The following is a 72,089-nucleotide window of genomic DNA, read 5'->3' on the forward strand; positions in this document are numbered from 1 at the left end:
TCCGAATTCGTGGGGAGGCTGTGATAGAAGCTGGAGGCAGTCATTTTGAATAAGTCTTGTCAAGATTGATTACTAAAAGTTTTTTTCCAATAACATTTTTCATAATACTTTTCTAATAAAAAGTTATTAAGGTTTTGGTTTTTCTTTCTGTTTGCGGAAAATTTCCCTATCGCACTTTGTACGACGTATTTTTTGTTGGCTAAGTAACACCGTGCGAGATGTATGATTCTGTATAAAGAATATTCTGTTAGATAATAATTTAAAAATTATATATTTATATATAATATATTTTTTCTTACATTTACAATTATATTTTATGAATTCACATGTATAAAATATAATGGTAAAGAATGATTCAATTTTTTGCACAGATGCTCAAAGGTGTATAAAATATGTCATAGAATGCAGGAGTAGCATTTTCTATTTGACAATTTGTAGGGTTTTTTTTTATTTTCCTAGTTGTTATTATTATTTAATTCTTGAAGACAGAATACTCATAATAAAGTAGAAACTAGTGCGTGTACTCATAAAAAACGGTGAGTAACAATGAGGGTTGTTTAGGAGTTGTAACTAACATAAGTTTAAGTCCTTGTTGGACTCTGAGTATAATTGACGATCGACATCCTTCTTGCCATATACGAGCCAATAGGTACCTTTTTTTTTTTTCAAAAATAGTCACATTTCTCCGAACTGGTTAATTTTTCAACAGGATATAGATATTACTTAGTTTTGAAAAAACTAAACCTTAGTTCATAAGGGGAGTTGTTGTGTGCAAATCTGTCTCTCTCTCTTTGTATCTTCCGGCATTTTTACTCTTGAACATCGGGTAACTCTAGTACGAGGTATTTTTAAAAATAATTATACAGATTAATGATAATGATTCATGGTAGATACAAGAAAAAGTCATGGTGCCTTAGATAATGACCTCCTCTGACCTCTCCTCAGTCCACGGATCGACTCCGACCCCCTCTCCTCTGACATACTCTAAAAAAGATAAACTAATAACCTCTTCCTCATAATGAGAACTTCCATCTACTTCCATGATCCTCCAAAGTGCTAATTGCTTCGCTTTATTACATATACAATTCTGATATCAAGAACCTTTAATATTTTATATTCAACATCCATATTGGCTCAATTTTGTAAATCGTGAAATATGATATATATATATATGGTATATTGAACTTCGCTATCAATATTTTTATGAAACTATTAATTAGATTAATAGCACACTTAAATATATACATATATATACAACAAACATATTTGTACTAGCTTTACAGTAATTCTAAATTACTAAGATATCTGACAAAAAAATGTATTACTAATTAGTTATTCAACTATCCCTTTCTCATTTAAAAACGATTGGTTGTGCTAAAACCCAAAATATAGACCACTTTGGAAGATAATTTTATATTTACGTTGTAATTCTACGTACTTTACAAACCGTGGTATTCAGCAATAATGATCAATATTAATTGTACATTGTATAAAAACTTCTTGAGCGTTTGAGTAGGTTGTGTAGTTTAATATTTTTTTAAATGTTCCGTTATAAGCAATTTTCTACTCACAAAGATAATTGGAAAAAATAAAATATAATAATTAAATAACTATTGACTATTATTTTGTATTTCAACAGGAGTTTGAAGTACTTTGCTTGAATACTACTGCTGAAAAACAATGAAGCATAATAGTGCTTTTTATCTTGAACTATATGAGATAAATATTTTTCCAATTACCCAAAACCCCTTCCAGTATACAATATATTATCTCGATGAATTAAACGATTAAATCATACGCGTAAATGAGTTTTCTTGTGTAATTGTAATGGAGGTAACGATACAAATGTACTGTTTGTTCAAATATGTAGCAATGCTTTCATTTGGGAATGTATAATATGTACACAAAAAATCGGGTTTTGTGTTGTTCATGATGAAAACATATAAATCTACTTTTAATGTGGTTCTGACAAATAAGGAACTAGTGTATGATTTTAGTGTAGTACCAACTCGAACTATTATCAAATTGACTTATGTTGATTTATATACTAATCCGCTTTTTTTGTTTGGTTTTTAAATAGAAAAAAACAAGAATTGACTTAATTTTTGTATGGTAGCTTTTTTCTCCGTTCTTACACTCGACTGTTAAAAAGGAAATGAAGAGTTTGAAAAAAATACCCCAAAGTACACCCCGGCCCTCAGGTTGAACATCGAAGTACAGGGCCTCGAGGCAGTTTAAACTGCACTACCACTCCATTTCTAAGCACCACTGCTGGTCCCGAGTCAAGTTAAATTTATACACCACCCCTTCCCTGAGAATCCAGAAACCCCCCTAACATCCAAAATACAACCTGGTCCTCAAGTTGTAGAGGTGAAGTGTTAGACCGAAATACAGTTTAAACTCTACAACCACCATGTTTCTAAACACCAGTAACCCCTTTTAATTTCCAAAAATACACCTCCCCCCACGAGTAGTTGGCTGCTGGTCCCTGAGGAAGGTTAAGTTATTCCACCTCCGCTTCCGTAAGTATCAAAGAATTCTTATAATTTCCAAAATACTCTCAGGTTGTATAGGCAAAGTACTAAAAAGGATATTTAAAGGACGCCATCGCCCCAAGGACCTGATTCTGGAGCCATAAAAACCTACATGAAAATTTTCAGCAAAATCCATCCATTGGTTAAGCCGCGATTGAAGGACATACACACACACAGACACTAACATTATATATATATATATGTATACAGATTAAGAAAAAAATATTAAACCTTTGTATTACTCCTATGTTTTAGCTCATAATACGAAGATTCAGCTGCTTAGAATCATACAAGAGTCAACTCATAAACATAGCTGAAATGAGAATGAAATGCATCTTTGTTTATTTCAAAAAGCTGATCGTGGTCCCTAAGGAATTTTATTATCAATCACAGTTTAACCTAAGGTGACCAGGTGTCTCCGAATTCCGAGGAGAGTCGCTCTTTTGGTTGACCTTTCCCCGTTCAAAAGTTTTCCCTCCAATACCCCCACTTTTGGCACTGAATTAGGGGGGCAGCAGTGTCAAAAATAACGTAGATGTATAATTATATCACCATAGCTCCCAAGGGGGAGGGGGATGAATAAGGAGATCAGAGTAATGTCACCCATTACTTTTTATTTACCCCTTTTATGCCATAAATATTAAAAATTAATAAATGCAGTATTGACATGCAGAGTTTTTTTCCTTTTCTAATTTATTCACTGCAGAGGGAACCATTAACGTATTGAAGAGAATCGAAATTATCCTCCTCTTGAGGACCTAGGGATAACACAAGATAATGACATATGTATTAATTATAATAATAACTTACTTACAACTTCCAAATATTACAATTTGTTATGATGAAATATAATAAGTCAATATAAGTATAACTATTAACTATAAATTATATAAGTTATTGATTATTATTATATATAAAGAATTACACCGGCGGCACACAACAGTTCACGTAATCTTACGCGACACTAGCGCCCTGAAGCAATCCATACTTATATTAGCCCAAGCGATAGTGATTAACACCACTTTGCGAATAATATATCTGTTTTTAGTTTGCTCGTGCCCTATTGATTTCTGATAGATAAGATAAATCGACATGTATTAATAAGAAAAATGAATAAATTCATAGGTCGTCGACCGTAGCCGTGACTTCTTTACAAATGATTATTTTAAAATGCAATGGGTAATGTTCATTTCAAGGAGAAATTGAAGAAGACACAATAATGCATGTTAACCTTGAATACCAAGTCCTCGATTAAAGTATAGTATACAAGTAGCAAGCTTCATATTTACTTTGACATATGTGTCCATAATATCCATTAATTTCGCCGTAGTGTATTATATTATTTTGATTGATATAGTTTCTAAGTGTCAAAGGTATGATCTTGTGAAGATATTTACATAGTACGTACATATGTATAAAATGGTATTTCTACTATATTTATCAGGTATATCTCATTAATTAATCATTACTTGTTGCATTGTGAATGTTTATATATACTTTTTATTATACTCAAGGATGGCTTTGGATAAATAATTCGCAAATTCATTTCTATTCATCATAACAATAATAAAACAGGAATGGCCGACCTTTCAATGCATCATTCATATATCACTCCCACGAATTATTTGGCATTTCTGGCAAGGATAAAGGTATATTAACCTCAGAGGCAAATTTAGAGATTCCTGCATCTTGAGAGGGAGGAAAATTATTTAAAACAAAGAAAATTTTAGAGTATTGGATGATCAACGCAATAAAATAGTATTCTCAGCTAACAACTTTTGTGTAATGGTCTTGTTAACTATCGATTTTCTACTTATCTTACTCCTTATGTTTACAGATGAGATTTTTGAACGATTGCGAGGAAAAGGCGGGAGCAAGACATATGGTACACCTGAATTAAGACCCTTGTCAATATCAGCTGCATATTTTATGATTTTGGAGGGAGAAGATAGTCTTTATAGTAGTGATTAATTTTCTCACCCCACCCCCCAAATCTTATAACAGCAGCACCTGATATTAACAAGGATCTTAATTCAGTTGTACCAGATATCTCACTCCTGCCATCCCCTCGCCCTCATTTGTTTTTCTTACAAAGAGTTCCCCTCTTGGTATTACTGAGTTAAGATCCATGATAATATCATCTGCCGTTTATATCATTTTGGAGGGAGAACAGGAATTACTGATATAAAAAGGGGAATCTTTTACATTTAAAATACTATTAGTAAAGGGATTTATTTCTTTTTTAATTATTCCATATTTAAAAAAAAAATACAACAAAGATAGGAGAGACTACTTACTTCAGAGGGAGAAGTGAACATACACTTGTATATCTACGACCCTATTAAATAGTGAACAAAAAGGAAGAAAGAACACACGCAAAAACTGTTTTTCCTTTTCTAATCACTAAACATACTTTTTTCTTAATAAAAATCCCTTCTTTACTTATCAGTGTTCTGAACGTTGATTCATCATGGACAGTTTCTACTTAGGCTGATCGAGGGATCTATTGTTACACGTATTTACCAGATTAATCAGAAACAGCTGTTGTGTGTAGGATAAGAGTTGACTTTAATATTTAATTAAAAAAGTTAGAAGTTTCTTTTCATTTGAGATTTTTTATAACTAATTATATAAATAAATCCAATTTTTTCCACCTACTACTATAAAGAATTGTTTTTTGCACGACTAGCTTTTTATCCACTCTCAACCTCGACTTTCAAAAGGGAAAGGAAAATTTTGAAAAAATATATGACCTTTTGTCTTTTTCTTGTCGCCAACTATTAATAATTACTTAGAGAATAGTTACATTGAATTTATAATCTTATCAATGACTGAGAATCATATGACACGAATTCCAAACGAAGGCCCTTGATTTATAAGAATCAAAAGCCTATGTAATACCTTTTTCGATTTCATAATACATAGATTCAGCTTCTTTAAATCATAAGAGCCAACTGATGAAAATTAATGAAAATAACTGAAACTTTCAGTTGTTTTCATTTTCCTTTCAGTGAAAGGAAAATGCATCAAATCTTTATTAATTCAAAGAGCAACCCATGCTCTGATATGTAATTTTACCGGCTACAGCTGACTAAACTGCGAGTTTTTTCAACACCTACGTTCAAGTGAGCTTAAAAACTCTAGAAGAGTCATGAAGGTTGGTATATTTTTAAATTTGAATAGTAAATTTTCTTATCCTGAGCTGTTGTCATTATCAGTTAATTTCTGAGGAGTGAACTTCCTTTTCTACTGTATTCAAGGCTTGATTGAATATTTGTGTCTGCTCATAAAAGGCAGAGAGTAACCTTAAAAATTTGTTGCAGAGTTATAATTGTCCTTGTTAGACTGAGAGTAGAAATGAGTATCGACATAGGAGTAACTTTAGCAAATGCCCTTGTTTATTTTCATCTCTCCTACCCTCTTCTACACAGCTGATTGCAGCTGATTTAATGAAGTGTTATGACTGCTAAGCTACTTTCCTCAAACACATTCTTCAAATTATACGTTCATTTTCAGTTGTTGTTTTTTAATGCCCAATATACGCCCGATTTTCATCGCAACTCTAACGTTAGTTATCTATGTATTTTTGAACTCAAATTAGCTCAAAAGTAAGGAGCAACACACACAAAAAAACCACAAGAATAAAAGAAAATACTATGAAATTAAATTAAAATAATTAACAGAGAGTGTGGATTATTCCAATCATGTTTGTTGAGAAAATGTATAGAAATATTAGTATTAAATATTAATCAGCGATAATTCAATTAATACTAATTTCTCCTTGATTAAACTTAGTAGTTATACCAATAAAGTTGATAATTATCAAAAAAAGAAATTAAAGTGGAGATATGGTTCTTTAATATTAAAAAAAAGATTAAAAGTAATACATAAGCCAGTCATTTCCTTATATTTAATTATGTTACAACATGTTTTTGCATGCTCCATAAAAAACTGATGGCATAAAGATATTTCCAACATAACGTGATTATTTATTGGCCAAATATGTACATTCAATATTGTGCTTTCATCATCAATTTCCCCCTAAAAACAGACTTAAGTATGGAAGAAAAAAACATTGATATATACGGATCCACTCATTGAAATTAGTCCTAATTTCGCAAAATGTCTTATTTTAACCATTTGCTACTTTATTAACCCCCATTTGTTGTTTTTTGAATGTAATTTTAATCTTCTTTTTTATAATCTTAGAACGGAGATTCCAAATTTAATTTCATTACTCTTGTTTTTCTTGGATTTTTTTCGAGTATTCCAGTACTGTTTTCATTATTCTGGTTTTTTTTATCAAGGTTTTATGAAAAAAAACATTACTAGCATTGCATTTAACTTCTTTAAAAGAGCGAAAGAGAAAATAAAAATAATACACACAAAACCTGTTAAAAAATTCGGAAATATACTAACAACGATTGTTGTACACAAAACATAAAAGATCTTCATTTCCTTTGGTTTATTTAGATCCATTTTTATTTCCATCATAAGGAGTGTGAGAAGGGGGAGAGGGGGTTATATGCCGTTACTCCCCTCAAAAATAAATATAACACCATGACTAACAAAAAATTACTTTATCTAAAAAAAAGGTGTTGTAGCTACAATAAAAGACGATAAGGACCGGTCCAAGGACTAACAAAATCAATCCAGATAGGATTGATAGTACTGCAGTCTTTTCAGTTTTTAATATACCCATCCAACAGTAAGTTCTTAAAAAAGGAAAACTTAACCTTTTGTGACGTCATTAAAATGTTTTTTCCATATGGATAAATAATAATATTCATTTGTTTTTAGGACGGGTCTTTTTGTAATCGCAATATCAATGGAGAATCTCAATCCACAATTACTGTTATCCCAGGGGCGTCTGCAGGGCGAGCGCTAGTGGGGCTGTAGCCCCCCCCTTAATTAAGGAATTTTTGCTTGTTACTAGAAAGTGTAATATTTGAATTTATTTTCCAAAAAGTTTAATATTTGAATTTATTTTTTCAAAAGGTTTGATATTTTAAATTTACCTTTGTAAATTTTTTTCAAAAAAAAAATAATTTTCAGTGAATAACTATAGATTTTGTAAATTTTTTTCCAAAAATTTAATATTTGAAATTTAATTTTAAGAATTTTTTTGAAAAAAAAATAAATTTAAACTATAGGTTTTCAAAAAAAATATTTTTTGTGAATAGGATTTTTGATTTTTTTTCACCTTAACCAACTTACTACCAGCGAGGAATTAAGAAAGCGTAAAGAAATTTTGAACAAAAGGAGGAGTGAGAAAAATAAAAATCTTGATTGGTGCCGACTGCAGAGCTAATTCTGATATTACAGACCACCTTGTCCAACTTGTCACTAAGATTAAAAATCGAAAGTGTGCAGGAGTGCCACCAAACTATAAGAAGAAGAAAATACATGACTTCTTCTATGAAGTTTGGTGCTATAAGTACAAAAAAGATCAAGGTATGAAACATACACATGTCATCATGCTAAAAGAACTGAAATCGAAGGCTGGATGTGAAAGCAAAAGAATAATGATTGAAGCTGGTCTGGGGCCTTTTTTGGCAACAAATGGAAGAACACTAGTGCAACGTGTGTTTCGAAGAGGCAAAAAGTACAGATCACCTCAGCAGTAGATGCCCCACTCTCTCATATAAAATACATCAAACAATGCAAAAATAAAGAACTTTGTATTCAAAATTTATGAAATAAAAATTATTGAAAATAACTTTGACATCAATAGGTTAAAGGAACCCTTTGTATGGTCGTGTTCATTGTCTTTTGTTTGTAGAGTTTTATTATAGTGCATGTATATGTACAAATGGTAAACAGCAATAAACCGGTCTTAAAATGGACACTATTTGTACTGGGTTTTTGTCTGGAAATCCTAGACCGATCTGAGACCCTTATATTTTTTGTTGAACCGAACTAATTCTAACACGTTGGTTAGGACCAGTGATAAGTAGTTCCCAATATCTTACTTCGAGCCACTAAGAGATAATCTCCCATTGGTCATTGCGTTGCTTGAGGAGTTGGACTCCTCCAGCATAATATGAGAGTATATTTCAAGGCAGACATACTGCTTACACGAAGTAAACAGAACGGATCCCATGTCCAATCAAGAATAGAAATTAAGACGTGCTTACTACTTAGCATCTACATGCTTATATCTATTGTTGTTACTCGACTATTTAGTGATGATACGATCCTTACTTTTGATTGAAGGTAATTCTATTATATATATATATATATATATATATATACAATACAGCAAAATGATACGACGCCAAATAGAAGCAATCTGAAATGATCCGCGCTGAAAAGAGGCTCGCTCAATAGATGTACACCAAAAAAGTGCGCCCAAATGAGTGGACACGAAAAAAATTCCATTTTAAACCAGATTTAATTCAAAATAAATTGATTTTGAAAGTTTGGTGACATACTAAAATATAAGTTAATTTGATTGAAACATAATTTTTTCCTATTTCATCAAGTTTTAAAACTATTCACTTTGTGTCATATTAAAGATGTATATTATTAACTTCTTTCTAACTTTTTCAGTTAATTGGTCAGATGGAGTTGTACTAATTTAGTCAAAGTACTTGACCTAGGACTAGTCTATGAAGTCCACATGCATAATATATAAGTCCTTTTCTAGGAACAACCGTGAATTGAATCTACGCAGATTGAGTTCAAGTGAATAATTTCTTTGAGTGTATTGTCCAGTGAAGAATGTCACTCCATTAATGACTTTGACTTACTTTTTTGTCTCTTTTGTAATAACCAACACGCACCAAAAAAAAAACTCAATAAGTATAACACTTCCAAGATATTTATACTTTTGATACATACCTATTTAATACGTTATTAGGATAAGGGCAGAATTCTAGACTTATGGAATACTCACACATTTTTCCCAAGGTGCAGGATGGGGAATATTTTCTTACCTTTTTTTCAGAAGTGAACAATAATTTATGTTGAGAAAAATCAACCTTCTATGTAATTTAAAAGTTAAATGATTTTTTTATTGCCTATGTACTATCAAAAAATATAAATAAGGATTTTATATTAGTTTAAATTATAGAAGATTCGACGATAGTTTAATAATTTTTCAATTGAACAAAAGTAGAGTTTTTCTTATTTGACATCCTCCTTGTCCCGTCCAATTTCTTCAAAAACTCAAGTCTTTGAGCAGTAATAACTTCAACCACTAAGAGTACAACTCTTTTTTGGACATCTAATTATGACTTGGATCTTGCCGAAACTGAAAAAAAAAAAATTCCCTATTTTTTGTGTATTTTGTTTTAAAAATGCATAATAAAGTTAAAAATAGAATTTTTCATAAAAAATCCATGTTTTGTGTTGTTTTTGTTTTCCAATAAAATAAATCTAATTTTGGAAGTGTTATATATGTCTTGTACAGGTTGAACTTTTGCATAAGTTATAACTTTTATAGGCAAATTGAAGAAGTTCAAGCCGAAAAAACTCGATAAATAGCTTTAAATGATGGATTTACTAGACTTTAGATGAGGATCATACAAATATTGAATATTATCAAAATGAAATGTTTGTATCAATTAATAGTTCTTCATTAGAATGATCCATGTTGTAATTCAATAATGCATTTTAAGACGAAGAAATTCCAATTTGTACAATTTGCGTATACAAGTTGCAACTTTTACACAATATATGGATTAAATCATTCATTTTTACAAAAATAGTCAAACAATTATTGAATATAATATCAATTTTAATCTAAAACTCAAAAATATCGATTGAAATAAAATAAAAAATCTTCAATTTGGATTAATTTTCAAAAGAAAGAAAAAAATAACATATTTATTTTTATTAATTGACAAAGATTTTAATTTCAAATAATTAGAAGATTATGAAATCGCATCGATTTAATTGGCGTTATATGTGGTGATGAAAATCTGGTGTATTTTTTAGCTAACCCGCATTTCCAGAATTGGTAATCTGAAGAGTGAATTTTCTCAAACTTTAGCCTTACTTTTTGGATGCAATAAAAAAAAATAACTTTAACTTTCAGTACCTCTACCGCAAAAAATTACTTTTTCAAATTTTACTGTAGTTTTTTTTTTTTTCCCTACATATTTTTTTTATTGCCAATGATAAATTTTATATATTCAATTAATCAAAATGTATTGTATAATACAGAGTCCACACCACCAGTGGGGCCATGGAAAGGGGTATGATCCCTCATTTCTTTGAAATTTATATAGTAAGGACAATCTTTTTGTAAATAGTTAATGGTAATACATATATATATACATTTTTTTTTTTTTCTTGGGGAGGGGGGTGTTAGACTTAGGTGCCAAAAAGAAAATATATCCTGAGGACGCCAACAAGCCAAAACTATAATAGACAAAAATAATTTAACTTTTATATATTACATCAATATTTTAGTCCTGAGTTGAACCATTCAAAACCATACAATCAATTCATAATTATGAATTTGAACAGAATTTGGTGTGGAGGTTTATCCTTGTGCCGTGAATATGTACTGTTAATCTTTATACTTATACATTTTACTTGAAATATAGACGTGACAAAATAATCAATTTTCTCTAAATTTATCAAATAGTAACATGTATTATTAGACGTCTATTTAGTATAATCTTTCCAACGATTTGCAACATCCACAAATGTTTGATACATTAAGTTAGTACTTAAAATGAAGGAACTTTATCTTGACTTGAAAACAATAAATCAATCCATTAATTCAATGGGATTTTGTACAAGTAATCGTTCTTCTCAAACTAATCCAAAGATTCCCTCGACAGAGAACATATGTCTTTGGATTTGAAGATTTTGATATGATTAGAAGATTGCTTATATTAAACAAAAAAAAGTTCAGAAATGTATTAAAGTATTTATTAGACGAAGTAATATGAATATCATTAAATACAATTGCAAAGACCCTTGACGTTGATCGTATTGCGAAGTTGAAACTATAATGAAGGCACAACTTTTGTCTGATACTTTTATATTTCTACTGATCATTAAAAAATGAATATAAATCAACGTGAAGCAATCAATTTTTTTTTCTTTTTCTTTTTCACTAAAACAGTACCAAGATATGTAGTCACTAGAAAAGTTAACAACAATGGACAATTTGTTACCTTTATTCTATCTCGCAACCTCTTCAAAATTAGTTAGTAGATGGTCAATTCAACTAACTTTGGAATTATTATTCAATAATAGTTGATTAGTGTTCACAGCTTAACAAGAAATAATTCGTATACAAGCAATTTTTGTGTTTATAGATAGGTAAAGCCGTGTGGAATAATCAGACGGTGCAACTGTTAATGTAGATTTAGCTTCAAGCACTAATCAAGATAAATAGAGATATTACGTTCAAAATAGATAATATTTTTTTATAACTAGGAGTAAGTATTAAAAAAATACTATAGGTTCTTAAGATCCCCCGGATATTTTTATGATCCGGGAAAAATTCGAGTACCCGAACCCACTTAGGGTCTCTGATCTTTTTGGCTAATACAAATCTAATTATACCGACATGGTACCTTCAGATCTGGTTCCGAGTACAGACCTATCTCTATTGTTCCCTGCTACGAAATATTGTTAATTTGGTTAGACTCAACTAAACAAAATGTATTCGTCAACGAATGTTTTTTTTTTAAACAACGATGAGACAAAATGTTTCGAAACAAAATGTAACGAACGAAATAATTCGTCTTGTCTTCATTTCAGTTATAACATAGTTATATTTTTATATTAGGAGTTTTATATAATTACTTTTTTCATGTACGGTGGATCCTCGTGCCCAAAGCTATGTATCAGAGTACGATCCTAAAATAGCAACGATTTTTTCCTAAAGCCCTGCGTTTCTTTTTCACAAAATTTCCACGTCTCTTCATCCAATGTCAACTTACCTGGTTCTTTTTTTTTTCTTTTGTTAAAGTAGAGTGCAGAATTGAGCGGGAAAAAATTACTCAGAGCACTGCTATGCAACACGAGCCAAAAGAATATCGCCCCGTATGCATCGCCAACTTTTGGTCGCTTTAGATGCGCTTTTCCCTTTAAGGGTGTAAAAATGTAAAATATGGCAAATTTCTTCCTTTAAACCTTCTTACTAGACGCACGATAATTCACCACTAAACTGGGCAAACACAATGTAGTCTTTACTTTTTATACAAACCCCTTGTCGTATGGGTCAAAATAAACCACTCTTAAATATACACTATAAAACACCGTATATATTTTCAATTTAAGATAAATTATATTTTATAAGACGAATTAACAGTATACTAATTATTAATTTAATGAGTTATGAACAGGTACTAATAAAAAAACAAATATAATTTTAAGTGGCATAAAAAGTTTCCTATATTTTCTTAATCTATTAATAAACAGTATAAAAACAGTTAAAAATTTACAACAAAGTTATTGAGAGTTCAAAAATGTTTGAAAATCTATTTATAGCAACCTTAGTTTTGGCTTTACTGATTTAATTTTTACATTTTGTACGACAACTTGTTATACAGTCTTTTTTGGAGGTACAAAATGGATATCATTGAGTAGGTCAAGAAATCTTTTAACGTTATTGTGGGCCTAAAAATGGCTCTATTACTCTCTGCATCCCAAAGACTAGGATTAGCCTCACCACGATATCGATCGACAATCTTTATATAACAGGCATTTTCAGAAAAAATGAAATTATTTTTTACACGAACAATATTTATTTTTTAAGTTGAGGTCTGTTAAAAAAGCCAAGAAATTTCCACTTTAAAAAAGTCCATTAGAGATATTTTTCGTTGGTTATAGTTGAAAACGGGTCATTTTTACCCATAAAACGGATCAAGAGTTAAAGTAAAAAACCTTTTAGTCACTTATTTATATTATTTTTTTACAAAAAAATATATAAATCAATTTTTCATAGGGTTTGGACAACAGAACAGAACTAATATTTTTCTGGCTAAATTGTTTGATATACATAAGACATATGTATACAGAAAATAAATTACGAAAAACGGGATTTTTATGGAATCGAGAAAGGACAATTCAAAACCAATTCGGGATATGTTCAATTACAATGTTTAGCTATATTTTGTATTCAATATGCCCTTTTTCACAAGCAATAACAGCCTGGACACGCTAGGGAACAAATTGGCAGCTCTTGACATTGAAGGCCGTGTGCATGGAGTAGCAAGTTCTCATTATGGTAGCTTAGAGTAAATCCAAATTTAGATTAGGGGTGAGGCAGACATTCCTCTCCAAAATGCCCCAAATTGTAAAGTACAGTAGGTTGAGGTAAGGGCTGGAGGAGGGCCACATGGAGACAGGGCATAAATCAGCCATATTGCTGGTGCACAAGTTTTGGTTCTTATTGGCTGTATGGGATATGATGGACTTCTTGATATTGTAAGCAGTCTGGATGGAGATGGAAATGGTCTCTGCAGCCTCTTTGGCGCTGACATTGGCGGGGACGCGTTGCCTTTTTTGTTGATGCCCCACACTTTTTATACTTAGACACATACTTTAAAAACAAAATTTGCTTATTTTTGTTTCAACTGTCGGTTGGTTACGTAGTGAGGCCATGGAATTAAAACTAATGGGGATAAAATCATAATTAAATGATACTATCAATTTTGCGTCCCCACTCGGTAGAGCTCATCAAATCAATAAGATTTATATTAAATACCTATGGTTTATGCCCGTACACTTATAAATAAAATGTATTGATAAAAATAATGATTTTTTTTAATAATACATCTCATATTTTGTTTCCACCAACAAAAAAACCTTCTTTTTTTCATTTTTTTTATAAATAAATAAGATTATACTTAAACCAAAATGTAATTAAAAAATAACAACAAAGATTAACCTGAAAACCCCTATTTTCTTTGTGATTAAAACAAAAATCTAATCTTATCACCCTATCAAAATAAGGAATTAATTATTTTTATTTCATATGAAAGAAATGAATGGATATTATACAAAATGAAATATCTGAAATCAATATCTATGAATAAAAAAAATCATGGTTTTAAAGATAAAATGAAAACTAGTGTAAAATACAATCATTTGCAGCGTATCAAAGAGGAGTTAGGATCCAATGCTAAAGTTCAGAAAGTGCATTTAATTATCTGTAGGTATGTTTCTTTATTAAAGAAAGTGTATTTCTATCGTCACAATTAATTATTTTATTGCTTAAAAATACTTCACATGACCAAAAAGGAAAATAAAAATGTAAAAAAATGTAAGTAAAACCTTTTAAAGGAATATAATTCTAATATAGTTTATTTTATTATTGTTTTTCATATTTAATCTGTACTAAAGGTTGTCATTTAAATTATATAAAACTGCCCCTTTGTTAAAAAATGTAACCTTTTCTTTTGAAGTTTCCATTTTTGTATAATTTGTAGATCAGTGCAAAATATAGTACCGTAGGGTGAGACGAATGTTCTAACAACATTGCGCAAATAATTTAACCTTTTTTTAATAGACCACCTAATCAACACACTTGTGTAATTTTTTTAAAAATATAAATATATTCTGAACACAAAGCAGAGGGCATTTTTTGGAAAAAAAGACATAATATTTCAAAATCACAATTTTGCATTTTTTAATACATTGTGTCTAATATTAGTTGGTTACCATCCAGTCAACAGGAAGTTCTTAACTCATTTTTTTTTTTGTGATGGTGAGCTCCAGACTTCAATTACTCCCCCACACAACATCAATAGAAAAAATTCAACTCAAAGGCAAGAATACTTCAGTATTCTCCTGAACCGTCTAGGAGTTGAGTCAACATTACATCCTCGCTTTGCTTATATCAAAGAAATCCACCATTAAGAGCTCAGAAACTACAATCGAAGTAACCATTGATACTGTGTGTGATAAAGGTCGCAAATGGGCAAGCATTCTTGTCATGATCTAACAAATCCTCTTCTACTTGATGTGAAAAAAAAGTTGGTTTCTCAACTCAATGACAACATCCGACAGAAAGACAGAAATTGATCGTCTGAAAATAAGCTCAAACCTTAAAAGGTTATTAGTATTTATTTTTCTGGTGTGTACATCTATTTTTGAAATAATTAATGTAAATTACATGGTATTGGTGATATATTGCAGCTTATTTAGTCTTGAATTCTTATTAATTGTCGTATTATAAATATATGTTTATAGATTTTAACTCAAACAATCTGTATTGAAAAACCGTATTAATACATTTTTATTAAAAAAAAACATATTTGTGAACTTCTTCTAGGCCAGCATTAGGAGCACAAGTTTTATAGTCTTTTTTTTCAGGTGCTGGAGACGTCCATGGTTGTTGTATCAACAGACTTTAGTGAAGTTTTAGGCATCATGGCGACAGCTGCTCCATATTATAAAGAAGATTGAATTTACAGATGATGAACGGTGTTGCGCAGTGAGAATTACTTTTGTCCACAACAACATAGAGATGGAAGAATTGTACTGCCTTAGATGTAGTAAATCGCAGAAGAATGACCTTGGGTCTGGCAACAAGACTCTGCACCTTTTTATGTCTTAGACAGGTCGCTGAAGTGGCTGTGTGAACACTGTTATGAATTCATGGGGAAGGAAATATGGCCCCAGCAGTCCATATCTTAATCTAATATATTATTTTGTCCAGATCTACGTTGAATCTAAAACAAATTGAACATATCAGTGATTCCCTCTATCAAGGAGACAATGACAAACATGTCAAAGAAATACCTAGTCAACACCTCCTCCACCTTTTGGGTCCGTATACAGGCCGTAATTGAGACAAATGAGCTCTTTTTTAACATTCATATGTACAATTCAAGCTATTTTTCTTGTAAATCCGCTAAAAAAATGTGGCCTAAGTGACAATTTAAAGATTTTTAAAAAATGTACTAATTTGATTTTATATGTTATCCATACAGGTTGCAATGACTGTACAAGTTACGACTTGTATAAGAAATTGTACCAGCTGCAATTTATTTTCTTAAAATGCATTATTTAATTACAACATTCTAATTACCCACTAATAATTGATACTCTTACTTTAATTGATCTGTTAAAATGATGTGGTTATTTTGAGTAATATAACTGTTGGAATTTGAACTTTGTATGTGCTACAAAATACTTATATTTTAGTAATTTCTATTAAAATAGTAAAAATTTACATCATTAATATATCGATCATCAATAGAATATTTAATTATTACTTGGTCCTTATCCCAAGTCTTAAATCCATCATTTTAAATTAGTCATTGCATTTTTTTTTTGACACAATAGTTGCCAAAATTTAATTAAATTTGTACTCAAGATATATATTCAATGAAATTGCAGAGTCCATATACAGCAATAAAAAAGTTTATGCTGTATCAATCAAAATTAAAGGATTTGCTGGAGACTAGCTTCATCCTAATGTACCTATGTATTGTTAATATGTTATAATTTGTCATAAGGATTGCTTTTTTTAGTTTTTTTAATTAGATTTTTCTTTTTTTAATACTATATCATTATGAGCTACGATTATAATCTTTATTTTAGATTACATATTTTTATATATTAATCAATGAACGTTCCTAAAGGTTATTCAATTGCCTCACCTCCTATTCAATCCAACAATTAATTATTTTAGCCCTCAAGGGTAGATACAATTTCTTAAAACACACCCTATTTCAGCTCTTTTTTCTAATGAGGAATATGTGCGTGATGTGAGGTAATTTGTTATAATATAATTCAGAAATATTTCTTATTATTAACATTAATTAATTATTGTTATTTCTACTTTCAAATGAGAAAAACTGTGGGTAGAATGAATATTATTATAGGAAACCCCACTTAAGCCGGATCTCAAGGGATGGACAAATATCTGTCTGCTATAAAATTAATCCACCTCGTCGAAAGAATAGATAATCTATAAAAGTGGTTCTCAAACTATTTTCTTATTAAAAAGTATCAAGATCACGACATTTATGAGTATTAAACATTTTTCAACGGTTAGTTTGCTAGTGCAGAGTCCGAATAATGTCTATCAAGCCTAGCTTTACCCTCAACATTATTTTTTTTCACCTAAAAAGCAATGCTTCATTAACACTCGAAATCCTTTTTTTTATCAATTTTTTTAGCATTAACAAAAGTTGCTTAACCCCCAAAATACAATATCTAACGAACCAATTGAAGGACAGCTAACAAACTTGTACAAGTATCGTTTGAAGGTTGATTTGATGTCATTCTAGGCGTGCCTTCTATGGGTCAGCCTACAAACTTTTCAGCCAACAAAATATACATATATTGATTTAATAAGATTTTCTGTACTGATAATAAGTTAAACTCTATTTTATAAGTTAATAAGTTAAAAGGCACCTAATAAGTTCTAGTACATGAAAGGATGTAATTCAATGTATACTAATAAGTAATTACTTTGGTAATACAGAAAACCAGTGTAAATATGGAAATGCATACAACACTATTTGTTTGTTCATTATATTTATCTATAGTTTTCATGGTACTTTTCCGACTTTGTTAAATTCATTTATATTTTGTGAAACACTTTCATCATATCTAATGTAAGGCAGAAGGATAAATGATCCTTATCTTAAAATGTGACACAAAATAGATTAATATAATGTTAAATGTACATCATATATCAAAATGAAGCATAAATAAATCCTATCCAAGGCGTTAACTGACTCGAAAGTGATTTGTATATAGTACAAAAATACACCTAAAAATAAAGTTCCTTTTTTATCAAACAAAACAAAAAAGTTTCATTAAGACTCCATATGTTTTACATATAAAATTATTTTGATACAAATAAATTATCATAAATTAACAAAAAAGAATACGAATAAATAAATAAATTAAAAAGAATTTCTTCTTAGAAGGTCAACAATTCCAAAATGCGTAACTTTTTTTCATGGTAACGCGCGTACGCAATTCAATTAAAGAAGGTAAAGAAGAGGAGCTTTACATTTTATGTAGGATTAGTTCAGTTCCTCTTAAGTTTGCATGTGAATGTGTCTAGGAACACAAAGCTACAACTGCGTCCATAGGAAGAAGAGTTCTTTTATTTGTATAAGACATCCCTATTAGATGAACAACTGAGAACTCCGTTGATACATTACGAAAAACCATTCATATAAATACCTTGTAAGTACTTGAACAAAACTTTCATTTCAAGCTATCTCACCTTGAGTACAAATGGTACGTACTAACATAAAATGTTCGTAGGAGTATTTTTACTCATCCAAATAAATATTAAATAAGCTCATATTGTACGCTAAAAGCTATATCCGTATAATAATAGGCAGTAGAGAGGGGATTTGATACAGAGGGTTGAGGGAATTTTTTGGTAAAATAATGTTCCCTGAATGTTTGGGACAAGCATCTAAAAGAGAAAAAAAAATTATGACCTTTATTTTTGAAAAAGCATCTTTTTGATGACCTTTTTTAGTAAATAAATATTTACTTATAATATAATTGGTCCTCGGGATATTATTTTAGAGTTAGCTGAATCTTTTTGGAAAAAAATTAAGGTTCGATTTTTTGGGCGGGATTGAATTTTACCAAATGAAAAATAAATTCCAATGCCATGGAGTTCTGGATAAGTGGAATAATAATGCAGAATTTGTATTCCCACATGAGGAATCTTATAAAAGGAGGGATTTGTTGAGAACAAGAAAAATAGAGGCAACATCATTTTTTACTCAATTCTTTACAGACATTTTGAAGACATACAAGCTAAGCTGCATGCGGGATTATTCCATGTGTCTAAAAAAATGTAGGCCTCTGCTTACATTATATGTAGGGATATGAGAATTTTCAAAATCTTTATGAGCATACATTCGAAAAAAAGAGTATATGCTTATAAATTACAGGATATTCATCTATCAAACGTATTAGCAAGCAAGGAGCACTATAGATAAAGCATTAAACCAAGTAGCGTATCGAAGTCTAACTTTATTATTAGAGAAAAAAAATTCTTGGTCAAAATTTATTTTTTTGTCCACTAGAGGTATTATCATTTCAAGCATTTTAGAAAATAATTTCCTGTTCTCTCGCGAATGAGTCAATTACTGTACTGTTTCAACTTTTATTTACTTCAATATTCATATACTTTTTGCTTGAACAATTATGTAAAGGGAGTTATGAGTCAAAATGATTTTCACATACAGAATGGTCAGCAGGTTTCAAATTAGGAAGATATTTAAGATTTGATATCCATTTTTTTCTTCTTGTGACTTCTTTTGGACTTTGGGGAATGGGAAATTTAAAAAAGCAAATGTTCCCTTGAAGCTTTTGGAAATTTGACTCAGTTCTATTTTTGCATCCTTGGACACTACAATGACCCATTATTTTGAAGATTTTTGTCTCAAATTTGCTTTATAATAATATGCTAATATAAAATATTGAAGACTAGAATAAATTATATACGAATATTTGTTATTCAAACTTATTAATACTACGTAGTACGTACAATAAATAAATAAGTGACGTCATAGAAAAGCGACATCTTGCGAAAATATTATGCAAATATTGACCATACTATTTCCTCAGGCTAACGGTGATTGATGCACTACTTGGTTTAATGCTTTAACTGTAGCTAATGATCTAAATCCGTTGTGTGTTTTAGTAATTTTTAATTAGTAGGATAAAGAAGGACTTTCATTATCCTTGGCAGTTGTCATTATTATTTAATTCCTAAGTAGTGAACATTCTTTCCTAAATAGATTCAATTATATTCAAAACCTGTTTAAACATTTGTTTGTGGTCATAAAAGACGGCATGTAGCCTTGAGGATTTTTTGCGGGGTTATAATTTTAAGTCCTTGTTAGACTCAGAGTAGAATTGAGGATCGACATTGGAGTCAAATGTCCCTGTTTATATCCTTTTCTCCTTCCTCCTCGTCACAGCGGATTGTAGCTGATCTAATGAAACGTCATGAGGATTATTCTTTCTCTCCTCCAAAAAATTCTTCAGGATTACTATGTTGATTTTCGGTTTTTTTTAACATGCCCATTCCACACTGGATTTTCCCCTTTGACTATAGCTTTATTAATTATCTTTGTCAGTAGATAAGTCGTCCATCAAAGTTGCCTACATATACTTTTGTATTTCATGTACGCTCACAAGGATTTAGATAATTTTCATATACCTAATTATTTATAATGGTATGTAATTAATTTTCTTTAAGCTGTATTTTAAAGTCAACGTCTTCAAATATCTCGTGAAACAAAAGTTCGAATAAATCACATTTTAAAGAATTGGTTTAATTTTTACAACTGCCAATTTCACAATTATAATGCCCACAAATTCGTTTAATATATGTAAATATACTCAGAGCGAACGAATACATATAGTTATTTCTAGATCAGAATGAAACATACGATTATGTCAAGTTAGTTTACTTATATGGCATTAAAAATTCATGGCATCAAAGATACATCACAATACCTTTTCGTTTACCTAATTAGTCAGGTGTAATACTCAATTAGCAAAATATTGTAATTTATGTTCACTCAATTACTTTAAAAGGTGTTTATACTGAAATATCCTCCTAATATATTGTATATACCATATTTTGCTCCATCTTCTATGTAAACTGTTCCTTTATCATATATAATATATTATTTGTATCTAATATAATTGTGAGGGGGGTTCATTATTTTTTGAGCTGTTCAAAAATTATGGAATTAATCGAAATTTAAAAGAATGATGTTTATGTGTTCTTATTATGTATAAATACTAAAGATAATATGACAAGGGGAGATGGAAGAGGAATTGTACAAGATGCCGGTTTCAGTAAAGAACCATGTCCTGTGTGATCCTTAGTCATGAAAATTATTTGTATTTTGTGCATGTAAAAATAAGCCAAAAATCAACATGGTAACCCCGACAATTTGAAGAATGTTTTGGAGGAGAGACTCTTAGCGTTGATGACGTTTCACTAGATGATGAGCTACAATAAGCTGTGCCAAGAGAGGAGGGGGAGGGAAGGAAATAAATAAAGACATTGGCAAGAATTACTCCGATGATGATCTTCAATTTGTCTCAGAGTCCGACCAGGACTTATAATTATACTTACATAACAAATCCTGAAGGGGACTCTCCATCTTTTATGAGGACATACTCTAGAATATAATTGAATGTAGTAGGAAAGGAAGTTCACTACTCAGAAGTTCAATTATAATGACAACTCCTAAGGAAAAGAAACTCCATTCTTCAGATTACCAATTCCAAAAAAAAGGCAAACTAAAAAATCCTCACGATTTACATCTCTATGCATAATAATTTATTAATATATATTTCACAGTCTACTAAATTTAATATTATTTTCCCTTACTGCCTACTTTTTTAGATTATAAATTCACAAAGATAAAATATCAAAGTAAATTTGCAAAAAAAAATGCATTTAATGTTTAACAACCACTAAGAGATAAAAAAAAGTTTTATATGCTTGAATATCAATTTTAATGTTGGTTTGACTAAACACCCCATGGAACTATTCGAGTTAGAATTTAAAAGACAGTAAAAGAGGAGAGTTAAGGAAGTGTTGTCTAAAATCCCATTATTATTTTTATAAGTACTTCTTACTAATTGACCTCAAACTACAAAGTGGATCCTTACATGACTCGTAAGAATAATAATTGGATTTATGCATTTGTTTATCGATTTCAAGGTCTTAATGTCTAGATTTTTTTTTTTTTTCTCTGAAAACATAATATCCGAAATCTTGATTGTTAATACCATAAATGAAGAAAGGTCACAATAAAATGAAGACAGTTGAAGGTTATCAGTAGAAAATATTATGATGTCTAAATGATGTTTTCTTCATCTTGAAAAAAAAAATGGAGGGATTTAAGCTACAATATGGTTAGATAAATTGTCTTTTTAATAACAGATATGTGAAATATTGATTGTGAAGTGATACATGAATTCAAATTCGTTTCCAGTTAAGTTAACTTTTCTATGGTTTATTTTAACCCATAACATATATTTCCAATTCTGTCTAAATAATTACATTATTGGAACTAAATTCTTACAGTCATAAATATGTCTACAAAAATAAGTTTCTTTGTAATGATATATTTGGCTACTTACCTTTTGTAAATGGTCCTTAATTTATAATGAAAAATATCCCTGCTACATAGTATAAAGATTGTCGCTTCAGTTGGCATCATAGCATATATTTTTACTGTTACAATGTAAACAAAGTTTGTTTCATTTTTTCGGACCTCAAATGGACTTAGAATGCGATATGGAAATTGAAATTTAGGAAATAAAGTCACGATTCTTCACAAACATCAGATTCCATACAGAGTGAAAATCAACCAAGAGGTATATTTGGAGGTTTTGAAGGAAAGTCTCTAACAAAGATGTTTTATTCTAATAGAATAAAACTACTTCTACTTATATATCTTTGAAATTACAATTTCTACGTAAAATTGAATTTAAACACTTTAGAAACAAAACCAGCGCCCAATTTTCTTCATCCTATCTGACACCTATGGATTTTTCTTCTATGTAAGAATAATTGAAAGGATAGGCAACAAATTTTCTAGAGCTAGAAAGGTGCTTACATGCTTATAAAGTCATGTTGGGGCATACAAAGCGGTGACAAAGAGTTTCATAAAGGTCATCCAAGACCTTGGTAACCTTTTGAACAACCTTTGTATAGTTTATTTTGGATACTTAAATCTTAAGAATTTAGTATTAAAATTTGTTAATTGGATCAATAAGATTTTACTCATTTTAAATATACTATGGGACCGCGAAAAGGTTTAGAAAAATGAATCCTTTATTTTTCTAATGGATGGCATTTGTAATGTGTATCTCGCGTTGTATTTGTGCGATCAGTTTATGCGAGATAGCATCAGAAGGATAAGATTTCGTAGTAAAAAAAAACTTTTCAGACAGTTTTGTGATTGTTTGACTTAATGTTATTTGAGGGCGTATCAAAGATGGACACTAGCAAAGAGAAAAATCCCCATGCTTTACCGTTATTCCTCGATAAAACATACAACGTAAGCCAAGTGGCTGAAAATGCAAATAGTATTTTGGGTCCTGATGCAGTAATAGCCAATTACGCACAATTTTAGGTTCCGTCAATTACGTTCTCTAAATTTTGATGTCAAAGATGCACCACACTCTGGTCGAAAATATAGATAAAATAATGTAAATTGTCGAGTCCGACTGTCATGTAAGTACTGGTTTGATTGCCATGGAGATAAAGGTTAATGAGAAAAAGATCCATTAAAAATATTGGGTTTCTTTCTACTACGTCTATGATTTTAAATATACTGATTATTTATTTTCATCCCTATCCATTCTCTTAGAATATCATGGCTTCAAAGAAACTATTTGATACATTTCAACATTTTTAAGTTTCGCATCTCTCATTTTTAGACATGGATTGGAAGCCTTATAAACTTGTAAGCAAATACCTACAACCTCCATACTGAAATATTAGTTTGCTGGCCCCATATTAGTTAGTCCAAATAATTAAGAAGAGTTATATTTGATTTAAAATTATTCTTATCATTTTAAATGTCAAGATGCTTGAACAAGACATAAATGGAAGAATTTATTCAAAATTATATTTGAGTCTTCTTTCGTCCCACATTAGAATCTACAAACAATACAATAATATTTTGTTAACATTATTACATCTACTTTTTGTTAAAAGACATTCCTAATACAATTATAATTATGTACAGTTTGTACATATTCTACCTTGACATGTTAACTACGTCATTGTCATTAAAGGTTTATTTATAATTATGCATCAAATAAGGCAACTCTATCTCCTTCTTCCTCCTCCTTGTCAGATATGGTTTTAGTTCATGAAAGACAAAGAATTGAAATTCAATCTCCTAGGATATTGATGGGAATATTTACATGCATGAAGACATACTTTAAAATTCTTGATAAAAGTACAATATATTAAGTGTAAAAAGATATAATCGTGTTCATAAAAGGAAAATAAGAAGATCCTTACCTTGATTGATATTGAAGATTTGAAGGTTGTTGATTCAATTAATAATTATTAAAAACTTTATTTTGTTAAAATAAAATTAATTTTCTCAATAGGAAAAATAAATCAAACTTATTAGGAATTTAACATTCTACAATCTCTATTATAAAAAGAGGGGTTTATTTATAATCATACACTTGGTATGAGTTAACATAAATACAATCTTGAACCATAGTCATGAAATGAAGAAAAATGGCCTACATATTTTTTTTAATCATACACAGAATAATGTATATTACAATTATTTTCTCAAAATTCACAATACAGCAATTCACAAATATTATGCTTAAGTCAATTACTCAAACTTCAACCACGGCCTCCAACCTGGCCCTGAACAAGGCATAGGCCTTAATTCTTTTCCATTTTGGTCATTGCCTCGAGACTGGATGCCCGCAAGGAGTCAACTATATCTAGAAGACGTCCCACAAGTCCAAGGGGTTCAGACCCGTGTAGCTAGGACATAAAGCTCTTAAAAATGTAAGGTTTTCGAAATAAATCCACTTCCAATTACCCGGTTAGGACAATTTGCACCAATTTAAAATTCAAAGATGACACGAGATCACGTCCTTGGGTTTGCGGCAGGCACGGAAGCATACAATAGTGGCGTATTTGGAGGAAATATTAGGGATTTTGTATTTTAGCAGCTGAATCTGATGAGTAGACTTTCATAAACATAGATCTCAGGGTTGACAAGATATTGAGACCTAAACTTGTTCCGGATTTAAAATCCACACCCTGTATATACGGTGGTTGAATACTTCATAGACATATTTCGATAAATTATAGGATTTGTATATAGATTTCTGGGTTAAGTGGGGATACTCAAGAACGTTAGCAATAGTTTATATCCTATATTTGGCTCCAATATTACCTTTCAAACATCTAATCCGTCATTATTTTACTTTAATTTCGTTGTGAAGAGGGAATTTTGCACTTCTGTGAGTGTGCAATTCACGGCACCTCTAAAGGATTAATTATTTTAATTTTTGTCCATATTTGATTCGTATAAAAATCATTCCAGCTTGTCTTTTGTTGTATTTATTAAGTTTATACGAATCCTCATTTTATCTATGTAATATATCTAAGAAGATATTTTTCTATTATAAGTTATTTACAATTAACCACTTGTTGTTATTAAGGGATATATGCTTAATTATGAAAATAGCTGAAGGGCTAGTAAACTTATTTATTACATTCCATGAGCATACTTGTATGTATACATACAATGAGACTCTTATTATTGTTTTAACTGGGTTTAGGAAATGAAATTATCAGAGAATAAGGAAGTCAAACAAAGTACGCCTTATACATATATATTTATAGTTATATAAAAAGCATATAATTATAAATTTTGAACATCATTCATGTCCTTGGACAGAATCTTCAAATCCTTCACTCCCGTGACAAAACCTAATTTGTTCAATTTATCTTCTTATTTTACAGGAACCATGAAGGCACTTTTTGTTCTACTCATAATTTATGTGCTTTGTTGTTTTGGCATTCCATCCCTTGCTCAAGAATCATCTATAAAGGGTAAGAATCATAAAGCAATAATTATATTTTTTTCAAATATAAATCAAATAGCCTTAAATACTATAAATTTAAATATTATATTACTTATTACTTTATTGAAATATTCAACAACTAAAAAATGTTCAAATAAGTTTAATTTGTAGTTCATTTAATCTCTTTCACTATTTTGAATATATCCCACAAGATTGCTTTTTGTTGCATCACGCAACATTTCCTCCAAAAACGAAAGTAGAAAAAGGGCCCAAAATCATCTGATAGTTTGGCAAATTAGTCAATTATACCAACTTCTATTTTTCTCTTCATTGCTCCTAAACTATCATGTTATTTATCTACAATTTTTTAAATGAATTACATATAAGTACTTATATACATAGTAGGTTCATAGTATTATCAGTCTGGTCCTAATATATTTTTTCAGTCTTAAGGCCGGTCCTTATCGGTCTTTAGTAGAAACTACACCAGCTAAAATTACGTAGCACCTACTAACTACGTCATTTGAGTTGCTGAAATTACATTATAATTCATAAACTATATCAATTAGAAAAAATACTTGTAGCCTTAAGGAGATATTTGACTAGAGCGTGTTATTATACCTTCTAGCTATCATTGATTATTTTTTTGGTTCCTATATTATTCAATCCTAGCTATGAGTTAAGAAAAAAAAAAGATAGCTAGGGACATAGGAATGAAAGACCAATGTATCAGTCTTTATGACAATTGACTCGTAAAAAAGATTGGACTGATAAAATCACTAACACAGACCTACTGCTTTTTTATTATTATTCTTTTCCTCCAATCAGTCTTGTGTACTTTGACTAGGGGGAATTTGAATTGTTTCTAGGTATGCTATAGCAATTCCCAACAACTATTTAACCATAGTTAGAAAGAAGTGGCAAGGAAATTGGATAAATTACCAACTGATTTTGAGCCTTTTTGTCTCTTTAAACGGAAATGTCCAAAATACCAAGGTTAATAGAAATACTCAGTTAGGACATCATGTAATCAGGCTTACTAGAATGTTCAATTTGATGTATCGTACCGACTATTGGGCAAGAAAGATAGATTTTGACAAAAAACACAACCATTCATACACTATGGCATAAATATTAAAAAGCATGGGGAAGTCAATAGACGTTATACTTTTTATCTTGAAAGGAATATCTACTTTTTGAAAGATAGTCAGCTAATTTCCATTTAGGAGGATCATAAAAGTAAATGGAAGGTCTCATTATGTGGAGGAGGTACTGATTTTTCCTTTAATAGAGTATTGAAGGAAAGGGGTACTCGGAGTCGGTCCGTGGACAGAAGGATGAGACTGGAGGAGATCATATCTCAATATGTAAGTCGCTACAGCTTCTTCTTGGTTATAATATGAATCATTACAGTATAATTACTTGATGAAAGTAATAAGTAGCATGGATATAAGCTTCTATGCCATCAAATCTATTAACTCCTGAAACTGAAAGTTACTATAAATATAGTACAAACAATTGTGATTGATTGAGTCAAAATACCTTTCTTCCTTTACAATATAATATTCTTCGCTTTGGACGTGTCGGTCGCTTTGCTTCACTTAGCGAAGTCATTTTCTTATAATTAAAAGGGTGCAATAATTGAGTTTCAACTATTCACGGTGTTACCTCGCTAACACAAAAATACCCTATGCATTTTGTTGTCAGCAGTCGATTACCTCATTTCTCAGGATACGTCATGGCTATTTCATAATGTATTCTTTTTGACAAATCAACAAAGTGATTAGTTACAATTTACACTTATGCTCCGTTTCCAAAAGAACAGGAATATAATTTCTTGTTGATCCTTTGTCCTTTATAAAATATATATTGGTAATTCTATTATTTCTATGAAGAAATTTTGGCTATCATACACAGACATGAATGTATAATAACTCTTTTAACAACTATTACAAAACAATATTATAATACAGTATCGAATAAAATAATATGTACATATGTGTAGACTTTAATGATATGTAATTCATTTTAAAAATGGTAAATAAATAATATGAGAGTGATAATCTGGGAGTACATTAAATATAAATGGCAGTTGGAATGATTGACTTATTTGGCTAACTACCAGATGATTTTAAGCCTTATTTCTGTTTCTTCTTCGAAGAAAGATTGCATGATACAATAAAGGTAAAACGTATATTATCTGTCTCCGATTTCGAGATTGAAAGAGAAAGTATGACGCGTGGGGAAACTTATACAATGTACCCCCTCCCCTCCCCCACCCCAATTTAATTAAGGTTTTTTTATATTAATGAATTGGCTATTTTCGTATTCGTTTGTAAAATGGTATAAAAGGATTAACTTTACTATGCATTTGCAATTTTACATTTTGGTAGAAAAAATTACAAGGTTTTATTTTTAATTATTGAAAACAAAATACCATTAAAAGAATAATAAAACCAAAATCACATTTTTTTTATTGTTATGGATTTTAAATAGGTTTTTCAAGGTGAGCAATTAATCATATTGTAAATTTTTTGTCGGTAATACAAAGAGTAGCTATATTCAGCAACTATCTAATATATATATTTTTAATTAACATAAGTAGAATTAATTACAAGACCTTCTACATCAGTTTATTAAGTATCATAAATAGTTTATCGATGACAATTTGAACAAAATAAATTTACGTCATCCATGAAAGTAATTTAAATACTTGTCTTTTGTTTTAAAGACCACTAAAAAAAGGACTTCCTTATATTTTATAGAATCGGCAATTCGTTCCAAATCAAAAGAGGAATATCAACATCCCATATCCTTAGAAGATGTAACTCTCACTCAAGATCATTATGACACCAATGGAGCTCGTATTATTAGAACTGTTTCTTCTAATCTTATGAAAAGAATTAACTCATTGGAATGTATAGGCATTCATGAACTTGCGTTAGACTTATTAGAAACTAATCGTCATGATCAAAATATTCTCATACACAATTTGCGAAAATTAATAAGTAATAAAAATGTTCCTGGACTCACTACTCTGGCAGATAAAACTTTAGCACCTAGTCCTAATCTAAAATTACCTTCGAAACAGACAATCGAAGAAACCATCACTAGAAATCAACAAAGACAGTCCCAACAAAGTGATCTGAAAGATCACAGCTCTATCAATGTCCAAGTAAATTCTAGAAATGGGGCTCAGAGTCAAAAATCAAATACAAAACAGCGGCCGTTTGAGCACTTTGAGCAAAGAAATGACAGATCTCAAAATGTGAGACAATCTAAGTTCATACAACAATCTCAACCCCAAAATACTAACTCTATTTCACAAAAAAATCCCCATTCAAATGATTCAAACCAATTACGCAAATCAACAACAGCTACAAGTAGCGAAAGTAATAACATAGAAAAGAATTCAAACTTCTAGACAGGAAGACATTGTAATAGAAGATGATGGCGATGCACAGCAAGGATCTAATGCGAATAATCAAAACATATCCAATAGACAAAATAATGATGTGTCAGTCCATAGTGACGCTGTACCAAATAATCGACAAGAACGTCCTTCGCATAATGTTAGAACTCCAAATAAAGCTCCAACCCAACAACCAACCAGCAATTTCAATTCTCATAATCGAAGGATTCATGAAAGAAATCAAAAAGAGTTCATAAATAATAACAATAATGTTGCACAAAGAAATCAACAACTTCATCAACGCCAGAACATTGCTGAACAGAAGTCCATATCTTCTCGACAGCATCAAAATGAAAATGTAAATAGGAACTTTAATGCTCAAAGTCAACAAAATTCCAAAAGTTCAACTAAAAATCAACAAAATCAGAATAAATCAATAAGACTCAAGAATCCTTTTAATGCTAATGGTCAACACAATAGTCAAAATAGTAATAACCAAGCAAAACAAATCAATGTAAGTGAACAGAATACTCCTCAAGAACCTATTCCCAACAATGATCAGCGACCTGATAATGTGCAGTCAGGTAAAACACCAAGAAAAATAGAGTCCAATTCTAATTTTGAGAGAAATCGCCGAGAAAATGGAGAGCGGAGGAAACCCAATACCAATAGTCCGACTTCCATCGAAAACTTTCTTCAAAGATTCCCTGAAGTTCGTAGAATTTCCTCTAGATTTCATAATGAAGTACCACAAAGAGTCTTGAATGATCACTCTCAAAGAACAACAAAACCCTCAGCTACAGCAAGAACAACAAAACCCTCAGCTACAGCAAGAACAACAACGCCTAGGGTAAATCGATTACCAACAACAAAAAGAATACTGCGGGAGCCATTTACTAAGAGAGTAAACAGAGTTCCGCCAACAACCAAAGCCAACAGACCTTTAGAAAGTAATGCTCGTCGTGAAAACAAGGCATCACCTACAACTGAAGCAAACCAAAATTTCGAAAGTAATACTCGTCGTGAAAACAAGGCATCACCTGCAACTGAAGCAAACCAAAATTTCGAAAGTAATACTCGGGGTAAAAACAGGGCTTTACCTGCAACCAAAGCAAAAATAAATTTACCGACTACTCCCCGTGGAAATAGAGGCACCCCTGCATCCAAGAGATTCCATAGTGCCCAAACAACTACTACAGCAAATATAGTTCCCCTTCCTGAGTCACCAGACTTCGAAAATGAGGAAGAAGAGTTAAGCAGTGTTGATTACAGCTATTTATACTCTCAGGATTATTATGATGAGCTCGTACCCCCTCATCATCGATTCCAACAGCTAAATAAAAACAATTTTCAGAGAAAACAAGTCCAAAATGTGAATAACAATAACTTCCACAGACAGCAACAGGAGTCTTTCAGAAGACAACATGCCAACAATCAACAGAAGTCTACAAACTTCAATAAGGTGTTGGAAACTCAAGCTCAATCCGAGCATTCAAAAAATAGAAAAAGTAATCAAAAACATACTAATCCAATATTAAATAATTTGAATAAAGAGAACCAAAATCACCAAAATATTAAAAATCAACAGCAAATATCAAACTCTGGAGGTGAGAAAAAAAGGCAGCACTCACTGCCTCTAACAAATATACCTAAGACCCCGAATTCTCTAAAGAAAACAAAGCAAGATCAAACTACACCTCGAAACGTTGCAACAGATAATACGAAGAAAAACGCTGGACAAGATACAATTTCTGTTGGTCCATTTGGTTATACAGATAAAGGAGAATTTTTTTCGGACGACACAGTAACTGGCTTTCCACAAATAATTGATTTGACTTATCAAGGCTTTGTATGGGCCATCACGCTTCAATACCCTGAAAAGGAGAAAAAAATACATGGAGGCATTCACTCCATTTTGAAGGACAAAGTAAGAAATATAAATCATGTCCCTGGCAATTAATTAATTATCAATTTCATTTTTTTAGGTAAAACAAAAGAAAATTAATATGAGGGATGACTACATTATTCGTGTCACTGGACGAGCTTCTCCCTACAATATAAACCGCCTTACTCTATACACGTCTAAAGGAAAAGTATATGGACCTTTTGGCGAGAGACAGCATAAAGAATCAGTGGACTTTGATGAATCTGCCCCCGAGGGACACGCTTTAGCTTATTTCTCTGGAACAATCAATTTAGGTGTACCACTTAGATCAGTAGGATTTCACTGGAGACCTATCCCATCATAAATACATCAGATTTAGGACTTTACTTGCCATAGCTTTATTTACTAATTTTAATGTGTAACGAATTTTGCTTGAATAAATTCTATTAAATTTAAAGCAATTATATTTAATTCTTGAATTAAATGGATACTGTTCATACTTCTCTGATTACTAGTTCAAGCCCACGTACTCATTTAACCATTTGCTTTTTAAAACAAACAAACAATTTATTTTGAACATTTTTTTTTAGTTTGAGCTTAATTAATTTTTTTTTTTAAATAACTTGTGCTCAATCAAGTTAAAATAAGCAGAAGATTGTTTATTTACGTATATTGGTATTCTTAATAATCAACAAATGTATGGTAATTAATTTCGGTAGATAATAGATCATGAATAGATGACTGAAATAATTTATTTTACATGCATACAATATACATAACGTAATACATTATTACTTAATCTATTACATCATGATATTCATTCTTATTTCCTCTAATAACTTAAAATTTAGTATATCCTCCTGGCAAGACTTAAGGCGTGCTTCCATCACATAGTGGTTAGTAGTAGGATACGCCGTTATCCCCTTGGGTCATAACCACTAATACATAAATTATCTGCACAATCAATTATCCTTCCATTAATGAAGAGGAGAACCATCGAGTGAGGCACAAAGAGACGAGATCACTTGAACAGAGTATGAAGAAAGCAAACACAAAAATTATAACGGTATCAGACCAGTCTATAATTTCCTGACCGAACCAATTGCTCCATTTCATTTAGTAATTCTTAACCTTTTTATCTTCATTGTCCAATTTCAGAATCTCAGTAAAACCTAAGTTTTTTATTGAGATTCTGAAATTAGGACATTGAAGCAAAAAGATTAAGAACCACTTAGACGGATAAAAGGTTTTTGGAAGCCAACCATATTTAATATTTTTCTTCATAAAAGTAGTATATAAATTAGTTTTTTTACAAATTTTTCCAAAAAGAAATTCATTATATGTAATAAACTTCTTTTTAAATATATAGATGGCATTTTATACCAGAGCTCAGCCCCTCAAAACTGATTTAAACTAAAGGTCCTATAATTCTTACGAGTGTATTTCATAGTGCCTGTGAAAATAATTTAATAATGTAAAAATAAATACATTTGATATTGGTATAATTAGTTAAATTATATTTCTATGGCAAAGGTGATCTACACTACTTTATTTTCTCGGTAGAGGTGAATCAGTTGTAACCAATTGTTTCTATGGGTGCTAGGTAGTATCTTCTTTTTTTTTTTTTTTTTTTTTCATCACTCTTTTGCATCAACCAACATAGGGCTAATTATTCACAAGTAAAATTAATCCAACGACCGATTTAAGTGCTCTTGGTTTGATTCTGTATTTACATTTATAAGGGATGCGAATCTGTTTTCACCCAGATGAATGTGGTGAAAAATAAATATTGTACAAATTCATTCATGAGTACTGAGATTAGATAACGAGGATTGTCACAACCAGTCTGGAATATGCAAACTTTAAAAAAATTGCTCAGAATTCAAGAGCAAAAGAAAATTACTTGAATGATAATTTGTATAAATAAAAATATTCAAACGTCAATGACTTTTATTGTTAGTATATTATTTACTGTCCAATTAAAATGGATCCCAATGGGCCATTAGTGTAGACCACGCGATGATCTCTTCATCTTATTTTGGCCAACACCCAAAAATGTTGAGAATCTCTGATAAAAACTATCAAGTTTGATTTACATTTTGCATTTGGTTTTAAACGCAGTATATTTTGAAGTCATCATTTTATACTTCTTATTTAATCTGTAAGGAGATGGATTTTGGATATGGTCAAATACAGATGTGTTCGTTTAAAACAAGACACTCGATTTAGGGTGGATAAAAAGTCAATAACTTGAAAAAGCCATTGGTTCTAGATGAAGCTGTAGTTCAAGTTGGCTCAAACATCAACTACAGGGACCTTCAAGTGATCAAATATGGTGTAGTCCATTGGTGCAGAATCAAGTGAGTGGGGAGGCCAACACTTGAGACAGCTGGTGCCGTCCTTCTCCAGTCATCAGTCTTTTCTATTGAAAAGGAAGATCATCGATATATAATAAAAATGTAACAAACCCTTTATTAGGGGTAAATTTAGTTTTTGAGGATGCATTTAAGTGTAACTAAACATGACATTTATAATACTATAGGAATTGTTCTTGAAATCCATACACATTGAGTAAATTTCAAGGAATGACCGAGACGACATACGTATTTCAATTCAGTTTTTCATTGTTTTTCCTGTAACTCATATCATATTCATTGTTATTTATTTCAATTTCAGTTAACACGATTTTATCAAAATTCAAAACTCACTCAGTGAGGAGAAAATTGAGACAATGTGGGAACGCTCTCTACACTGGGGACACATATTTACAGGCATTGCCAGAGTTATTAACTGTCGTTGAAATAAGAAACTTTGCATAAAAAATGTCGAAGATAACTGCACTAGAAATTCTGAGTATTATTGTTCATGAGTACAGTCACACGTAGTTACTCAATAAATAGATGTTCTCTCCTCAAGAATGAAAGAATTATAATAACAGCTTGAGAAAAAAAAATATATGATGGGTTAGGAAGTACTTTAGTATATATATATAGAGCCCTATCTGGCTGAGTCCTAGCTACACACGCTCCATACAACATGCAAAATCCCTACAAATGGCTACATTGATATTTCTTAATTCAAAAATATGTAAATGATATACATCAGGGAACACTATATACAGTGCCCTCTGTATACATGATACAATGTTATTCCTTATATCCAAAGTGACTGTTTTACAATAAAACATACATTCATACGTAGACATAAATATTGCTTTAATAATTTAGATATAATTACTGTTCACATCAAGCATGTTGTTGTTTTTTAGTCAAAACAGAGTATTGAAAGTCTTTTTGAGAGTGACTTTTTCCAATTTATAATACTGATCAATAATAATCTATAACATAAATCTAATTATATCCTAATCTGTTTTAACATTTTCAGATTTAAACTTTCAAATTCGATTCAATTAAAAATAAATTCTCCACGGGCAGCTATGAGATTAAGAAAAATCTTAAAATTTCATATGTGTGTAACTCTAATTATAAAAATATGGGATATTTGGTAGGGTCCCCCTTTTTTTTTTTTTTTTTTAGTTGGTAAATTGAAGATTAAACTTTCTGTTCCTACGCTTCTGCTATCATAATTTATTTCCTAAGTGAACTTCTTTTCTACTACATATAATTGTATACAAAACCAGATTGAACATATATGTGTGCTTATAAAGGGTAGTAATTGTAGTAATTTTGACCTATGTTCTTGTAAATTTTCTTCCCCCTCTTCGTCATAGCTGCTTGTAAATGATATTATGAAACGTCATGACAGCTAAACTGCTTTCCTCCCAAACATTATTTAAATTCTTTGGTTTCAATTTTGATACTTTGTCTTATTTTTTTTTAACATTCGTAATATGCTCCTGATTAGCATCACTGTTAATGGCTAAATAGGGATATGCAAACATGCTCTATTTTCTACTTGAATATAGCTTGCTATATGCCACTAACTTTTTACTGTGTGCTTAGTACCTACTAGAGCCGTTTAATTTACAAACTTTTTAAAATTTCGATTACAACGAGTGCAGAGAATATGTCATATGCCTTGAAAATGACCTTTGCAAAATTACATTGTCCTACGTGGTGCTATTTAGGTTGCAATTCTCGATCTAACTATGAAAAAGGCAAAACTCTTTATTTAGTAAATATAGATACAAAAGGAACATTTTTAGTTATTTTACATAAAATAATTTTGATAACATTTTTTTAATCTATAAAAACTGTTTCACAAGTTTTTTTCTCAAAATTTCCTATGAAACAAAAAAATAGAAAAAAGTTTCGAAAATTTGATGATCCACGATTAGTACTCATTATTTTCTTATTTTATTCTCTATATTTACTCCATTGGGTAGCTTTACAAAAAAAACTTTATTAATTTTTTCTATAGGTTTGAGTAATGTACGTCATTATTAATTTATGTAAGATAACAATGAATATTATACTTTAATCTTAATTGACGAAATAAATAACTTTTGATTCCTTTCAAACTTTGAAGCAGATGTGCTACTTAAAGATGACATCGGAGAAAAATTCAATTTTGTATTGGTTATATACTTAATAAGGGGTATGTTATATATAAATGACGTACTCCTCGACTTAATATATGACAACTTTTCTGAAATGGAAAAAAATTGAAAAACAAACTGCCCTAACCTACATGTGAATGGTAGAAGGAACTAAAGGACTCAAGGGAAGGAGCGGACGTTCAGGGCAAGGACTGCAGGTTTTGTTCATTCTCAATTCCGATTGGTTTAAAAAATTGCAGCTGATATATGATCCTCGAGTAACTAAAATAAAAGAATAACATATAAATCCAAAATATTGGCAATCATAATTAATTGCAATATTATTTGTATCAAGATGGTTATGTGCAGTATTGTGAATTGCAGAAGTCGTTCAGGTAGCGATAAAATATATGTAGGTTTCTCTCCCCTGAGAATGTTTAGCTTCCCCAAGGAGAAAATGGGAAGAATTTGTTGATAAATGCTGTCAAACGGGCGAATTGGACTTCTACCTCGAGCTCAAGTATTTGTCAAGTAAGTTATATTAATTTGTTATTAATAGTTATAATTAAATAATTTAAATATTTCAATAAAGTCTCATTTCGAGGAATCGATGTTTCTCCGAAAAGCAGAGGAAGGGCAATGGCAACTGAAACATGATGCAGTTCCTATTATATTTTCCCATAGTAATCCTATAAAAAACGAAACTCCCATTTAATTGAAATCGAGTTCATGATGAACTTTAGATCGAACTTTTAAATATCAAATTTGGTCACTCTATGTCAAGACTAATTCAGAATAATTCGGCACTCTTTGTTCGAATCCTATTTTAATCGAAGAAACACCTGAGATAGAAGTTTCGACTGACAACTCATGCATTAATTGCTCGCTTCTAGGCACACAAAACTCTGAATTAAAAACACAGATTCGGAAACTTAAAATTCAGTTGATGAGAGGGAGGATAGATATGATATCCAATGAAATGAAACGTGCTTTTGTTTCAAAAAAAGGGATTTTATTATAATAGTTTAGTATAAAGAGTTATTTAATATGATTTATTTATTTTAGGTTCAATTATCCAAACAATTTGCTCATAAAAAATTTCTTAATGATGAGCAGGTAAAATTCTTGACTCGTAAGGACCAGAAGTCTAAACAAATTTGGTCAAATTGTACTATGAAAAGAGCACTTAATCTAAGGTAAGTTGAAATAGTTTCTGTAGAAATATGTTTGTAAGATGTGTTGTAACTCTTAATTTATTGATTTTATTTGGCATAATTCTTATTTGGTATTTTTGTATATGTTTATAATTTGGCTATGCTTTATTCATATAATGTGATAAATTGAAATTGAAGGTTTTGTTAGGTTTGCTTGTGGTTCGTCAGGGTATTAATTTCTCCTTGAACAAGGATTTCCTCTTCCGTCATTGTGTACATTGAGACGAAGAACTGAAGCTCTTGCCTTTGAAAGCGGCATACTCAATGATATTTTTTTGCTTTTATAATTTAAAATTTTAACATTTAATATCATTGATGAAATGGTCATAGAAAAATCGAAAGATTATGATCTAAGGCTAGATCGTCTTATAGGGCATGTGTCTCTTCCAGAACACTCCGGCGAATTTGCGACCCATATTCTGGTAGTTATGTTAGCTGGAACTGATTGTAGATGGAAGCAAGTGGTAGGATATTATTTTACTCCTGACTCGGTTGATGGGGCCATTCTTAGGAAAATTACTAAAGACATAATAATAAGAGCTTCCTATATTGGTCTTAATGTTTGGTCTAAAACAACAGATATGGGACTATCAAACCAGGCAATGTTTTTTCTGGTAGGGAGTTAATTTAGGAAGATAGGATACAATTGTCAACTTCATTCTCCATCCTTTCATACCGAATTAAAATTTATCTTTTCTTTATGACGTTCCCCATTTCCTTGAAAATTTACGGACATCTTTAGTCAATAAAAGCGGAATAGTTTTACCATAATTATTTATCGAGGAGAAGCACCTAATAAATTCTAACGTATCCATGAAATGTTTAAAAAAGCTAATTGAGTTTGACAAGACTCGTGAGTTAAAAATTATTCCTAAACTATCTGCAAAATTATACACCCTATGAATGTAGTAGATGCATCGACTTTTTTCTCTCATGCAACAAATTCGGGCCTAAAGTATTTAGCAATCCAAGATTCGTACAGTTCTGTCCTACAAATGGCTGTGTTCATTGATTTGATTCGCACTTGGTATGAACTCATTACCTCTAGATCACCAGCTATAGCTTTAATTACAAGAAATATCAGTAAATATAATAGAGCAATTGATACTTTAGAATATTGATATTGTCATGTGGGGGAAAAAGGTCATCGGAAGCCATGGCAATCAGGAATGATATTAACAATAACATCAATCCTTCAATTACATAAGTAGCTTCTTGGTGAGGGAGTTTCATTCATTTTAACCGGAAATTTTACTCAGGATGCTCTAGAAAATAGATTTAACTTTATAAGATATAAAAACCCAGTAACTACATCACTTGAAACCCAAAACAATTTCAGGATTATAACTCTAAGCCATTTTATGAAATACTTAATACAATATTTCAATGAGCTTAAAAACAGGAAAAAGCAGTTGCATGAAGTTGACAATGCATCATTTCTTCATGAATTAGCTCCTCAGCTTAACGTCGAAATGGATCTATGCAAACAGCAAATACAGGTGTGTGCGTCTAAAAATGAACATTCTTTCAAATTTTACGCCATGCACATATTCGTAATTTTATTGAGTTGAAACCGGTTTATACTTTGAGGCACGGGTCTTGACTAGTTATCAACAAAACTCCAGCAAAATCTAAATAGCAACAGTGGAACAACAGCCGATAATATGGAGAGACGTCGTGTCGCAATTTTGGAACTTTCTGCGTGGGGAAAACTCCCACTGAAATTGCCGAAGTTCTGAACTGCAGCCGCACCACCGTTTACAGCGTGGTAGCCAAAGGGATTCCTGAGGCGACCACAAGATATAAGTCAAGGCCTCGAAGGTCGGACGAAATGGTTGCTGCCGTGAAAAAGTATGTCGAGGACAAGAGAGGCAAGGTCACCGGAGAAGGACCATGGACTGGCTAGTTAAGAAAGATCTTGGCCTTAGGTCTACGCAAAAGAATCCATAGTCAAGCCCTCAAGCCTGTAAACAAGGAAAAACGCCTTGGAAGGTCGAAGATACTTCTCAAAAAGCTTAAGAAAAAGCCAGCCGATGTCATCGTTTTGCTCAGTGATGAGACGCCCTTCAGCCTAGGCGAGATGGTGACAAACGACAATGGATTTTATCTGGCGGAGTCTCTAGGTACCAGGGATGATGACGTGGTGCATGTGGGTAAGAAACGGCATCTCACCAATCCCCAGGTCCTGCCTGTTGTTGCGTCCAACGGTTAGAAATGTGATCTCATCTTCTTGGAGGACCACGAGAGGCTTAACTCCGAGACGTACTGCAAATACTTGAAGGATAAAGTGTTCCTTTAGACCAAGGCTACTTACGGGGGCAGGTGGTGATGGCAGCAGGATGGTCCCAGCTGCCACACTAGCAACTTTACCCAAGAGTTCCTTCGGATCGAGACTCCAGCCTTCTTCGATCGGAATTCTTGGCCGCCTCACTCGCCTGATTGTTCGCCGCTTGACTTCGCGTTTAAAGGGGATGCTGTCGGGAGTCCAATACAAGTCCAAGGAACAGCTGAAGTCTGCTCTCAATAATGCCTGAACCAACCTCGACCAGAGCTTCATCGCCAAGTCATGCAGCAAGTTTCAGTCCAGGCTGGAGTTGGTAGTGGAGAACATGGGTGCCAAATTTGAATAGACATGTGTCTAGGACTCTCATCTTTCATGCTAAATAAATTAATTCGTCCACCACTTTAAAAATTACAGAATTATTTAACTATTTTTAAAAATTTGAGAGTGTTCCGTTTTAGACGCGCACACCTGAATATATTTTGTACTAAATTGCTGAGTACATTTTATTTCAAATCAATAAGTATCAATCTGTGTGTTCTAATTGTAGGAACTTTGTGATTTCACAAGAAAATAGTCCTAGCGCATATTCAAAATTGCAGGACTTGAAAGTTTATTCTGGAAAATCTCTATTCCGATGTCAGGAGGAACTTCTTTTTTTTTTAATTTGGAAATAAATTCAAGTATTTTATTGTAATTAAGGATATGCAAAAAATGGAAAATGCAAGTAAAGTCCTAATTAACCTTTTTGAACAATCAAGCGTCAAAGTAAATATTCCCGATTGCCATAATGTAAAAATAAAAATAATACGTAAATTTACACAAGTTCACTTGAAAATATATGCAAAACGTTCAAGAAAAACACTTAATGAAGAAAAAGATTCAAAAAAATGGAAGTTCACGAGGTATTAAGACTGCTACTATTCATGAAACTGTTTTATAAATATATAGTTATGATTGAGTATTTCATTGTTGAAAATTGAATTTAATAAATTGCTATATTTTCATAACTTAGTTTTCCTAAACTTATTTATTTCTATAACTATCATGGCATTCTACTTATATGTTAATACACCAAATGTACGTAAATAGAAAAGGAGGAACATAATTTATCCTCTACTTTTTTAAAAGTGTTTGTTCATTTTTCAATGACCGCGCTTTCCCTAGAGTCCTTTAGTAGGAACTAAAGCATTAAACCAAGTAGTGCATCGAGCAACATTAGCCTCAGGAAATAGTAAGGTCAATATTTGTCATAATATTTTCGCAAGATGTCACTTTTCTATGACGTCACTCGTTTATTTATTGTACGTAGACGTAGTATAAATAAGTTTGAATTAGTAATAATATCATTTTTTCTTGTCTTTAATATTTTATATTTACATATTATTATAAAGCAAAATACTCCAAAATAATGGGTCATTGTAGTGTCTGATGATGCAAAGATAGAACTGAGTCAAATTTCCAAAAGCTTCAAGGGAACATTTGCTTTTTTAAACTTCCAATTCCACAAAATCCAAAAGAAGTCACAAGAAGAAAAAAATGGATATCAAATCTTAAATATCTTCCTAATTTGAAACCTGCTGACCATTCTGTATGTGAAAATCATTTTGAATCATAATTCCTTCTCCATAATTGTTCAAGCAAAAAGTATATGAATAATGAAGTAAATAAAAGTAGAAACAGTACAGTAATTGACTCATTCGCGAGAGAACAGGAAATTATTTTCTAAAATGCTTGAAATAATAATACCTCAAGCGGAGAAAAAAAGTCAATTTTGACCAAGATATTTTTTTCGTTAATAATGAAGTTGGCCTTCGATGTGCTACTTGGTTTAATGCTTTAGTAGGAACTAAAGGACTCTAGCGAAAGAGTGCACACTCAAGGCGAGGAAGGTAGGAGGATTTAGTAGTTCTCAATTCTGATTGGCTTAAAATTAGAAGCTGCAACATATTCCTCAAAGCACTCAGCTAGTTTGAACAAGCCGTCTCCCCTAGTGAATAGAGAAGAATAAGGGGGGCTACGTCACAACAATAATACGATATTATATAAGTCGGTATTAGGAACATCGTCTTCCCTGTTTTTGGATTGAATTGTTTATTTTTCCCCTTAGCCTCTCTTTCCTTAAAGTCCTTTAGTAGGAACGACTTTGCTCTTTCACGTCGTTACCTTCATTATATAACGCAACTTTTCTTCTAAAGAAAACACAAAAAGCCCCGAATTCATCTGGTAGTTAGGCAAATAAGTCAATCACACCAACAGCTACTTATCTCTTATAACATCCCAGACTATCACCGTCATATTATTTCTTCATCATTTTTAAAATGAATTACATATTATTAAAATCTATATAGTATTTTGTTCGATACTGTAGTATAATATTGCTTAGTGATATTTTATTAAATGTGAAGATATACATTAGTAATTGTGTATGATAGCCAAACTTTCTTCATAGAAATAATAAAATTGCCTCTATCTATTATATAAACGACAAGGGATCAATAAAAAATTGTATTCATGTTCTTTTGGAAACGGGGCATAAGTATAGGATAACTTATTACTTTGTGTATTTATCAAAAAAAAAAAAAAAAAAAAAATACGAAATAGCCATGACGTATCAAGGGAGAAGAGTGAATCGACACCTGGCAACAAAATACATAGGATATTTTTGTGTTATCGTGGTAACGCCGTGCTTTATTATCTAATATCCCTGTTTTTAATATTAAGATATTCACAAATTGTAAATTGCATATATTTTCCAATTGAACTGCCCTTTACATCTTTTTCTGACCAAAAGCATGTAGATTTTAACTTCATCTATTTAACTAAGTAATAATATAATTAAAATAATATTGACTACTTATACTTATTTTTGATATTTTTTTATTTAATTATATATGTATATGTCTATTGGAAAACGACAAAAATATAATATTATATTTAGAATTTAAGAGTGGATCTACAAAAAAACTCCTACTTGTAGAATTGGTTGAGTTATTTCCTCATAATCATATGTTTTTTCATTTGATTTTACATATAAAGCCTTAATAACTACTATATCGTCATTATCTTAAATTACATGGATATAATGGGATTTAAGTAACAAACATAATTTACCTAAATATTATTTGAAAATTCATTCAGCCATCGGAATGTTAATAATTGCTAGTTTTAAGAACCAATGCTATTGTTTTAAAAAAGTTCGCTATTTTATTTTTAACTTTTTAGTGGAATGGACATACATATTGACATTTATTCTTGTAACATATCTAATGTAAGATTATATAACTAGGGAAATGGGGTTTTTAACAAATTATTTTTATCTTTGTTTTCTGGTTTTTTTTCTTTTTGAACTTTTAGTCAATAGGATTCTAAAAAGCCTTTTTCCTGTTGACAAATCTTTATAAAATCATGTGACTCAAAATTGGACCTTGGATCAAACTATTCTACATTCAAATATATACACATGAATCTGGCCTGATGGAGATAAAAATATCTAATACATTATTATTCGTTTGAAATATAGTAAATCACTTCCTTAAAAGCTTTTATTGGGATCTACATATAATGTATTTTGATCATGCATTGAATTGAATCATCAAGTTCAGTAGAAGTATTACATCAATTCCCGTTTTATAATAACATTTAAATTAAATATTTTACAACGAAGAATGAGGCTAAAATACAAATTATTTTACCCCCAAGCACTCATTAATTAACATAAATAAATTGACAATTAAAGTCATAAGACGTCGCTTTGAGATGTCACATTCAAAGTTACTTTATCATTTTTCTTCGTCATGAATAGGAATTTGTATTCTCTTTGCACAATTTACCTCGTAAACTAAATTAAATTCATGGAGGTTACGTAAATATTAATAGAGTTATTGAGAGCAGCCTCAGTGCATTACAAAAAAGTAGCATTAAAATGATCACGTGGTCATTGTTTTGTCACATGATTTATGGCTTTGGATGTATTTAGTTGATATAATAGGTGTTGTAAAAGGAAATCCATTTTTTGAACTTGTAAATAAGGGCTTGAACCTCAAGTTGAACTCAAGCGTATTGCCCTCTGGAACCTTACCAATAGGGTGTGAGGTGTAAAAACGTGATTCAAAATCATCCAAGAGATAACGCGTTATATTTGGGACCTAGAAAACTGAATACATATATCATAAATAATATAATTTGATCAAGAAAATGTAAATACTATCTTATCAATCATTGTTATACAGTAGAATTATAATAAATTTTATTATATATTTAATTTCTTAATAGCTGTTTGTTTTTAAAAGTTGTTCCTAGGTATAAAAAAACATACTCAGCAAGTTTCAGTTCCATATAAAAAAATATTTGCATAGGTTCAGATGAATGAATATCTATATTGATATTCTTCTTAATAATATGATTTTAAAACGTAAGAATTTAAATACTGATTTTGAATATCTCATCTATTAAGCAGATGTTTCCAAAAGTGGAACCTCTAAAAATAAATCTTTAGTGAAGAAACATAGTTTAAATAATTTTATGATACAGAAAGTAGATATATCATTAATATCCTTAACGATTAAATGCACAGCATCATTGTCTATTTTGTGTATGCTAGTACCCCTAATAAAGTAGTCATTACTGAAAACTCTTTCTCCGGTCTCTTGCTTTCCGGTAGTATCTGTAGTCTTTTAGGAAGACTACATCAATTTTTTGTACAATTTACCTCGTAAACAAATTGTTTGAGATCCCCAACTTTTTTCCTAGCCTTTTCTTCTCTCTATTTTCTAACCTTTTCATCTCTTCATGTCTTTCTATATGACCCTTTAATAATTAAATAAATTGATCTTATAAGATAATTCAAAAATGAGCTGTATCCTCAAAATATTACAAAGATATAGAGGGTTTTCTGAATGGAAGCTTTGTTAAATTATAGTCAAAACTTTCAGCTATCATATGAGATATTTTTACACTTTCTGGATTTATCATTTTTGGACCTATTAGCCTTTGAAAAAAAAAAACCTGATCAACTTTAAACAAGGTTAACTCAAGTTCTAAAGATAATAAGTACATTTTAAAAATTGTTTTGAAATTGTTTAGCGTTAGGCTTTGAAATATATTTTTATAATTCATCCATATTTCCAACAACAGGCAGGTTAAAAAAGCTTCGAATCTTAAAAATATCCAAAAAACTTCAGAAAAAGACTTCAGGGCCTTTTTCTGAAGGCCCTGAAGATGAAGAAGTACAACTAAGACCATATTTGGAATACGGGGATCAAAATCTTCTATTTTGATTTTTTGACATTTTTACTGTTGAGCAGCATTAGTCATTACTGCCTATGTAAATGCCATTCAGCGTAGTTTTTCTTTCTTACAATTATATGAACAAGGCCCAAGAATGACGAATCATCTAGCGGAATAAATTATTTTATTAGTTTGCTCGCACCCTATTGTCCGTATCGTTGAGTGTTTAGGTTGATCTTTGGCAGAGTATCCGGCATATAGATCAAGTACAACTATTAAATTATATTCCACAAAATAAGGAAGGATCCATAGAGCAATAAGGCATAGTTTTACTTTGCCTGTTGCTCGACCAAATAATAATTAGTACAATAGTCAGTTATTTAATTCGGATAAACAAGAAAGCCCCATTTCAGCACTAGTATGTACTTCAACTTTCTCAGCTTTTTAAAATACAAAATAGCGCATAAAAGGTAATTAACGATTGCCTAAGCTTTATTTAGCTTGTAGTAGTTCATCAAATTTCACATCTCTTTCACTAATAACGGAGGAAGATAATGAGGATTCAAAAAGTGAAGGCTATTGGTATGTAATATTAATATTTAATTATTTCGATATAAATTTATATTTTTTTAATATAATGTTAATAATGTTTTTGGTGAATTGGAAACAGCAAATATAAGGGGAACCTCCAATTATGAGTAGGAAATAACTTGCTCATCATTTAAACGCAAATGAAGAAATGAATTTGTTATTTAAATAAATATAATTTTAAAAAATAAAATATTTTTTTTAGAAGAAATCCTAGAAAAGTTGACTTCATTAAATAATTAGAATAAAAATTTATTTTGGAAACCACATGAATTATCCTTTTGACACAATATAAAAGATGAAAAAATGACCGAAATTAAGGAAATAGTTTTTTGATTATCAAAGTTAAATAGGAATTATTTCTAAAAAGTTTCGTAGGCATAGAATTAGGATTTAAAATACAATACCATTAAGAAAAATATAAGGCGCCTGATATGTTGGAGAGGCTGGAACATTCTCCAACCATAGGTAATATAATTAACTATATTAGATAATTACATGAAGTGTCGAATAAAAAAAATTTAGAGCCGTTTCATTAGTGTTTAAATAAAATTTATGTAGAAATATTATTAATATTACTTATACACATTAATAAAGTGGGAGGATGGTTCTCATTCTGAATTAGAAGGAATGTGTATATTAAGTTGTATTATTAATATTATTTGGTTAATATCACTAAAGTTTACGACTACAAATGAAGTTACATATTCAAATGTTATATGGAAATACAGTCAAAAATTCGTTGAAGGAGTGTGTAAGTCACTGGTTAAGGTCTCATAACTTGTCTTGAGATCTATTGGAGGTATAAATTCCCAGTTATTGATATATAACTCGGGTGATTCAAGTCCCTTCAGTGACTACATAGTGCAATCTGCTTCCCACTTTTCAAATAAGAAAGAAGATTAATGAAGAGACGAAGAACATCGTTCTATCTCTCTATTTCAATTCTAGGTTACTCCAAATGCACTGAGCTGTACATTTTTCCTCCCTTACGTCTCTCATTTCCTTTAGCTATCCTACGATCCGACCTTTGAGTGCCTCCTCTAATCCTCTCAGTGATTGGCCTCGCCACATCCAACCACCTGCTCTACTGATAGATCCTGGCTCATAACGAAGAAAAAATCACTACTCTTGCCTAATCTGATGTTATGCTTGTTCGCCCCACTACGAGTATTTTCCAATATGAATAATCCTTCATATCACAAGTCTAATGAATTGATAATTAAGTGAATAGCTCTGTTTCCATTCGAATTATATTACTGTCGTGTTTGTTTATTTTTCTTTAATCATATATTAATTAATATAATATCACTTATTTTGTCTCTGGTTCGAACACATTAGTCAACTCATTACATAAGTGAGATTATTATTTATATTAAATAAAAGAAGGCGAGTCTTCCGCCGCGCGAGTTTTATTCTATACGAATTTTCCTTATGCGAGTAATCCCAGTACAAAATTACCCTTTATAAATTTCCCGTATACGAGCTTTTGTAGATCCGTTATCGATTACTAAACCTTGTAATACTAAAATGAAAAAGTGTTTCTGAAGGATCCATTTTCCAACAATTTTATTAAGCAAATCATATACAAAGAAGGTACTGTACTCGGCGGTAACATATAGGTCCAACATTAAGTTGAGTACAACAAGTAAGCCATCACTCATTTATAAATAATTTAAAATAAACTACCAAAACTTAAATTATTAAGACTTAATTTCACTGCACAAGAGATTATTGATGTAATTTACAAAAAAAAAAAATATCATTTGAATAAATTATAGGCAGGGAATTTTTTAATATATGTTCTCATGTTGACGTTGCCTATGTAATATATAATGCAGAATAAAGAAACTTTACTGAAGAGTATTTATAACTCCTTAATGAAAACATTATCGGATCTTGACTTTTCATTGAGCTCTGTGTATTACTTTCTCCGCAGCTTCGAACCGTTCTCAATCATAGGACCAGGACCTCTTGTTGTTTTTATTCATTTCATACGGGGTAAAACAATCTAAAAATAAGAGAAACACAAATAGATAAGTACTTCTAAAGCAAACACACTTCCTGGGTATTTATGTTACGTACGAATCCCAACTATTCCAAGGAGGTAGGATTCCTCTGAGGTAGTATCCTGGTTGAGAGGAGAAACTGATGATTCTCCAGTCTTCCATAAAGGAATAGAATGAGAATGTTTACATCATTTGAATTCGTGATTCCAAGTTCTTATTACTTTTTTCAATGTAACCATATAATGACAGGATTTTTATTATGATAAGTTCGAATTACTCTACCCATATTACCGGAGCAATAACAAGAAAACACAACTTTCACTTCTTCTTATGAAGTATTCTTCATTTTCCGATTCTCCCCCCCCCCTCTCCCTTCTTTTTACTTCATTAAAGTTGAAAGGTTGCGTTAAATACACATAGAAATTCGTTAAGGGGGAAAAAAAGAAGCAGAAAAGTGCACAATTATTTGCACCCATCAGTGAACTGAGCTTTTCACTAAAAGTTAGTATCAGAACTTTTCCCACCTCTGATAATCAATTCAATATATTTCAATATTTTTTTTATTTTTGGAGCTGAAAACTCAGAGCTGGATTTAGTTACAGATTTGAAATTTTATTTTTATTTTCCAATAATATATTAGTTGACATGACAAATATTATTTAATTCAGAAGAAAATAATAAAATAAAAGACCAAGGAATGACTTTTTAATTTCTATGAAATGTCTCACAGCTAGTCTTGGATCGGTCATCGTACTGATTTCCTAATCTTTCTGCCAGTATCCAAGAAAAAATTGAGGAGGAGCCCACAATCTCTATGAGAAAAATTTGCTTTGCATTTTGAGGTTGACAGGAAGATCATCAAGACCCTGGTCAAAGGAGATTTTTTCATGAAATAATATGCCAGAATTGCAAAACACCTTTTGACAGATGACATGAAGACCGGAAGGTTAAATCACTTTGAAAGATGAAGGTGAACATGAAGAACTTCACCGTGGATGCTATTTTGAACAAAATAAATTACCTAAGCATATCAAAACTAACAAAATTGGCTCTTTGGGTATTCAGGACGAAATATCGGGTTCAGGTGATTGCCAAGGGAGACATTGCATTAGATGGAAAAGATCAAAAATTGTTGCTAAGAAGTACTAAAAGGTATTGCACTTTACAATTTTGCCTTGGTTGAAGATGGCTTACCTAAACAGGCAAGAGTCTTATCTATTATAAATAATCCATCATGTCGAATGATATTATAATTGATAACGGAGAATTAAGCAATTAGCACTTATTTTAGTCGAACTCCTGTCGTATTTTATTTTCCTTTTATCTTAGTCTATATTATATTGGTGATAAGTATTTTATCAGTTTAAAAGAATTTTGCCATTTTTCCACTTTGACAATTTTTCCTTTTCTTTCCATTCCCATTTTTTCCTAACACCGTTCAGGAGCCATACTTCATGTAAGAGTACATGTAATATTCACATGGGTTATGATTATCTGATATACTATCAGTATTTAACCCTGAAATACATACCATATTCTTGGATATACCTCTAACTGTCCTCACTGGATTCTTATCTAGGTGATATTTGAAATGCATAATCATGGCCTTAGTTTTTCTTTCCGACCTTACATAGACTTTCTGGCGACTGTTCATTGGGCTCCCTTAATTTAGATCACTACTGACTTGAAAATAAATGGTAGAAGGAAAACACATAAGCTATTTTTATGTACGTATCTGATTAATTTTAGAATATATATTTTCATGAGAAAGTAAGTGAACTTTTGGGGTTTCATTTTTATTATTAGAAAAGCCAATTAGTTTTATGCGTGAGGTGTTTGATGATGTTTCCCAGCTTCGGAAAAGATAAATTGATATCCAGGGAGATTATATGAAATACACATATACCTAATTTATTTATGTAGTTAGGTAATATTTCATTATTGGACATAGGAATACTGCTATATATAATGTAATAGACACTCAAAGGATGTAGGCAAAGTATCATATATTTTATAAAGAATTGAATCAAAACAGTAATAAGTAGGTACTGTGTCTAACGAAATAATCATATAACACTTTTGTCAGGTCTTAAGGAGTTAAATTTCGTCATTGTAAAATAATAATTGAGACATCAGCTAAGAATTGAAAGCTTAAACTTTGTTTACAAGCAAAACAAAGGTTATGTGATTAATATGTATAGCGAGAGAGACAATTTTGTAAAAGTAATCGCTTTAGCTGACGCTGGATTGACACCATCAGCAACTGCCAGGCAGCTTATGATGGCAAGATTGACGATCTACTGGATCAAAAAAGCGGATTGATTCCGGTCAAAGGCCAAAGTCGACTACAAAGACCTCAAAAGGAGATCAATTCCGATCCAAGGAAGTCCATGCAACGCCATGCTAAATACTTCATCATCTCAGCCAAGGCGGTTTGGATAACCGTCAAGAATGAGGGCAGGAAAAGACTCATGAAAGGAGAAACCATTGCTTGCTAAGCGATGAAAAAACTTGGACTGTGAATTTAGTATTTAATCACACGAATATATATATAATATGTCTTTTTCAGTCACTTTTATTAACCAAAATCTGCTTTATTCTAATATATATGACTTTATCAGAGACAAAAGAAGTATAAATAGACCCAGAAATAACCAAATAATAGAATTTTGATTTGCTCATATGAGCAAGAGCAGACAGAATGGCGGAGTTTCTCCCGTGTTAGAAGGTCTGTAACAATCCTTAGTTATATAAAATCAACTCAAAATGCACGTACTCTTGCGCCATGCCAACTATTTGTAGCCTTTTAATCTTAAAAATGCCTATTTATTTGAAACTTTTGTGTTGTAAAGGAAGAGCAAAATAAAAATTAGGTCCCGAATTAATAAAAGAAAATTTTCAAGATGTGCTTCATTCATAAGATTAGTTATACTCACTATTTTCTAATGCAGTTTCTTGCATTTGATGCAAAGGACATTTTTTTTTTTTTTCAAAATAGTATATTTTAAGCAAAATTGAATGATTTTGTTAAATATAGTGTCCTTACCTTCAATCATTTCAACTCTGCTGTTTCAAATGATATTTTATGTTATTTTTAGAGGAATAAATTGCTGGGTGTTTTGACAAAATTAAGCTGCAAATAAGTAGTCCGCCGAAATTGTCTGAAGTAAACAAAAGAAGATTTGTATGCTATTTGAATAAAAGATGTTAAAGAATATTATCAAAACCAAAAAGAATCACTTGTGCCTAGTGTTGTGACAGTCCTTGTTTAGAACTGAGGACTGCAGTTTGAAGAACCGACGGTATTAAGGACCGCTCACTAGGACTGATAGTACAATTCCTACCACTTAATTGAAAAAGTAACAAAACACAACTTGTACCCATGAAGGTATTTCACTTATAAAAACTGATTTTAAAACAAAAAGCAGTCTAACCCGCATGAGTTGAGAAGTTGAGGTTTCAACAAAGTTTATCCTTTTTAAAAATTTCGTCCATCTTGTTGCGTCCATGACGAGCCAAAGAAGACACAAACTATGTATTAAAAGAGGAATCCAGGAACGACTGAGAGATAACAAGGGGAAGGACGTGGAGGATTATAGACATACTACGATATCTATAATATGAACACGTATATTATAGACATATTAGTTACTCAAGAGTACTCTACAAATACATGAGAGTCAGAGATATTTATACTAATAATAAAGAAGGTAAAAGAATACTTTATATATACATTTTACATCTTAATAACTCATAATAACAAAAAACAGAAAAAAAGGGTGTAAGGAGAGAAGGTATTTTACCCTTCTTAAATACATAACACATCTCTCGGACAATTTATGGATACCATTCCAAAAGAAAGCTTCATCTTTGATTAAAATCAATTCATCGAGCCATTTTCGTACATCCCCAAAAGTCTTGAAGTGTTGCTCAGCCAGTGCGTGTCCCATCGATGAGAAGAGGTAAAAATCAGAAGGTACAAGGTCTGGTGAATATTTCGGGTGGGGTAGGAGCTCCCAACCAAGCGGTGAAATCGTTTCTTTGAACACTTTGGCTGAATGTGCAGGAGCAATGTGATGCTGCAGAATGACTTTACCGTTTCTTCGAGCCCATTCTGGGCGTTTTTCGATTAATGCGTGGTTCAAATCGATGATTTGTTCTCAGTGGCGGATGGTACATATATAAAAAAAATGAATTTTTATATTGATTTTTTTTTTTTTGATGATGATTTAAAATCATGTTTTTCAGCTATTTTAATCCCTTCTGAATGTTGAACTACTGAAATATAGTTTCTAAGCCGTTAGAAACCTCACTATTAAATATAAAATCGTTTGTAAAGATATTATTTAATAAACCAAATTATAAAATGTAGTACCTTTTTCATATCTTTATTTGAAAGAATGGTTATGAAATGCAATGAAGAATGTCATATACTAGCGTCTTCAATTCTTCTTGTTTCATCAATCATAATATCAGGTATTGTATACTATACACTCCAGTCTACTCACTTTTAACAGCGGATACTTGTATATGCTCTTTTTCTTCCGTATCTTTCTATGATTCATCGTTTTCCTCATACATCCGTGTAGTTTTATCCAATGTTTAATTTTCTATTCATAAAAATATGTGAGTAGGTTTTGTAGGTTATTCAATTGATACTGAATTTTAGTATGAAATAAATATCTACATTGTATACAAGCTGCAACTTGTATAAGTAAACTACGCATGTTGCTACCAAAAATTGGTATGAACCATTTTAAAGGATAGATTTACAGTACTTGGGATGAGGATAATGTAATAATTGAATATTCTTTGGATGATCAATATATTAATGGTATAGTTTTGGGTTATTTTAGTACAAATTATTAAAATATAAAAGTATTCGGTGCTACGTCATACAATTCAAATGCCCATAGTGATATGACTCATAAATACATAATATCAATGTAATTTAATCTAATTAAAATGAAATGACAGTTTGAATGTATATTTGGGAATTAAAATGATCAATGTTTTAATTAAATAATGCCTTTAAGACGAAGAAATTAGAAGTTATTTCATTTATTTTACAAGTTGCAATTCATAGAAACATCGCTACGTATACCCAACCGTTATATACAATAGATATACGAGTTGGCCAGTAGAGAGAGCCGCTTAAAGTGCGATTGTGTATTCAGTCACGAACCCAACTCGTATATCAAGATAATACTAGTATTGTGTTGGTCCTTTATTATGACTGAAGCTCATTCCAGTTTGTTCAGTCCTGCAAAACTGTTTTTAAAGTTCCGTCCTTAAGGACGTCACTCAACTACAAGATATATATTTTCTTTCATTTTTCTTAATTTAAATTTTCTTTTTTATAATCAGTTCTAGTACTGACAGACCGAAGGACCGTTCCCTAGAACTGATAGGACCAGTCCTAAGACTGGAATGGACCGAATAAAAAAAGACGTATACGAGACTATGTATTACTGTATTGTATAATATTAATACACTTTTTGGACTTCGTAGAGTTTGAATCAGTAATTTCAAGTCATGTTGGAGGAGCCAACATGACTACACATGTTGGAATGAATAAAAAGGCTAAAGAAATATATGAATTAAGAAATAGATATCCAAAAAGAAGATGAACCTAATCTGAAAAACATCCAACACTTAAATATTTTTTTAAAGTTCATACAAAGGTCAAATCCTAGTACTATAAGTATAAATTTGTTAGACCATTTAGAAAAATAATGGCCCTATAATTATTTTACCATAGTTTAACGCAGAATTGACGCATTAATCTTTTTTTTTTTTTTTTTTTTTTTGAAGGTTCTTCATAGGTATACAAATTTTGTACATCCATTATTTTATTGTGCTGAGATTCTAAACATAAAATTATGATTAATGGTTTATCACTATAGAAAAGTCATAAGGCTATTATACTTATTGCAGTGGGAATTTCTGGTGCATTGTTTATAAGTATGTACATAAGCACACCTTTTCCCAAGAACCTTGCAACTACCTATGTTTTTAAAGCAACCACATATGCACTATGTATGTAGTGAAGTAAGGTATATAATATATAGATGCATCTTACAAATTAAATGGTTTGTGTGCTTATGAATCTAAATATAAACCAAAATCGTGACACAATTACAAAATAGAACTTCCTTATAGCAACAATAACGTTTGAACTCATCTATAGGCCATTCATTTACGTGAAAAATACCAGGTGGGGAATAAATATTGCAGCACCTTGCATGCTGTACTCCATTTCAATCAGAATGAAGTCAAATGAACACGGACATGATGTGTAGATCAAAGAGAGATTTATTAAATATATATAGGAACATTATTTGTGAACTTGGTCGTTTTTGCTTGTAATGACAGTATCTAAGTGAGTTGGAAGGCTATGCATATACGTGATATGTAGTAACAGCTCATCTTCTTCCACTCTTTATTTCACACTTACTTGAGATTAGTAATGTTGATATGGTCGAATCGGCAGGATGTGAACTCCACTGGCCACTAGATGTTGTAGTCCATTGGGGTCGAGTTCCAGGCTCTGGGGCAACCAGAATTTCATCAAGAAGACTCCTACAACACTCTATACGGAACTGAGGCTGCTGTAGAGTTATGAATGGTATCTTCTCAAACATCTTTGACTCGCCCCCCGCCCTTTACTACCCTTTACACGGTAGACCAATCTTAGCACTTCTAATTAGGGAATTCAGCCATGGATAGGCTTGGAGAATTAAGCCTCTATATAGCAGATATATTTTTAAGAGTATCCTGATTGTATGGCATTACTCTTAGAAGATGAACCACTTTTGGGACAAAATAAAAGTTCCATGCAGATATTTCTTTCCCCAGATATTCAGGTTGAAATTCGTCAAGAAAGAGTTAGCTTGATTAAATCTCCTGACGATTTCCTCATTATTCTTTTGACAACCCCCATTCCCCACCCAGACTCCAAGGAGTTTGATGTTTCTTTTGGTACAAAAGCTTGGCCATCCTTTTTCTATTAGTCCTCCATAAGCGCTCTGACTTAGACCATTCTAATTATAAAATTGCCGAATTCTTTCTGATATAGAGTACGAATGATGAACTCATTAGATAGCGTGTCAAGGCCTTGGCAAAATCTAAAGCAATTACAGAGGATGATTCGAGGAAGGTATGTACAGAGAAGGGAATGTTGTCCATAAGTTTACCTTTCAGGAATCTGTACTGGGAAGGGTTCATATATGCGTCCGTCAAACTACTTATTCTGTTAGTAAAACATAGGATAAAATTTTGTATATAGAATTCGGCATGGTTAACGGTTGTTAGTTCTTCAATTATCCAGGATCCTTTTTGTCTTTTGGTATAAAAAAGATCCGCCTTTCCGATGCAAATTCAGGAAAAAAACCAAGGGACATTACTCTTTCGTAAAAAGAGAACAGAACAGAGATGAAGAGTTCAACGTATTTTTGTAAAATTTGAACGTAAAGCCAGATGGCCAGGGGATTTATTAAGCTTAGCATTTTTGAAAATGGCATTTTTAATCTCAAACTACTTCAAACGTTTTTCTGTGAGATCTTTACCTGCTTCTGATATATATTTATATATTTCTTATAATATTATTTTATAAGGTGTAAATGTATTTTTAATTGATTTTTTTAAATTGTTATTTTCCCACTAATATTTATCTTCTTGGTCATCAAAACACAGTGCTTAAGTGACGGCTGGACTCATCAATTTCCATGATTTTATCCACATTTTTGAGAATAGCGTGGTGCATCATGTCGAAAATACAAATAATTTCAACGGAATCGACAAAGCCTAAATTGCGAGTGATTTGCTCTTACAGTTTCATAACCATCAGTACTATTCATATTTTCGCCTTTATCAAAGAAAGACTAAAAAATATGCCGTATTTTCTCTTTGCTGGTCTCCATGTTTGACGTACGCTCAATCACAAAACCTTTCAACAAAAGTTTTTTAGTACAAAATCTTATCTTTCTAACACCATCTCCCATAAATCGATCGTACTTATACAACGTGAGATATACATCTATTGTAAAAGTATTGTATTTATTTTTATTAGACTTATTAAATGTTAAAAATATTATTTTATAGAAAACTCTTTTCATTAGGCATAACTGGGATAATATGAAACGCGTTTTTAAAATTACCTATATTTTTGAATGCATTATAGTTATTTAGCTAGAATTTTCATAGTAGATGTACCTTCATGTCGTAAATTAAACATTTATAGTACCTTTATCTAATACACAAAAATATTTTTAGTTAGGATCCTTTTTTTTAACCTGCAATCAGCCCATGCTCAGGGTAATATGGGCCACCAAATTTGCATTAATATACATGAAATTCAATTGGTTTATCGTTTATATTTAGCTACTAATTAGGTAATAATGAATAAACAGTATGATATGATAATGTGGGCAATAAGTGTTTGTTAGGCTAAAATAGAGTTAAAAAAGATTATAGATTAAGATAAAAGATTATACCGGTCAATCTTTATGCTGCTGTATCAAGGAAGTCTTTAAAAATATATTCCTAACAGCCGAGAAGCGAGTTCGTAACTTAAAAATTTAATGATTTATGAAATATAGCCAAAATCCTACAAGACCAAATTGAAAAAGAAACAATATTTATATCCCTACTCAATTGTCAAAGTATTATTCGAAAATATTGATGTGTTGAAAGTTTAGAGATGAGAGGTCAAGATAACCGAAATTTGAAATTTGTTTCCCCCTCTGGAAACAGTTAGATAGTTTTTAAAGTTGTGGGTACTATCAAAGAGAAGAAAAAGATGAAAGTTTGGAGCAGCTGGATTTGGTATACTTGCTTTACAAGATCCTTTACAAAATTTGTTTAAGTAGAATTTCCTGAGGGGACTTACATTGTCTATCGAAATAGGTATAACATTAAATCTGTTTTTAAAAAGCTCAAAAACCTTTATTTGCAGCATTAAATCGTATAACGCTTCGGATTTGAGGTTATCAATAGGATAAAGTGCGACAGTGTCTCGATAATTTGAAAAGGTAACGTTACACCATCAATGGACTTCTTGCGATATAGTACAGGATTCGAGTTGACCCGAACGTGGGATGATGCCAAATAGCCAAGTGAATAACGTCTTAGGGTTGCAGGCGAGTTAAGCAGAGTGAGTTGTTCACAGATATTTTTTTTTTCTTTTTTTAAATGCTGAGAGTCGAGATTGGATGAAGATCTTTTTATAAGTTTATCTAAATACTTTTTAAGCATTTATCATGAGGAAATGAGTGTACGGGCATAGTAGGGTCATGATTTCAAATTCATTAGGTACATATATTTTGTAACCACGGCCAAATAATTGTCTCTTCATTTAGTTATTACCATTAATAAAATAATCGTTCAAAAAAGTAATTATGGAGTGAGTTTAATCAAAAAAGACTAAACTCAAAAAAATAACCAGATTTTTATGAGCGATACAACTATAAAAATTCTACTATAGTAAAGGGGCAATGGCCCTCATGCCCCAAACGAATTAAAGCTGTCGCCTTAATCTTTGTACCCCACTCTGATGCCATTTTTAGCGTAATCAAAAAAGATGAAATGTTTGCTGACAGTTAATATTATGAGCGCCGGAATTTTCTAAATCAGTTATTTATAACCTAAGAATTGTGAATTGTATGAGTATGTAAATTTTTAATTTGAACCCGGTATATATATATATACATAGTATGTCAAAACATTGTAATTTCCATGCACAAAATTTTGTGATATCTTATTAAGCGATTATAATTTAAAAAACGCTTTTATTTTAAATAAGATCAAAAATTATTTTCAATTAAAAAACGTGTGCTATGGTAATTGTGTGTCCCTCTATATCGTAGTCAGAATTGGAAATTGTGATACCTCTATAACATTACCCGCTACAATTTCACTCATATCCCATATATAGAGATGGCATTTTTGTATATTTTGTCATTTGGAAAGGAAAAACGATTGATGCGCGGATCTTTCTTTCATTTTTTCTTCATTCTTTAATATATCGTCGTTCTGTTGACATTCCTTTCTCTCTTATATGCATAATAAAACCAGAATGAGCACTCGGTACTTCAACATAATATCAAATTGAGTCATGTATCTCAATTTGTTCCAAAGTTATGGTCGATTATACACTTTTACGTTTTGTCTTACCTTGACCTCTCAAAATTTAATGGCCTATTACTGTGGTACTGTTAATAAAGTTCTTAATTTAAAAATACTATAAGTATTGTCTCCGCCTTCTTCTCGCACTCTACTAAAATCCCATCCCTAAGGACATACATAATAGGATTATGTATTTAGAGCAAAGTTTAGAGCAAGGTTAATAGAAATTCAAGGTTTGACCATCATGTAATCGGGCTTGCTAAAATTTTCAATTTTATGTATCATACCGACTACTTGGTTAGAAAGACAGATTTTGAAAAAATATGCAAACACTCACACACTATGACGTCAATATTAAAAAGTGTGGTGGAAGTCAAACATCAGTCGTACACGTGTTTTGGTATAACCATGTATTTCTATTCCCCTTGGGAGGGACGATAATTTATTTCTTACTGCTCTTGAGAGGAGAACTATGTACTGAAAAGAGAAGTAAATCATAGATAAGATTGAAAATTTTGATAAGGATACAAAAGCGTGCGAGGACAAGGCAAGAAATACTTATGGCATCATTGATTAAATAATATACATCTCCTTCTATCAAGAACGTTATCAATTCCCGCCTTTATTATTCAATATTAATATAATATTGGATACTGATAGTCGATAGAACTGAATAAAATGCCTTAAATAACGTCGCCTCATTCTGGATTTCTGGAAATGGAGGCCCAGGAATTTGAACATACTTACCGGACGAGAAACATATGGCTTGTCGGATTTGTCGATATAAATGTGCCTTTAGTCCCCCGTCTGGAATTAAACGCCACTCATTATTCTCATCTCATATCAAGAGCATGGATATTCATCTAAAAAATCAAGTTAATGACGAATACATCAAGTGAGACTTTAACTCTGACCTCTCAAAGATACTTATTGCATGTAATATACCCTTATCCATCGCTAATCCTCTTACGTTAAAAATTTTTATGGAGAAATACAGGGGCAACCCCATCCCTTCCTTAAATTAAGGGAGGATGTTGGTATTGATGTCATTTATAGAAATACCCCCATTGTAAATTGGAAAGTTGAGATAATTTTCAGCATGTTTTTAAGTCATCCACACCAAATTACGATCAACGTTATCAGTAAAAAGTATAAAATATTTACTAATTTAGAAATGGAACTCTGAATTTTGTACAATCTAACAATAAGTATTATTTTTCTTTTTTTTTTAAATCTAACCATAAAATATGATTCTATTTTAGCTAAACATATCAAGAATTATGATACACAACTCATTAAATGGCAAAAACAACTGCTTAAATAGTCACAACAATGGGGGTAGTAGCTTTGGATGGTTTGCAACTAGTTTGTCTGACACTAGTTTTTTCACTTAAAGACTTGGGTATGATCATTAGGTTTTCCAATATTACATAGTCAATAAATATTACTTTTTTATCATTTAAGGATTAACTATAGTTGATAAGCTCCAAGAAATGGTTTCCAAAAAACTCATAAAAGACAAAAACAACTGCTTAAATGGTCACAACAACGGGAGTAGTTGCATTGTCAAACGACATTTATTATTTTTTACACACAACTTTCTTCAAGAATTTTTTACACCTCTATCTGTAACATATATGTCGAAATGTAATTTGAGTGGAATTCTAAACTACTTAACATTTCACATAGATCAATCAATTGTTTATGTACATGTTACGGGCAATGTACAAAATTCCCGAGCAATCTCTAAGATTGCGAATAGAGTGCTCAATGGTCATTTTAACTTCATTTATATTGTCATCTAAAATGGTTGTGAGTAATTTGATTATTAAACAAATCATTGCAAGCAATTTGATCATTAACGATTTGATTAAGATACAATTTCATTGCAAGTAATTTGATAATTCTGTACAAAGATGTACAACCTGTGAATCGCGGGCAACATTGCAGCCCGTCGAATGAAGGTGTGGCCCGCACCTCATTCTCACTTAAAGTAGTATTTTTCTGCAAAATTGTCACAATATCACCAAAACGCATAGTGCGCTCTTATTACGTATAAACATTGAAGAAAAATGGCATTATCTTCTATTTTATGAGTCTCTAACATGGTTGCCAGCTTAGCTTTTTTAAGCAATTTGGCCTAGAAAAATTAAATTTGGCCTTTATTTATATTTTGTCTAAAATTGAAATAAATTTGTATGTTATAGTTTTATTTTATAAAGCCATCTTTCAATAAATTCATCTTAATAGGTACTGTGGCCCATTAAAATATTTCAAGTGGCAATGCAGCCCATTATTTTAAAAGGCTAGACATCCCTGATCTAGTACATTTTTATTGAAATTTATATTGTATTCAGATGGTGTCCGCTTTTTATATCGAAGATTTTTTCAGCAAGGCTCGATATAGCGAAGTTTTTTATATCGAAATGTATTTATTTTATTTATATTTATTTTTACAACTAGGATCGTTGAAGCGAGGATTTAAAAATTTATATTAGAACAGAACAATAACAATGATGATTTTGACTAATGACGTCATTTCATAAGAAGCTTTCAAATTATATTTTTACATGAACATCTCCATATCCTTAATTTTTTCCTCGGTTTTATCAATACTCGTCATCGAATCCTTGTTTTGGGATTTTATTAATATTTCTGATAATAAATTGAAGTTCATTTCTTCCTGGATCACTTGTCATCCAAGAACTCCAAAAAGACCCTCTCCTCTGACTCTGCATTCCAATCTATAATCACAACAATGCCTTCATTTTACTAAAAGGAATTATACATTTAAACCCCTTGAGGGTTCTTTGACATTGTAGTGAAGAATATGAGTCAACGTCAAAAAAGAGGATCACTTGTAGTTCCTCGCAGAGGTGAAGAATGAGGGAAACTTATCTTTTTAAGTGAAAGAAGATGATACATTGCGGTTCCTCATAGTAATAATAGTGAGGAATGAGGGAGACTTATGTTTTATATGAGTTACATAAATCAAATCAAATAGGAAAATCAGAAATGGAATCCTTATTCTCTAATAACTCTTGAAACTTGTTTCAATCATTCAATCCAAGACAAAATATCGTCAATTTATTGATATTTTATTGCCTATGAACAGAATTATCATAAATATCAATTCATAGCGATTCATGATGATAAAGTTTCCAAGCTCTGATATATTTCATTTCAAAGGACTTTATTTGTCTTCTTCTTCACCAAAATGTATACCTCTATTTTTATCTGATTACTTTATTTATAAAATGGTTTTGACGAAACTGCCATTTTTTATTTAGATCCTTCACAATTTAATTTTCAAGTCCAAAGTATGATTGAATTAATTAATTTCTGAAAATTGTTTCCATATATTGAAATGACGAATGTCAGTTCATTTTTTATTATTACTGTAGTACTAACCCAGTTTCTTTAATTTTGATTTATTTTTTGATTATATCTATATTTGAATTATATCTGGAAAAGTGTAATAATGTAAGCTGTAATTTTGTATGTAGTAACACCTCTTCATATCTTCATGATCAAAGATTAAGGTTCTAGCTGCAACAAATTTAGTCATATAATTAATTACGCACGTTTTCCTGGCAACTTTTTTAATAAAATATGACATATATACAGTAGACATAGTTAATGCACACTATTTGAATTTATAAGGACTATTTTATATTATTAAGTTTCACTTTTAAAATATTTACAAAATAGAATACAGTTTTATAAAAATGGATATATTTAATTCAAAATTCATATCACAGTCTCTTAAATAGTCCAGTAACGGCTATTGATTTCTATTTTCAATTAAAGAAGAATTCTAATTCAATAAATTAAGAAACATGTCAAGATATGATGTACTTCAATTTTATAAATTTGAACATTTCCTATGAGCTTTTGATTTTAGTTTTTAGTGTATCGAGGCAAACAAATATATTCGATATTTCTTGAATGAAAAATAAATTGTACGATTATCATTACATTTATACATATATTGATGAAGTCGTTACTATAAATACCTTTGATTTTAAAAATCCATTAAAAAAATGTTTATTACATACTTTTAATTATACTTAGGTATACACCAAGTTGAAAAATAAACAAAATATGGATCAACATTAATTTCATACTTTTTCAAAAATAAAAGTACTTTCAATTTAAATTTAAACAAAGAAGTGAAGCAATTTAATGTAGATATTGAGCTTAATATATTACACAAATCATTTTGACACTATTTAACTTGTTTTTTGCATCTTTGATAATAATGAAATTTCATCGGTTATGATTAAATTGTTTGATACGTGTAAGATCAAAGTCGACGCAATAAACTTCATTTAGATTAAAAAAGGTTTGTATTACTATTGATAATATAGATTACTCTAAAATATACAAATTAAATATTAAATTAAAGCATTGTTGCCATCACATGTTAGGATCCATCCATTCTTTATCAAGAAAAATCTATTATCATTTACCTATTCCATTTTGTTGGATGTGGTGATAGGATCAAAGTATTTTAAATATTCAATAATAAATCATAAAGGATTATTAAAAGTAAGTGGATAATAAAATATGCTTACATTAATTATTATCATTGCATTTTATTCTTCTTTAATATAATTTATAACTTTTGAAAAAAATTAATGTAATATTATATTATTTTTTTATAAGATTAATATTTTTCAACAATTTATCTTACAAAAATAGGTAATATTCGTGAGTGTTATCTTCCAAATTAATATAATATATCATTCCCAATTAGAACAAAAAATAAATGATACATGTAGCAAAGTGAGTTAAATTGGGCTTAAAATATATATTAAGGTTTTTGGGATTCGTTGCTTCTTGGATGTGTAAATGATTTATCAAATTTCTGATTGAATTTGTTTAAATGTTGTAGCAACCATTCCAATCATGTACATACAAAGCATAAACTAGATGTTCTATTCTAAAGGAGGACTTCAATGGTAATCTTGTTTGATATAGCAGATATAGCATATAATTTTTTGGTGTAGCATTGACACTCATACACAGGTTTGTAGCTTCAACTAAACATCTTCAGAGGTCCTGAAGATTAGAGAGAATTCATTATGAAATTGCAAGGCTATTGTGAAGTTTTCTCAAGAACTTGACAAAGGGTTGAACCGACATAAATGTCTCATGCTAAAGGATTTTCTTTTTTCTCATTATAACAGGATTTTGGTAGTGGTTAAATAGAGCCTGTGTAGTAGTAGACATTTGCATATCAAAGCCAGCAGTCGTATATTATTTATTCAAAGGAGTTAAATTATGTCCTTGGCCTGTACAACTCATAATAGGAAACAATATTTCTCGAAAAAAAAAACTTCCTGTACAACTCATAATAGGAAACAATCTCTCTCGAAAAAAAAACTTAAGTTGATCATACTCATAACTTATGAGTGCTAAACACCATCATTAATCCAAGAAGCCCACAATGTCATTGACTGTTGTCCATTGAATTAAGTATCTTTTCGTAAGAATGAATATGACGTAACTGCTCCCTAGACCATAGAGAATGATGATAGACTATTTATTTTCAATTTCCTACCTCTGACCTAACAACTTATTGGTATTAGAACGGTAAAGTTCAAAGCAACCACATAAAAGAAAAGTCACTATATAGAGTTTCGCTATAAAAAGCACACAGAAAAAATCCTAACTGAAAAAAAGCGCACCCAAATAAATTCCTATAAAAAAATTCGCTTTAATGTATGACAGCCTATTCAGATAATCAACCTGTAGTATGATAAGAAATTGTCACAAGAGACTCCGTTTTATTTTGCAAAATATACCTCAGCCAACAAGTTTTGCTGGTGGATCAAAACCTATCGTCATCAATATCCTGAGTATCACGGACTCTTTCGAATATATATTATAATACACCCTGGCCCACACGTTACCCTAGCTAACTGATTAACCAAAAAGAGAAGCAAAATTCAAAGCCACCGCTATCCTTAGTTTCAAGGATTTAATATTCCACAATATATCCCAGCCCACGGGTTGTTCGAAATACTTGCATGTTCAAGAGATGGATCATTGCCCATCGCTACCGCTTCCTTGAGCATCAAGGACACCTTTCAATACATCGTTTCATTGAGTATCAAGAACCTTCGCTATTCACACAGGGATTAAGGTCAAAAATGATATCTTAAAACAGCTCAATGTAAGAAAGAATTTGCAACATTCCCGATTTTCCACATTATCCGTAACATATACATAATGTGTGTGAGTTAAATTTCTGGACTTGACTTTAAATCAATCTGAATACTTTAGGGTGAATGTTTTGAAATACTAGATTGCGTTATTATTCCGGTTAATTAACAATAAAAAACTGCGATCACTAAAAGTCTGGCCAAGCCAATGATGCAGCATGCCAAGACTTTCAATGTCATTGATTGTACTGTGAGGATGTATGTGAAGGATTTGGGAAAGGCATATTATGTACGACGACATCGGCAACTGCTTTTTACAGCAACCAAGGCCAGCTGGGTTAAGAGAGGTTATAAATTGATGACTTTGTTCAAACATAATGGGTCAATAGTTTGCATCTGTTCACAGTCTCTTCTTTCCTAGATTTTTCCATTTTGGGAGTAGTCGAGAAGAGAACCTGTGCTACATCTCACCAAAATTTGATGAGCTAAAGCCTTCCGTCGAGCAGCAGTGGGCAGCCATGTCTGAGACCTTCAACCAGAAGTTCTGCGGCGCTTTTAGGCCCAAGTTGGAGGCAACGGTGGTAGCCATAGAAAATCATTCTTTTAAATAGAAAGATATATCAGTTTAGAAGTCCATGATAAATCCTCAATGTTGTACTCTCTTTCATTCTTGCAAACGTTTACTCTATTTTTTCGTCGTTGAAAAGTTCACGATTTTTACCTCACACACTGTATTCCTTATATGTGCATGAAAGGTATGTTGCTTGAAAAAATTAGGAGGGGGGGTGGGCACACAATTGGTATTGAGTAAAATATTGGATGCATTTATTTATTTATTTTACTTCGCTAAATATAATTATTCTTACTTATTAGTTACACTGTGATAAAAATAAACCGACAATCATTTAATGGTATATTAAAGTCACACTCCTTTAAAATTGAACAATTAATGTTATTGCTTCCCAGAATTTAAGCTTAAGTATCTTTCATACACTAATCGAACTTTAACTAGATATAAATTTACAATTGAGCACAAAGTATGGTTAATACATTTTTATGTAACGAAGATAATATGACATTATTCTTTAAAATCAAAAACTCACTTAATACATTTTATTTGATGAAGTGTACTATTTCATCATACGATTAATAATTAAGCTATTATACGTAGTTTTTGAAAAGTTTACTTGTAATGTAATTTATCATTTTAGCTTGAGCATCTGTAAAACCAAAAGACTTTTTGAACACTACTTGTGTTGCATTTATTCAATTATTCAGAAAAGGACAGATATTTCAGTTGAACATCAATTTTATATGCAAACCAATCGCCAGATAAATTTCTACTAACTTTATTCCATTTACTAATCCCATATTCCATTGAAAGTTCCTTTTTTTGCACCTGGAATAAACGAAATTGTAATTTCCACCGATTTCTTTTTTTGCCCATAACTTTTTTGATTTTGAATAAATTTAGATAACGTAGTTATTCGTATGGTTGTTGTTTGAAACGCCATTCTCTTTTTGATAAATAACTCAACCCCCTATAGTCTAGTCTCCAAGAGCTGCAAAAAACGGTTTTTGTGTTTTGAGCATAGTATAAGCCCCCTTATATTACCCCCCAAAAAAAAAAAAAAAAATCCACACCCCCATCTTAGCACGTCCGAGTGCAAAAAAAGAGGAACCCATGCTAATGTATGTCCCCTAGGTTCAACAGTATGGGAACGTATTTAAAGGGCATCTACACAATCTCTTTTATATATAAAGATGAGATAACAATTGATAATTGTTCATTTTAGGAATGAATATGTATAAATGGAAAAACTGTACAGTCATCCTTTTAGATGTTCCTGATTGAAATCATATCCTGTTGTTTTTAAATTTTTATTCAAAAATAAATATGAATTCCTTCTAAATTAAGTTTTCAAATTTTCGGCGGGAGATTAATAAAAATGTATAACTTCAAAAAACTTACAATTACTCATGAGTCCCGTAGATTCCTTGGATCAACTTTGTTATATTCCGTTACAGGACATTACACAAAATGGTGGGTCGTTTTGAGAGGGTAAAAACACTTTTTTGGAAATTAATAAACGGATTGTGAAAAAAAGTTGATACGCACTATTGAAAAACAGTATGCAAAATTTAAGGTCTGTAAAATATTTTTTTTTACCAGCCGACATTTGAAATTTTCTATGTTTAAATATTGCTAAAATGCTTACTTTTATTATAAAAAAAATATTTAATACAAAATATTAGTGATATTTTTAAGGGGCATTAGCTAATTATTTTCATAAATAGATTCGTATAAAATAGCATTTATTTGATTAACAAGTATAATCTAGAACAATAAAAGGTTATAAACCCAAATGTATCCTAAAAAAAATATTTTTCAAACTTTAAATAGTAATACCCGTGACGAGAAAAACATATTTTTAAGGAGGTAAGTCAATTAAAAAAAATTGAAAACCACTGGTTCATACTTTTGAAATTCTATTAAGTAAGATATGATATAATAATTTATTCACTATTAAACTTGATTTTTTTAAATTGACTTTACTCCTTAAAAATATGTTTTAATTAATTAAACTCCAAATAAATTAGTATCCTGCGTAATATCCAATGCTTCAATAGAATGTTTATGGATCATAGTTACTTCAAAATATTACCAAAGTAATATATCAAATTTGTTTTACTATGTCCCAATTTGGCTTTATTGAACAAATTAAATTCTCATAGGTGTTCATTTGGATTGTAGCAATCCAAGACGATTTAACTGGTTAATGAAATCTTCCCTTCATGTTACTACCTGAAAAATTATGAAAAAGATTGAGTTCTCATAAGTGTTCATTCAAGACGAATTAACTGGCTATTCAATCTCCCCTTACCTTCTAATTTTTAATAGTAGAGTGAAGAGGAAAAACTGTTGCTAGGCAGAAAAAAACGGAGGAGGAGGAGGAAGATTCAAAAGTTTATTTTTGTATTTTTAAAATTCTTTCAACATATATAAAATAGAAATTCAATGTTATGAGAATATTGTAAACGGAGCTCTTCACAAATCATTTTTACGACCACTAGTAGAATTTCAATTATTAAGAGATGAACTCGAGTCAAGTATCAAAAGTAACGTTGCGAGTTTTTGGGTACGTGAGTTTATGAGTTTCTACCCCTAAGTATTATTAAGATCTGAACCATGTCGATCTAACGACGAATTCTAAACGAGTTACGAGTCTTTAATATTGAGTCCTAGTCAAATTGGAAATTTCTTTTTTCTAGTCCAAATCAAGTCCTCCTGGAGTTTGAAGTCCCAAATTAATAGGAGTCAACTACAACCTGAATTCTGATTAGTGAGTTATAATTATAATTAATTGATGACCAGATAAATGGAATAATATTATCTTCACTTCACTACAATCTATTGCAAGTAATATGAGTATTGTGTGGAATTTTGTTGGAACTTATATTATATTCGGACGATGAAACTATTGAATAATGAAGAAACATGTCAGGATAGAACCCTTCTAATATGTAATATATATATTCCTTCAAATATGCTGTAATACACCCTAGCCCACAGGTTGTGTAGGTGAACTGCCATGCCCCAAATCAAGTTATATTTATTTGCCACTGCCTCCCTGAGCATTAAGGAACCCTTCTAATATCCAAAAATGCTCTCCATTCTTCAGGCTGTACAGGTGAAGTGCTTAGGCCCAAGGCAGTTTAAACTCCACCACCGCCGCTTTTTTAAGCACCAAGCAACACTTCTTATATAACATAAGACATCCTGGCCCACAGGTTGTCTAGATGAACTGTTGGGCCCGAGAAAAGTTAAATATATCTTCCGCATCTTCCGTAACATCAAATATCCCTAGATACACCCCGGCCCTCTGGTTGTACAGGTAAAGTACTGGACCCAAAGGCAAATATATTGTTGTTTCGTAGTAACTCAGCTTTGAGGAGTCATTTAAGTTCATGTCAGACTTGTGTCGCGAGTAGTGATTTTTCGGTCAATTGTTCGTAATAGCCCTTTGGGAAATTTCCGTTCGTCAAATTATTATTCCGTAAAATGTTCGGTAAAATTATCTTTGGCGAAATGTCCGTTTGGCAAATTGTCCTTCGGCGAAATTTCATTCGGCAAAAAGTCTACTCACGAAAAGAATATACGCACATCCCATAATTGATTACTTTAAAAAGCGAACCGTGCCTTGAAACTTTTTAATGACTGCATCTAAGTCATTTATGAGCATTTTTCATTATATTTTCTTCAGTGGATATTGTTTCATTATATATTCAGTCCTAAAATGTATTAAAAATATGCTATTAGATCATTATTCAATCTTTTCTCATATCGTGAATAAAAATTAACTATTACAATTTGTAGTATAAATTATTTTGATTTAATTAAAATATCAGGACTTTTTATTCTGATCAAGTAGTTTTCATTGCAAGCGTGAAGTCGTTTTTTATTGTTAAAACCATTTGATGAAGTTTAATCAATATTTACTTGAAATTTGTCAATTTATGTAGTGAAAATATCAACTTTGAGCCTGCAAAATTGTGTCTCATTTAATTATAATCCAATTTATGATGTCAGTGAAAATGTTCTATTTTATTACGCAGAAAAATATTTTGTCCTGTTATATCCTTCTCTTCTGTAGTCCATGGTATTTTCACGTGCGTAGTAATCACTAGTGACGAAAATTGTGTACACTTTGGACATGTTAAAAAACAAAAAACCGAAAATCATCATAGTAACCCTGACAATTCGAGTAGCTTAGCTGTCAGGACCTTTTGTTGGATCAGCAACAATCACCTGTGATAAGGGAGAAGGAAATAAACTCTCCGTCTTTTCCGAGGACACACAAATGTTCCATCAGGTGTTGTCATTATTATTTAGCTCCTGAATAGTGAATTTATTTTCCTACTACATTCAATTATAATCAAAAAATGATTGAATATTTGTGTGCTCATAATAGACGAAGAGTAAACGTGTGGAATTGTTGCGGAGTTATAATTGTAAGTCCTTGTTGGATTCAGAGTAAAATTGAAGATAGTCATCGGAGTCATTCTTGCCAGTGGCATTGTTTATTTCCTGATCCCCCTCCTCTGATGTCAGAGCTGATTTAATGAAAAGTCATGACGGCTAAGCGGCTGATCTCCGAGCATTCTTTAAATCATCAGGGTTAACATGTTGTCTACAAACGAGTTTCATCACTACACTGTATTTACTTCACGGTGATTCCTCGCTAATACAAAAATACCCTGTGTATTTTGTTGTCAACTGTCGATTCCCTCTTGTCCCATGGTTATTTCATAATTATAGTTGATAATATTGTAGAGAAAAACGCGTGCAAGGAGGAGGGGAAAAAAAGACATATGGTATCATTGTTTAAAATACTGATGTGATTATCATCTGCCTGCTTTATTATGATTTTTGAGGGTATAACGAATGTATTTATTAGCAAAATGTTTAATGAAGATATACTACGTATAATTGACTTCGACGTTTTTTATCCGTTACAGTAGATTTGAAAACGTCACACTCCATGAAATTGTAATTCATTATGAACCTTATTCTCAGAATAATAGCTAATGAAACGACAAAGTAGAGTATTTGAAATATATTTGAAGCTCAAAGTTTAAAAAAGAAGGCTTTAATTAAATATAATCCACATACTAAAAAATAAACCATTAAACATTTAAGTTAAATATACAAAATTAAACAATTAAAATCATATAACTATTAATAATAATAAATTATAAATACAGAATATTGAAATAATAGATTGATCCAGATAATTTTTTCTTGTTTTAACATCGGAATTCAGTTAAATATGTCATAACTTTAGGTTGCAATACACAAGCGAGACGTGGAGTTTAATCAAAACGATAATTACCCCTCTTCTTCATGTGGAAGTTGCTATATACAATTGTGCACAGGATAGATATATCTCTACCGATGAGATCTAACTAATTATTAATAATAAAGTAAATGTCAAAATAAATCAAATGAGACAATAACTATACTAATAAAAAAATGTTATAAATAAATTCATCGTAAAGATTTAGAGCAAAAGCTAATTATGTAGTAATGTCCGACGATATGACTCCCTATTAAGAGCATCGAAAAAGATTTTCCCCCGTTATTTAGGTATGCTTATATAACAACATACTATTATCATGAAGAATATACACAATTGCTAATTATAATGCAACACCCAATGTAACTACCCTCGTTGTTGTGACCATTTAAGTAGTTGTTTTTGCCTTTTATGAGTTTTTTGGAAACCATTTCTTGGGGCCTATCAACCATAGCTAAGCCTCAAGTGATAAAAAAGTAATATTTATTGACTATGTAATATTGGAAAACCTAATTATCATACCCAAGTCTTAAAGCGAAGTAAGTAGTCTCAGACAAACTAGTTGCAAACCATCCAAAGCTACTACCCCCATTGTTGTGACCATTTAAGCAGTTGTTTTTGCCCTTTACTGAGTTGTGTATCATAATTCTTGATATGTTTAGCTAAAATAGAATCATATTTTATGGTTAGATTTAAAAAAATATTGAATACTCACTGTGAGATAGTACAAAATTCAGAGTTCCATTTCGATATTCGTAAATACTTTTTACTGATAACTTGATCGTCATTTGGTGTGGATGACTTAAAACATTTTTATATGTATTTCTATAAATGACATCAGTAACAACATCCTCCATTAATTTAATGATGGTTCCTCGGGAAGGGATATGTTTACCCTTGTATTTCTCCATAAATTTTTTGAACGTAGATGATTAGCAATGGATAAGGTTATATTACATGCAATAAGCATCGTTGTGAGATCAGAGTTAAAGTCTGACTTGATGTATTCATCGTTAAATTGATTTTATAGATGAATATCGATACTCTTATTATGAGATGAGGATAATGAGTGGCGTGTAATTCTAGACAGGGGGACTAAAGGCACATTTATATCGACAAATCTGACAAACCATCTGTTTCTCATCCGGTAAGTATTTTCCAAATTCCTGGGCCTCCATTTTCATAAATCCAGACAGAAGGCGACGTCATTTTGGGGATTTTATTCAGTTCTCTATCGACTATCACCATCTCATATTATATTAATATTGAATAATAAAGGCGGGAATGATAACGTTCATGATTGATAGCAGAAGATGTATATTATTTAATCATAATTTATTATTTTTGATAAATACAAAAGAATATTGATACTATTTTTGTTGATCCCTCGTAATTAATTTATCGTATAATATATATATATTGGCAATTTTGTTATTTCTATGAAGAAATTTGGCTATTTCTTTATAGAAATAATATAATAACTACACTTTTAATAAAATATTACTAAGAAATATTATAATAAAGTATGGAATAAAATAATAAGTAATCATTTTAAAAATGGCGAAGAAATAATATGAGAGTGATAGTTTGCGAGTATATAAGAGATAAATGGCAGTTAATGATTGAATTATTTGGCTAACTACCAAATGATTTTGGGACTTTTTTTTGCAAAAAAAAAACAATTATTTTTGGTGGAAAAGTTGCGTAGTACATTAAAAGTAACGACATGACTTAAAAAAGGGAGCCGTGAGTCTTCTATTTAAAAAAGTAGGATTGTGAGGTTGGAAGAACATTAGTCTGAATTATTGTTCCGTTATTTTAACATATCTGTCAACAGGAACATTGTACTAAAAAATCAAATTTCCACTCGTATAGTAATCAGATAAGAATAACTAAACTGTTTATAACAAAATATATGCCTATTTCGTCGATATAAATGTTGTTGTTTTTTTTACCTGAAAATATAAAAATAAAGGAGAGATTATTATTTAACTAATTATAAGAATGAGTTTTTACGGTGTTATTATTTAAAACACCTTATCGTTGATTTAGAATAAAATTCTGAACATTATTGTTCAGGAATATATGAAATGTCTATCCACAACAAATAAATTTAAAATTTGTCCGATTCGTACATTGATTAGTTTTACATAATGTTCAAGATAAGGGGAGCATGAAATCCTATTCATTTGTTTGTTAACCTAGTAACTAGCAAAAACAAATTAAAATCATACTGACATTAATTTTAAGGATATGCGAATGTGCAAAGTTATATAGCATCTAGGTAATGCTTTTATATATATACATATTTTATTTTTTTAAACCATTACAAATGAGGATCACAGTAAAAAGATATGTATTGTTGTGTGAATGTTGAAAAATAAGTAAGACAATGAAAAATGTGATACTTTGTACAATTCGAAGTTCTAAGTTGGAATGTATTTATTAATAAAAATCAAGTTTGCTTTTATAAAATAAATAAATCTTTTCACAAAATATAATAATTTATAGTAATCATTGTTATATTTATATCACCACAGAGATATATAATTCATAATACAAATTATACTTCTCCTTCAATTTATAATATTTATCTTCTATTATTTATGTGTATTAGGTTATTACAACAAAGAATCATAATTTCAGTAAATATATTCATATTCTATATATGAATACCTGCTTTGCTTATTTTTAGAATTGTATGATATTTAATCTGCTCGTATGAAAAATTTTAATAAATATAAAATTAACGTGGTAATCCTGACAATTTGA

At 30.9% G+C, this 72,089-nt stretch overlaps 1 protein-coding gene across 1 annotated transcript; it reads left to right on the forward strand.

Moving 5' to 3' along the window:
• Positions 1-23,470: 23,470 nt before the first annotated feature.
• On the forward strand, positions 23,471-31,802 carry LOC121113878 (uncharacterized). Its single transcript, XM_040707741.1, has 4 exons — positions 23,471-23,581; positions 28,780-29,223; positions 29,453-31,387; positions 31,446-31,802. The coding sequence occupies exons 1-4, from the start codon at positions 23,471-23,473 to the stop codon at positions 31,707-31,709; spliced, it is 2,754 nt and encodes a 917-aa protein (XP_040563675.1). The 3' UTR covers positions 31,710-31,802.
• Positions 31,803-72,089: the final 40,287 nt, after the last annotated feature.

Source organism: Lepeophtheirus salmonis, chromosome 2, assembly GCF_016086655.4.
Source record: "Lepeophtheirus salmonis chromosome 2, UVic_Lsal_1.4, whole genome shotgun sequence".
NCBI lineage: Eukaryota > Metazoa > Arthropoda > Copepoda > Siphonostomatoida > Caligidae > Lepeophtheirus > Lepeophtheirus salmonis.

Coding starts and splice junctions, on each gene's coding strand:
- LOC121113878 (XM_040707741.1), top strand. CDS start 23,471: ATGGACACTAGCAAAGAGAAAAATCCCCATGCTTTACCGTTATTCCTC. Junction 23,582..28,779: donor GTATTTTGGGTCCTGATGCA/GTAATAGCCAAT, acceptor TTTGTTTTAAAG/ACCACTAAAAAAAGGACTTC. Junction 31,388..31,445: donor ACTCCATTTTGAAGGACAAA/GTAAGAAATATA, acceptor TCATTTTTTTAG/GTAAAACAAAAGAAAATTAA.